Genomic DNA, 72,089 nt, shown 5'->3' on the forward strand with positions numbered 1-72,089 from the left:
CAGCCCTGTGGAAAAACTGTGTAATGGAAAGGACTCTGGGGGGAGGACAGATAAGGGTTCCAACCCCGCCTTGGCCATTTGCAGGTTCCATGGCCTTGGGGTGTCGCATCGCAACTTCCCTGAGCCTCAGTTTCCTTTTCTGAAAAATGAGGGTCAGAACCTACACCTTGAATCACGCGTCCCTGGTGAGAATGAACTCGAATATTTTGAAGTCTCTTAGCACAGAGTCTGGCACCTCACAGGCCTTCACTCCATTATCATAATATTATTATTTTCCCAATGCTTTCTGGCTGATGTCATGCTGGACAATAAACGCCACATTGAGCATCTCCTTTCTAGGTCACCCTGTCCACAGTTAGGGTTCAAACTGTGATTCCATTTATACAAAGTTCAAAAACAAGCAAAGCGAACATAGGCTGTGAGGAGTCAGGAAAGTCATGTCATGTGGGGAGGAGGGGGTCACGGTGCAGGCTTTCGGGACGTCCCCTCTTCCACTTTGCAGATTAGGTGTATATATTCATAAGCCAAGTCACGTGTTCCCTTGGAGCTGGGCTCAGGCTGCAGGCAAACAATGGGAAACTGGCAATTAGACCAGGAGTAGGATGGACACATGGGTGGGTCTGTCTCTGCCACTAGCCTTGAAAACTCAACCATAGTGTGTTTTGAACTTTTTAAAAAACAGTAACCACCAGGAGAGATACATTTTGTATTGACCTCAGTATAAATGACCAAGTGATGGATGAAATACAGGTTTTGTAAGATCATCCTTCTTAATTGCAATCCCCTCAGAGAGTTTATATTCAAAACTCTTCTATTTCCCTTAAAAAAAAAAAAAAAAAACCACATTGGTTGGAACCCACTGCATTGATTTTTATGACTTACCATTGGATTCAAACTTGCAGTTTGAAAAACACTGCTCTCATCCAGTCCCTCCAATTACAGATGAGGACATTGAGGCACAGAGAGGGGAGAGGGAGTTGCTTAAGGACAGTGGTGGCTGAAACAGGACGAAACCAGATGTGTGGACCCCAGAGCTCTGCCTATTTCCACAAACCACTGCACCCAGGTGTGTGAAGCCGTGGCGCTCCTAACACGATGGGCTGGGAGGAAACATTTCCTTCCTTCCCCCCTTCCTTCCTTCCTTTCTTTCCTTCCTTCCTTTCTTTCCATGATCAAAAAGACTGACAAAGACTCCGAGGTACCACCTTTTCAGGAGCAGGCCTACGGCTAGAAGACACTTGGATTTTTTTTCCCTGGAGCTGAGAGTCCCGCCTTCACCTGCCAAGTGTAAGCAGCACCCGAGCTGTGGTCAGGAGAACTGGCCGTTCTTTCCGAAGAACTGAGCGGTTCAAGATCTTGTCCTGCTTTCTGCAAACAGCGGGCAGCAGTTTGTCAACCTGCCCCGCTGGCCTGCTGCTGTTTGCTCGAGAAGGATGTCAGACCTGGCAGGCCAGTCTTTGCAGTGATAGCAGGGAGGGCTGGGGAGAGTCTTAAGGGCTGTTTCTGTGGTGGGTTTCTCTGGAGGTCGCACTGTCACCTCTACAGGGACGGAAAGCCTGGACTCAGCCTTAGATGGAGCTTCTGAACCCCTCCTCCGTGCTCCCGGAGGAGCTCGTGCTAGTTTAGCACCCTTTCTTTACTCTGCTTTGTTAGTTATTCCCGTTCTAGTCCTGTCTACCCCAGGAGACTTATATACGCCGAATCTTGTTCGTCCTGCTGTGGGGCTTGGCCCAGTCAATGTGGGTTGAATCAAAGTGAGTGTGTGCTGTTTCCCAAGAATTTGTTTCCCTGGAGCCAGATTTTGTCTTTGTCTTTTTTTTTTTTTTAATTCAGGGAAGAACATGGACTTTTGGCCTCATATCCTCGCCTGCACCAAAGCCCAGACATCAGATCTAAGCCGCTTTGTCTAACCAGCAGGTTTATGCCTAAAAGTTACATGAGGCTGCCGTTGCTCAAACTTAGAGGTTTCTGCTGTGGCCAGGACCTCTTGGACCCACTGCTACCTACACCTTGGCCTTGGCTGCCAAACGCTTTGACTAAAATGCTGGATATTCTGCCCTGCTTTGTGTGCGTGCACAAGCTTGTCAGCTGGGGGAGGGGGGCATGGCTTATCTGCCCCTTACTCATCTTCTCATCATTAGCAATTTGCTCCTTTATTCTTGTATACTCCTTGAGTGCCTTGTCTGTGTTCCATTGCTGGAGATCCAGTGGCCAAGTGAGACAGCTAAGGTCCTTGATTGGATGGTGTTTATATTCTAGGGAAAGAAAGCCATAAACATGGAAACAAATGAGATAATTTTAGGTAGTGTGTAAGTGTTATGAAGAAAAGAAAAGAAAGAAAAAGGATAATGAGATAGAATGATCGGGGAGGAGTTCTGGAAGGAGATAACATTGATCAGAGATCTGAAGGGTCTGGCCCAGGTGCAAGGAACCTGGGGAAGTGAGAGTCAGCTGCTGACTTGTGATGCTGGAGGAGATGCTGGTGGGGGGAGGAAGATGACAGCCCATCTTACCTTGAGTTCCTCCGATATTCAGGGAGACGATCTTATTAGGTCCCTAGGATGGAGCGTGGATTTTATTTCAACTGCAGTGGGAATCTAACACCTTCTGACTTTTCTCCCTGCAAGCTGCACATTTCTGTCTCTACCTGCCTAAGACTTACGGTCTTGAAGACCTCAGAACCAAGTGTCGCATTTCAGGACAAGGTTTGTTTTATCTTTCAAATTAAATATATATATATGACAAAACTGTATTCTTTGTGCAAGCAGCATTACGACAAGAGCTGAAGACAGGAAAAACAATCACTTCCCCTCTCTCCACCATAACCAACAAGACATCTCTTCTTCCACATGACGGTTCAGTCCTTGCCAACATGTCTACCATTTATATATTTCATTAAGTGACCGACCCACGGTATGGAGCAAAATATAAATAATTTACCAGTTAATACTTCTGTCTTCCTTTCTCCAACCCACCTACCTACTGAAAGTAACCTTGTTAACTATTGCAGGGAGCCAGGCATTGTGTGAATTGTTTTAAGCACATTATCTTGAATAATCAGCATGACAATCTTGTGAGGTAAGTGCTATTATTATTCTCCTTTTACAGAGGAAAAACCGGAGGCTCAGAAAGATTAAATAAATTGCCTAAGATTATGCAAATTGTCAACACTCGTGACGCAGGCGGGATTCAAACCTAGAAATCTCAAAGCTGCCAGCTCCTGACCGTCATCCAGGCCCCTTCCCTGCGGCTCCATCAGTTACAGGAAGACCCTCCAATCAGATTCCTTTAAAAGGAACTTCTGCTTCTGCCTAGTGGGGCGGAGAGATGGACTGCCACAGGGTCTCCTTCATATTCATCTCTCACACTTAACTGAAAGTAATGCTGACCATTAACACGCGTACAGCCTGGCAAATAGTTAAATGTTTACCAGCGTCTTGCAAATATATGACCTCACTTGATGCTCCCACAGTAACCATGTGGCAAGGGCTTTCTCAGTATATCCGGTTGACAGGTGACGAGGGAGGATGGGGAGGCGAACTGACCAGCCCGAGGTTACCCAGACTGCAGGAGGCTGGTGCTGCAAACCAGGAGGACGAGGGTGGGTGGGGATGGTCTGTGGCGCATCCTATGGGCATATACTTTCTTCCTTGTCTGGGGATCTTCCTGTGGCGGAGGAGTTCCACGGGAGGGGAGGTAGGAGTAAACGTTCTCAGTCGGCTTCTGTATAAAGCGTTAATGCTTTTGAGTGCCCCAAGGCTTGCCCCAGACTCCTGACTTTTGGAAGCTATTCGCCACGTCCTGTATCACCATCTCCCCAGGAATCCTGTGGAGTAATGCGGGCATCTTGCATCTAAAGCAAGCCAGATGGGTCAAGGCAAAGGTGCTTGATTTGCTGTCCTCGTGTACAGTTCATGGGGGCTTTTACAGCTCTTAGCCCATCACTCCCCAGGGAGGCAGGCAGTCTTGCTGTTATTTGTGCCCATTGTAGATCAGAAAACTGAGCCCCAGGGAGTACACAGAGCTAGTAAGTGGTACTGTCAGGACTGGAGTCCAGTTTGCCCAAGATAAATCCGAGTTTAATCCATACTTTTTCCAGTACACCATGCCTTTCTTTTATTTTCTAAAAATATAAATATGAAACATTCAGCAGCCCTAAAATTGTTTATTTACTGCAGCACCCCCTCCACCCCACCCAGTGTGCCTTACAGATTTCCAGGCAGCATCTGAGCATCTGGCAAATGGTAGGCTCTCTCCCCGTGGCAGCTGGAAACCAGTGAGTGAAACATTTACCAGGTTATTGACATAATGGTTCTGGGTGTTTGTGTAGGTATTAGGCAGTTATAGATTGCTTTTTAACACTCTGTTTTAAAATGAAAATAAATGTGACAATAAGCCCCAAATGGCCCTAATAGAATGTCAAGAGTAATCAATACTTGCATATGATAAGTTATAGTCTTGGGAGGGAACTCAGCTGGGGGGAACCTAGTCTTTCTGCCTGAACTGGGGCTGGGGGCTTGCAGGATGGGAAGGAGCTTGGGAGGCCCTTGAGAAGAACTGGAGGACGGAGTGAGAGCAGGGATCGGGGACAGCTAGAGAGTCAGTAGGTAGAAAGATCACTAACGCCGGATGGATGACCTCATTCATGCCAGTCACTGACCCCTGGCTGGTGATTCCCAGAGCAACAGCATGTCCCTGTCAGGGGCGCTTGTAAACGAGGTCGCCTTCTAAGAGGAGAACAATAAACTAGCAAAGCAGAGATGGGACCAGAGATATGCAAATCAAGAAAGAGATAAAACAGCTGACCAGGGCAAGACTGGCTGGAATTTTAACATATCTAAAGAAGGATTGTGTCAATCTAAAAGGGACCAGGTCATTCCCGGAATCTTGGAAATGGGGAATTGCAGAGGCTCATGGGTCTCAACACCAGACTTGGAACCTTTCTCTACTAGGACATGTGGAGATGGATGTTTCAAGATGTGTTAGTTCAAACCTTTGAAAATTTCAGGTCATGCAGCTGAATCTGGGGCCCTCCAGGATTCTACTGTGCCTTCCCACAGGCAAGTGTGCCTACAGGCAGAACACCTGCTGGTCATGCTCTGGGAGCCGCTGAGGCCAGGAACTTGTGGGAGCACCTGGGGGCTGGGGATGGAGTGTTAGAGAAGATGATGGAATGTGGAATGGCTGCGAGCGGGAAGGAGGTTGGGCACTCAGACTAACAACTAGGTTTGGGCAACCAAAGATCCTGGGGACCCTGGTAAAAACTATTTTGGTAGCAGAATGAACCTGATGCCAGCTTGCTGGCTGTGCAGGACTGCAGGGGAAGAGTTGAGCCAGCTGTAGTGAGAGCTAAGGCAATAAACAGCTGGAGGGGAATTGGGATGAAGAGAGAGAGACGTTCGCATGATCAAATATGGAGGGAAAGAGCTGGTGGAAAGCGGCCCATTACAGGCACTGCAGGGAGAGGATGCAATGGACAGAGGAGCAGCCTCAGGTGAAAGAAGAGAGGCAGGACCGGAGAGGGGGCTGAAGAACACCAAGAAGGCAGGACCAATTTCTTTGTTGAAGAAGAGGGAGCCAGCTTGGGTGGGTGCGGCTGTTAGTTTGAAGAAGGGGTGGAGGCTACAACGGACTAGGGAGAGAAATGGGGAGGGGGGCATCCTCAGCAGGGGTGGATGAAAAGGCTTCCTGAGTGATGCCTCTGATCCACCACAACCCACACCCCCCCGGCCCGCTTCCCCATCTGTGAAGGCCAGTCAGCGGAGGGAGCACCATCTCTGCCCTCAGTGATGCAACCATGAGTAAAAGTCACCAAACCCTGTTTCTGATGTAAAAATGAAAGTGATATCAGAGCCGGAGGCATCATGAAATCAAGACACATCTTTCTTTCCCTGTGTATCATCCAGCCCTGGGCCTTTATTTTCCCCGAGCGGGCCACTCCCTGAGGGTCCAAGGCCCCTCCTCAGCTCTTGGGCTGGGACCTCGCGTCTGCACACACATTTAGGGGGGAAAGGGAAGCAGGGGGAGAGAATGAAGCTCTGAAGCCAAGCAGTGAGGAGCCAGAAAAGACCGCGTGTCTTAGTGGGTTTTTCTTGAAGCAAACCCAGTAGGACTAAATGAATGACACTGGGCCAGCCAGTCTCCTTACAGAAGGAATCTTCACTTTGCTTAATAAATGCCAACAAGCCTCCTCTAAATACCAAGCTTCCACGTGCACTTAAATTAAGGTTTTAATGTCCGCAAAGACAATTCCAGGAACACCTCCTGGGCATGATGCACGTGGGCCCCTGGGATGAGCCGCTTCCGTCCGGTGGCAGATTAGGGTGCGGTTCTCAGGCCCAGACGTGTGCCAGAGGGAGTTTTTCTGAACTGGGATCTTCCCTTCTCTAACAGGGAGATCGGTGCTCCCCCCTCCCCAGGACTTGTTTTGCGCTCGGGTGGGAGGAGAGGGCAGATGCGCAATGGTCCTGGTCTGTGAGAAGGGATGAGCTCAGTCCAGGAACAGAGCCTACTGGTGACTGCAAGTTAGAAATAGCAGATGGAGGGCGAGGCCGCTCTAGTAAGAGTGAGCTGTACATGTTACCTAGACTGGACTGTGGCGTCCATGGCAACAAGTGAGAAACAGTATATGGTGCGGGCTTGTGACTGTCCCTCCAGGGCCAGCGGTGCGGTGGGGAGGGAAGGGCCAGGAGGCCAGGATCCCGGTTCCACCCCTTCTTACCATGAGACTTGGGGCCACTGTCGCTTTCTGAGCCTCAGTTTCCTCATCTGAGGATGGTCATGGTAATACCCACATCCTGGGGCTGCCCTGAGGATCGGGGGAGGTGGTGTAATTTGAAGTCCTGTGTAAATTGAGGTACGTATTACAAACATTAATTCCCATAAGCAGAGGCTACAGATAGGGATACACTTGAAGGACTGAGGTGTGAACCATGTTTGTTTATTCTGCCCACTGTGTGCAAGGCCCCATGTGAGGCACTTGGGAGACAAAAACGGTAAGGTGTACACCTCAGACCTGAGAAACATCCAGCTGCGGGGACGCAGTGACTTCACTGGGGTGTGGGGAGTGCTGGGAGAGCGAGAGGAAGAAGGGATATGCTGGTTTGGTGGCAGGATCCTATGGGACAGAGCTGACCTTTGAGAGAGTGAATTGTAGGCTGAGGAGGGAAGAAAGGCTTTCAAGGCAGAGGGAACAGCGTAGAGGCATGGAACAGCAGACTTTCCGGAGAACTTGCCAGAAAATCTATAGGTGTGGCCTGGACTCGCCAAAGTGTGAGGGAAGCTGTGAGTCCCCTCTGTCCCTTTTCTCTCTTTTCAAGGCCTCCCTGGGGTGGTGATTAAGAGGAGATGAGGAGACCCAGGTGCCTGGGAAGGATGGGAGAGGGGTTCCATGTGGGCAACAGATCCCAAACTCAATTGCTTATGAAGGACAGGAGGGCGGGCTCAGCTGCACGAGCTGCGGACAAAAGCTTTAGTGGACAGAAATTTAGCTAACTGGTTAATATAGTCTAAACAAAAAAATAGCCCTTTTGCTTGAACCCAAACACAGCTGCAGGAGAGGGTATAGCTCAGTGGTAGAGTGCCTGCTTGGCATGCACGAGGTCCTGGGTTCAATCCCCCAGTACCTCCATGAAAATAAATAAATAAATACCTGATTATCCCCTCAAATTAAACAAATAAATGAGCAAACAAACTTAATTACCTCCCCCCAACCTAAAAAAAAGATAAAAAAAGAAATCAAACACACTTGCTTTGTAAGTGAAGACCCTTCCTTCTTTATATTCCCGTGAGCTCAGCTCAGCCCACGTCAGCCAGTGCGAGGCCCAACTCCCGTTGTTCATCTCTGTTCTGAAATTCTTGACCTCTGTGTACCTAACCCCCCTACTTCTACCCCAAATATCTGTGGGGTTATACATTAGGGTTACGCGGCCATGGTTATTTTTCACAGTTTAAACGCCGTCTCCTTAGCTCTGATGCACCGGGCGGAGGGCGTCAGGAGGTCACAGTTGTGCGGTGGAAGAGGACTGGCGTCTGCGCTCCGGGGCCGGTTGGCTTGGGGCCATCCAGGCACTGTCACCATCGTTTGATCCTGTGGGCTGGGCTCCTCACCGGGAAGGCAGAAATGTTAGTACCTACCTCATAGGCTTTTAGAGTTAAGTGACAATGGATATGAAGAATCACTTGGTACCCTGGAATGGAGGAGGAATTTATGATTGAATGAAGACTTCTGTGCTTTATGTAACACAAATATTCATACATATAAAAATGATCATATTACATATTGCACATATATGTGTGTGTGTGTGTGTGTGTGTGTGTGTGTGTGTGTGTATCCCCCCCTCTATGTTATTCCTCCTCTTTCTCTTCTGCAGTTCCAGATGGAAGAAACTGTCTAAAAATTCAGCAAGGTAGGAAAAAAGTCACATTTAAATTTCCTTTCAGAATCTCATGTCCTGAATACATGGCCAAGTTACAGAGGTGGTATCAAATATTCAAAGCTATCGGATGAAGGACAGCATGGTGATGAAGAATGTGGACTGTAGCATCAGACCAGAGTCCAAACCCCACAACATCCTAGCTCTGCTTTGCTGCTCTGGGCCTCGGCTTCTGAATCAGTGAAATGGGTACAATAATACAGGTTTTGGGGATTACTAATGTGCTGTTTTGCACAGGGCTTTGTATGGGGCCAGTGCTTGTAAGCCTGCAAAGCACACAGGCTCCTAGTGCTCATTTTCATCATCAGCGGCTTTTTGAAAGATTTTTATTGTTTTTCAGATTTTCTGTTAACTGAGGTTTCTTTGATGACCTTGAAGGGTTGTTTGTTCATGCCTTCATTTATTCAACAAATATTTACCGAGTTCCTATTATATGTCAGATACCGCATTAAGGTCTGGAATGAGAGAGTGTTTGTTGGAGATCATATCTCTAATGCGAGTAAACATTTATAGCCCTTTGTCAAATTTCAGGTGCTAAAAAACAGCAATTAATTTTGAATCTTCTATTTAATTCAGAAGGCAGATGTGATTACCTTTAAGAAAAGGGCTGTGTCTTCTTTTAAGTATCACTAGATTATTATGCTCTGCTTAATTTTTTTCCAAACAAGATTTGAGGCAGCAGAAAATAGAACTGTCAAAGTAAGGAAGACAGATCAACAGCTGTGAAATGTAGTAGGGAAGTTAGTTGACCCAGGTCCATAGTGTAAGAGTATCTATTGTAATAATACGTACAACTTAGATCTGAGCTTCCTAGCAGTCATGGGGAAAATGGAAAAGGATGAATTAAGGGTCCTATTGGACAATAAATAAATCAACAGCTCAACAGTAGTCACTTTCTTTCCCTTCAGTGGTATACTCTGCGAGGTTATGAGATAAAACTTTAGGAAACATTGAAATGAAAAGTACCCCCCACCCAATAAAACCGTTACCAAAGAAATAGGAAGGTACTTTGTGTGGCTGTCTCCTACACCAAGAAATGACAGGTGTGAATGCATTTAGATGATGAATTAAAGCATCAAAGTCTACCTATGGGGTTTTCTGGTGTTCTGTGTGATGTAGGAACAGCTTGAAGAGACTCCAGGGAAATGAACTGTTTGCATTGTCTTAGATTGCTTCCTTTCAAGTATCAATTGTCTCAGCTGACTTCTCTTTCGCTTTAACTTTAAATAAGTCTTGTACTAAAAAAAAAAAAAACCCACCAAAACAAAAGACAAAAGAAAAACTCCCCTTTCAGCGCAGGCCACCATGGAAAGCAGACTCTTGCTGATGCTTCATCTTTGGCTCCAAAGGAAATCCAGCCCCACCCTAGTAATCCCAGGCCAAGCGCTTTGGTCTGGTCTCCAGGGAGCTCTCTCCAGCCCTCAGGAAGCCCTAGAAAGCATGGTCTTGACAAGCCACTGAACACCCTCTATGTGGGCAAGGAGAAGTCGTGGGGTCAGGGCTAACGCGAAGCCCGGGTTTCCAAGCAGCAGTGCAGTGTGGGACTCAGCTCCCTCTGCGTCCGTCTCTTTCTTCATTGTTGTCCCGTCATAGGAACCACAGAAATGTTTTTGTCAGCTCCTGTAAGCCTCAAGGTCGGGTTTCTATATCTTGACCTAACCTGGATGGGCTCCCATTAAGTTAAGATCTGTCAGTCATTCAGCAGACACAGGGCTGGCATCATCCTCAGGGATTCACCTGGAACGACAGATTCAGATTTACTAAGGCCTTTGTGCTCGTGATTACTTGTCCACAAGCAGACCTTATGTTTGCTAGTGAGATTCCTGGTGTTCTTTCAATATCAAGCTCCACAGTCCTAATCTTATCAATTTGACTTCTGCCCTTTCTCACTACATTAAGGCTGGGCCCCTAAATTCTTGATGAAATTCATGCAAGTCATTTCATTCATCCAACTATCCATTCATGAAGCTACTCATCCAATTCACCCTCCATCCACCTGCTCATCTATCCTCAGTTCATTCCTCCATCCATCCACCCGCTCATCCAACCATCCATCCACTTAGTTTTCATCAAATTCAAATTCCTAGTTCCACAAGGTTCGTATGATATTTCTATTATTATCCCATGGAGAAAGAATATACTCACCATATAGTAGCTGTTATTTTATTTTATTTTTTAGTTTTTTAAAATTGAAGTATAGTTGATTTACAATGTTGTGTCAGTTTGTAGTGTACAGCATAGTGATTCAGCTATACATATGTATATATATATTTTATATTCTTTTCATTATAGGTTATTATATGCTGTTGAATATAGTTTCCTGTGCTATACAGTAGGACCTTGTTGTTTATCTATTTTATATTTGGTAGTTTGTATCTGCTCATCCAAAACTCCTAATTTATCCCTCCTCTCATTTTATTATTATTATTAACCAATTGAATCATTAATTCCAAAAAATTGGAGGCTTTCTCGGTGCCTGGTACATGCTGGTTATTAACGAGGATACAGTAATAGCCTGAATTGAGCCATGAAGCTTGAGTGAGCATTTTCCAGGTGAAGAAAGCGGAGTGAGGAGTGGGGAAAAGGCTTTTAGGCAGAGGGAGGAGCTAGTGCAAAGTCCTGCAGGTGAGAGACGAAGTGCGCTTAGGGGGATCTGCAGGGGGCTCCCAGCAGCTGGGCAGCAGGGAGGCCCAGAGCCGCCAGCAGCCAAGGCTGGGAGATAAGTGAGGGCCAGGCGATGGATGGTCTTGGGTGTCATGCTAAGACAGCTGGAGCTGTTGAAGGGATTTCAGATTTGCAGCTGCATCTGAACTTGACTGTTTTGTCTAAAACCAGAAGCAGCTGCCCCCTCCAGACTCCCTGAATTCAGTCAGTAGACAACCTCAGAGCCACAGCTTGGAGACCTGGCCTGGGAGCAGTCTCCTGACCCGGGAGCAGTCTCCTGACCCAGGGCCACTGCTCTCTGCCCACCACCCGACACGGCCACCCCTTTGCCTCTGACTCATTCTTCCTCCCACTGTATCTAATCTTTCTCATCCGTTGGTTTCTAATACAAGTCTGGAAACCTAGTCAATAAATGTTTGTCGAATGAATCACTAATTCCTATTGAAAGTATGTGTGTGTATGTGTAAGGCCTCTTGAGTTTCTTTCTCCATCCCAGGCCCGCTTTCAATGGCCTTGGTAGGAAGGGACTGGATTAGTGATTCAAAAATCAGGCTGAGGTCCTGGCTCGCTCACTGACCAGCCATGCTTCCTGGCCGTACTCTTGGGCCTCTGTTGCCACATCTCTGAGATGGAGTTGGTAGCTCAGACTTGCCTGATGCTTAGAGGGCCATGTGAACTGTGAGGCATTCCATAGCTATGAAAGGACTTTGCTAACAGGAGAGTACTGGGCATTCGTAGGGTAACGTCCCTGCTTTTCCCTGGTTTAGGCTGTCATCATATGGCCTCTAGGTGATGGGGCTCCTCCTTGCCTGCTGCATTGGGCATGGTCCTACCAGGACAGGGTACGCTTGGCGGGTATTTAAAAAAAATGACCATTACAAAGGGCTAGGTGGAGTTTCGGGAAACCCACAGCATTTAGGGCAGTCCTTCGGGTCTAATTTATATGTGATCACTTCAAACGAAGAAGCCTTAAGGAAATGTCAGAGGGAGAATTCTGTGCTGAACCCAAGGCAGCTCCCTTTGTATTCCCATTAGCCCTCAGGAAGGCGGTTAGATCCCATTCTGTTTGGCCTCTGCTGATGCGTGGTGCTTGGGTATGCATGTGGATATGTGCTGCATCTAGAAATCACAGATATTTTCCCATCAAATGATAATTGTTGCAGATTTCCCAAATAACACTTAGACTCATCATTACTTAGAAATTAGATTCACAGCAGATCTTATATTTAATGCGTTAATAAAGAAGCCTATACCGTTATATCACAAATTTGCTTTTTAATATTTTGATAATGGGGCCTTTGCACAATTGCTGTTCTTTGCAATCATAAACAATTTATTGTATGCATGCAAACACATAATTTTGAGAAGGTATCCAGAGACCGTGGTGCTCCCTTGTACACCCACACCCCCACACCCACATACTCCACAACTTCTAAAGAATCCAGCCTTAGATTCCAGGAAATACCCTCAGGCGAAACTGCCAAAACCCAAGCCCACTGATAGCTGTTAAACTACAGATGCTCCAGGAAAAGGAGGAGGGAGCTTGGAAATAAAAAGCAGGAGACATGAAAGTGTGAGAAAATAAATTTGGAGAGGCAATGAGGAGGATGTGGGAAAGATTTTGGGCTTAAATCTCAGCTCTGCCATGGGCTTGCTCTGTGATTTTGGATAAATTCTCTCACCTCTGAGCTTCAGTGTCCCCACCTGTGAAATGGTGATAATAGTTCCTACCTGGTGGGGTCATAATGATGATAAAAAAGAAGTATACGGGTGACTTGCCTTCCACCGAGCTTAACATACGCAATAGTCACGCAGCCGTGACCAGACCATGAAAAATGAGGGCGATCGGGGAGCAAGCTTTGTGTGCTCCCGGGAGAAGGAGGGGTGGTGAGCAGCCTGGAAAGTGGGCCTTCTCCTGCCCTCGTGCATGGGCAGCCTGGGGACGGTCCCCACGAGGCTGATGGGATGCTGACCACCAGGAATCCTCAGGGCTGGCGTTCAGGGTCTGAAGGACTGAGGAAGGCTTGCTCCCGGGTGCCAAGTTCTTCAAAGGACCTCGGTGCCCCGAGGTGGTCAGACTTCGTGGGGCATGAGGTTGAATCAGCCGGCCTGGCCTCTTCTGCACTTCAGGGAAAACAGACTTCTCCTGGGGCTGCAGTGGTTGGGCCTGGAATTCCAAAGCTGTGAAGACACCTTGTCCTCAACTCACCTGGGTCTGCCTGTGGCCGATGGCCGAGATCCCCAGGCGGTAGGCTCTGGCCGGGTTCTCATGAGGGCTGAGTGCCAATGAGGGTACGCGCTGGAGCTAGACCTGCTTTTCTGGGTGGTCAAGGCAGGACCAGCTTGGGGTGCAGCCGGAGAGGCAGCGGAGGGCAGGGTTTTAAGGCCCTCTCTCTCTCAGGCCCTGACCTTGAAAATGAGGGCCTCCTTCAATTTTACACCAAGTGCCTCTCTTACCTCACCCTAGTAAGGCCCTGGGTCTAGGAGCGTGAGATTAGCTTCAGAGCCCCCCAGGCAAGCTGTTTCCAGATTTAGTTTCATGCTCAAGCCACCTGAAAATCTTGTTAAAATGCAAAATTCCTTCCCCATCAGAATCTCTGTGGGTGGGGTCTTGGAATCTGTATGTATAATATCCCTTCAGGTCACCATCTTGGGGCTAACCCCAGGCTGACACAGGGATGGCCCTCCGGTCGTGCTGGGCTTACAAAGTACTTACCCTTCCTCCCCACAGCTCTTGCCCCGCCGCATACAAAGCTTATCTGATTTCCACAATGTCCCCGTGAGACAGGGCATCTTCCAAAAAGAAAAATCACAGCAGCGATTCTGTGGTGGAGTCAGAAGTAGCACTTTTCATTCATTCGTTCGTTCATTCATTCATTCCTTTGTTTTGTTTTGTTTTGTTTTGGAGCCAACTTTCATTGTACTTGTTGCTTCGCCGCTGGACAGCAGCATCGTTCATTCGTTTTCATTTAGCAAGCATGGATTAAACATGGACTGAGGCTCCCACAGGAAACTGCTACCTAGAAGGGCACACACACACGCATATGCACATAGATGACTTAGGAGGGCTGTGGAGGTCAGAAGAAGGAGCAGTGGGGAGTGTCTTGGGAAAAGGAGTCCCAGAAGGCTTCCTGGAAGAGGCCTTGAGCTGGGTTTTGGAGGCTGAGTGTGATTTCACCATTCCTGGAGAGGCATTCTTGCAGGGGGAACTGCATGCACAAAGTTGTGCTTTGTGGGGCTTGAGAAAGCCTAGAACTCATAAAGGGTTGTACACGGTGGGTTAATGAACTGAGAAGAGTCTGGGTGGGTAGGCTAGGATGAGATTGCTGAGTTTGGATGGTTTCCTTCAGGCCACAAAGATCCACTGAGAGTGTCTGGGCAGAAGAATGACATCAGCCCTGTGGTTGAGCCCAGTGCTTCTCAGATGTACTGTGTGTGTGAATCACCTGGGCTCCTTGTTAAAATGCAGATTCTGCCTCCACAGGTCTGGGGTGGGGGCCTGTCATTCTGCATTTCTAACAAGTTCCAGGGATGGATGTGCTGCTGCTGCTGGTGGTCCCTGGAACACACTTGAAGTAGAAACAACTTAGGGAGCTATCCTGCAAATCAGTGTGGACCAACACGGGGAGAGACTGGAGGCAGGAAAAACATCTAAGCAGATACCGGAGAGATGGAAATTGGTTGCTCAAGAAGGCTGTTGCTTCTCCCGTCAGCTTTGGGAGGAATCAGACCCCATCAGCCCTGAGTTAAGTCATCCTCTGTGATTCTCCCACCCAGAACAGGGTGGAGACAGGAGGTGTCAGAATTCAGTTTTGCCCAAGTCTTTCCACTAAGTCTCACAATGGACATCGCAGCGCTCTGGGGGGATCATCGTAACCTACTGATATTCACGCCAGCACAAGATGTGAAACAGTTTTGCTAGCAGAAAATACGACTCTCTTCCATGCTGGGGCAAAATAGCACAACTACAAGTAAGGATCCGTAGAATGGGGCCAGCTGTTTCGGTGGTTTTCTGTCACTATTTGTGAAGTCTTCGTTCTTGTCATCTGCTAGCAGAAGAGTGGTGGCAGTTGCCAGAGTTTGGAGGGAATAAAATCATGGGAGAATTTACATTTGTGAAAATTCCATTCATTGGCTTAATTATTTCTGGGAATTCAGAAAAGACCACCATGATGCTTTAGCCGCGAAAATGCTTGGGCCGACCTTGGAAATGCTAGAATTCAGCAGGAGCAGCTTTTGAGAAGTCCTGTATGCAATTTTGTAGCCTAGATATTTTGCCTATATGTAAAAATTTTCAAATATTAAATAGTGCTCCAGCAACATAGGGTGAAATTAACACAGAGAATGAAAATAACTAAAACCTTAGGGCCGTGATAAATCTTGAAGTCATCACTCTGCCACACTCATCCTGGTTGTCAGTATTTCCTGTTTTTTTCCCCCCAGTCCTCATCATTATGCAGACCTATTTTTTTTTCTTTTTAATTCAGCAGCAATTACATTCAATTCTGTTTTCTGCTTTTTCTGCTTGACACTGCAACATAACTGTTTTTCCATGTTGTTACACAGGCCTCATAATCAAGTTCACGGGCTGTATAATTCACTGGCTAGATGTATGATAGTTTATTTAAACCTTGCTATTGGCTATGTCAGTCACATGATCCTATTAAAAATGGAATGAGCAACAGAGTTAGTGGGAGTGTGAAACGGGACAGCCCTTTTGGGAAAGCAATTTGGCAATGTGTAGCACAGGCCTGAAAAATATTCATTGCCTTAGTGCTAGTCATTCCTCTTCTGGGAATCTCTCATAAGGAAATAATCTAAAGTGCAGACACAGTTTTATGCATCAGGATGGAAACTTTATGTATAATAGAGAAAAGCTTGAAATAGCTAAATGTTCAAACATCGGGGAAGCATTATGTAAATGATTACATAGCTGCTCCATGGAATATTATACAGCCATTAAAAATGTTTATGAAGAGTTTATAAATGGAAAATGCTTATGTGATGATTGAAATAAGCAGGATGTAAGATTATACTTATACTATGATCCCAGCTGTGTAAAATTAGTTTCCCAAGTATGCATAGAAACAAGATTGGAGGGAAATATACCAGAATATTAACTGTGGGTGGGAGGAATAAGAGTGATTTTATTTTTCTTGCAAATTCTTATGTCTCCAAAAAAGTTTGTTTAAATATGATAAAAATTTAACACACATTCGTTGAATCAAACTGCAAGCATTACAGAAATATGTGAAGTAGAAAGTTAACCCTTGTTCACTGCCCTCTTTGCATATATCTAAAACATGTTTCCAAAATCAGTTTAGTGTGAGAATGTCAGATCAAACTATTGGAAGCAATAGTATATATTTTTCTTTGTCCTGTAGAATTCTTTTGTTTCTGGGGTTTTTTTTTTTTTTTTTTTTGAAAATACATGAATCCTAAGACTATTTAATTTCAATGTAATGTAATTTTTGAACAGTCTGCATTGCAAGATCTGGAATTTTTCTTTATAAGAAAGGAGGATGAAGTCCATTACCGGGGAAACTTAGCACTGACTATGCACATTATGAGACAGGAATAATTATCAAGTTCTGAATTTCCCGGATGCCTTGGATGTGGAGTCAAATCAGTTTGTCGATGAGGTCCTTGTTAGCCTAGATAATTTATGTTGACTGAAAATTATTTTTATGAGAAAATTAAAATAGAAAACCTCTACCTTTCTATATTTTCCAAATTGTCTATCTGACCAAATATTTATTTTGTAATAATTAGAAGAATCTTTAAAACAACAGGCACATAATGAATTCTTCTGGAAAGAATAAGTTAACTAAATTACAGTATGTACATTCAGTGGAATACTATATAGTTGTTAACAAGAGTTCTATATTTATTGACATTGAGAACATGTCTGCAACATGTTCATCAAATGATAAAAAGTACTCTCTAAAACATGCACACCCCAGGATCCTAGTTTGTAAAAAGCATGTTCCTTATCTTTCTCTCTCTCTCTCACAAACACACACACACACACATACACATATAATATTCTAGAAAGGGATTCACCAAATTAATAGTGGTTATCTCTAAGGAGTAGAATGTATGTGATTTTAATTTTCTCTTTGTTTGAATTTTCTAAATTTGCTAATTGGACATCTAGTATTTATATAATTTAGAAAATGAATTTTAAAATTCCTCCAACTACAATAAAGAAAAAAAGAGGGAAGAAGTAAGACTGGCTTTTGCATGGCCAGTGAGGAGCTGTTGTAAGAAATTTAACCCAATGTCTTTCCACTATGTGATTTTCCACTCAGCCCTCAGGGCTCAGTTATCCGTTCCTATGAAAACCAAGCAACTCACTTTTTCTCCCATCTGCCCCCTTTCTCATCTCATCTGTACTTCTCTGAATCTAGGCCTTATTAAAGGTCCTTATGGAGCACTACTTCCTCCAGGAATACTTCTCAGATTTCCCTACCCCCATGCAAATAATATCTTCTGTGGAATGTTGACAGACCTAGACCTGATTCCCTGAGTATCTTACCACTCTGTTTGTTTCATTAGAGTTCTATAAGATACTAAGATATTATCACTTAAGATATGGAGATATTATCGTTGACACTAGAGAGAGTCCCTTCAGAGCAAGGCTGCATGAATTTTACATTTCTGCTTCTCCCGTATCACACATGGCTTGGTAAGCAGTAGTTATACAATATAACTTTGCTAATGGACTGAAAGGTTGACACAGGGAGAAAGGGTTGCTGAGTGATGGTATTCACAAATAAAACATACACTAGCAAAATTAGACATGGACATCATAGACCCTTACTGAATAATCCAGTATGTGCCAGGGATTGCAGTCAGCACTTAACTTCCCTCAATCCAAGCAATAAGCCATGGAAGAGGTGCTATTAGCCCCAATTTACAGATGAAGATACTGAGGCTGAAGTCTGCATAGCCGGTGAGCGGGGCAGACAGGATTTCAACCCATGACTGTCTTACTCCACAACCCCTGACCTTTCCACGGGGCAGGAGAGGCACCAGGTGAGTGACTCAGGAAGTAGGGTCAAAGGTTTCCCTCTTCCAAGTCAAGTGTCCTTTCATGCCAGGTAGCTAGTAAAAGCTGCCAGTCTCATTTATTATTGTCTGGGTATCTTCTGTACCGGATTCCATGTGCCAATAAACTGGTAAAGACACAGCATTTTTTTTTTTTTAATAACAGGACATTTGGAACCTGTCTGTCCAATTAGGGGCTTAATTTCTGTTCTTTAGTCCACATACCGATGCCTGTACCTGACTAACATAACTCCTCCTCTGAACAATATGGAGCGAATCAAAGTGTACAGCAAAGTGATTCAGTTATATACACACACACACACAAACATAAACATAGTTTCAGTTTCTTTTCCATTATGGCTCCTTACAAGAAAATGAATATAGTTCCCTGTGCTCTACAGTAGGTCCTTGTTGTTTAGCTATTTTTATATAATAATGTATCACAACTTCTTTATCTGTTCATCCGTTGATGGACACTGAGGTCGTTTCTATATCTTGGCTATTGTAAGTCATGCCACGATGAATGTAGGGGTGCAGATATATTTTCAAGACAGTGATTTCATTTCCTCTGGATAGATACCCAGAAGTGGAATTGCTGGATCCAGCCGATTTTCATTATTTGCTATTGGTCTATTAAGTGAACAGGAAAACTGAATTAGTGAATATTGCACTGTTGCTTCTAGGGGAAATAGGGGGTTAGTTTCCTTTGAGCCTCTGGTCACATTTTCATCAACTGGTCAGTGCACGGCCTTGCTGTACGTGTGTTTCTGTTTAGAGACGCCTTATTGCATACATAGTGTGGACTCATTAATGTGGAACTCACAGCCAACAGCACCACAACTCACGCCTGGATGAAGCTTATCTAACACGTGTTTCCTCCATAAGGCACATCATAGCTTCTTGTGCTTCGGAACATCAGACGGCACTTCAGCAGTGCTCTTGGGGCCCATTTAAACAGTGAAATCATAAGCACAAAATCATAACTAAAAGCACAAAAACGTGAAAACCATGGCGCTGACTAGACCGTGAAAAGGAGAACTGTTTACAGTATGAGCTGACACACGACCTCAGCTGGGAACGTGTGGGTAACAGTTTGCTGGGGCCACTGTCACAACGAGTGAAAACTGGGTGGCTCGACAACAGAATTCATTTTCTCACAGCTCTGGAGCTGGATGTGTGAGAGGTGGGCATTGGCAGGTTTGGTTTCTCCCGCACCCCGCCCCTTCGTTTGTGGAAGTTCACCTTCCTGCTCTGTCCTCACATGATCTTTCCTGTGTGTCCAAAACTCCCTTTCTTGTAAGGCTACCAGTCAGATTGGATTAGGACCCACCCTCACGGCTTCATTTTAACTTAATTACTTCCTTAAAGGCCCAGTCTCCAAAAAAAGGTCACATTCTGAGGTTAGGGGTTCAACGTATGAATCTGGGGGGACACACTTCAGCCCGTAGGAGTATATGTTAAGGGAACTCACATTTCTTGCTGCTCTGCAGTTATCTGTGAATGAGCTCAAAAGTGCTGTATTTTTTGTTTGTTTAAAGATTTAAAACAATTTTCCCCTTCCAGTTTAATAGAGATATAATTGACATACAGCACTGTATGCTATTTTGGGGGGCAGGTGGGGAGGGGAGAGATAATTTGGTTTTATTTGTTTGTTTGTTTTAATGGAGATGCTGGGGATTGAGCCGAGGCCCTTGTGCTTACATGGCATGCCCTCAACCACTGAGCTATACCACCCCCTCAGTGCCGTGAGTATTGATTTGGGGGGTTACAAAAAAATCTTAGCAAGTAAGCAACTTTGTAGATAAGGAATAATAATTTGAGAACCCCAAAGACCGACTGTAAAGACATATGACACAGCTACTGAATTAGGCATCTGGTGGGCTGTTGAAGTTTTTGACACTCGTAAGGCTGAACTTCTGCCTCCAAGAAGATCGCTTTTCCTCCAGTTCCCTAGACATGGACCGAGATACACATTCTGGGGAGCTGAAGGGAAGCGTGCCTCTTCCTAGTCCTTCTTTCTTGAATTCTCCTCTTTTGAGAGAAATCAAATTTAGTTTTAAAACAAGAAAAACAATAGTACAGATAAAGCCCCTGGCCTCACACAAAACATCGTAAAACTGAACAATAAATCCTGGGAACACCATGTCTGCACGCTCTGTGCAGCGTTGGAGAAAATCTAATCCAGGCAACTGGAGGGGATGGGGCCGGGGGGGAGGAGGGTAATTTCTCACTCTCCTCCAATGCTAATAGGCTTTGCAGTAGGTGCCTACCGATTTTCCCATTCAGCCCCCATCAGAGCCCGAGGAGTGGGCAAGGCAGCAGGGACTACACTGAGAGGAGACTGAGTTGCATGAAATCATCTGGCTGCTTGGGACTTGAAACTTCCCAAAACTGTCCTCTTTCTTTGACTTTGAGTTGGAACAAACTGAACTGACCCCAGATGTTGATTTGCTATCAATGCATCGACGTATATGAAGATCAACACTTCTTTCCAGGCCTTGGGGGTATTTGCGAATTCTTTTACTTTTCTACACTCATTTCTTGAGTGTCTACTGTATGCAAGAGAGGGGATGGGTGCCGGGATCCAAAGATGAGAGAGCCCTGGCCTTCACCCCAGTGGCTTTCCCATTGTCTAGTACTATCCCCTAGAACTGTGACAGTGAGCCGTGTCGACAATTTCTACTTGTCTGGTAGCTACAGCAGAAGACTGAAATAAGCGAAATTAAGTTGAGAATATCTTTGTTTAACCCAATATATATAAAAAAGATCATTTCCACATGTAATCAATACGAAAATTGTTCATGAGATATTTTCTATTCTTTTATTCATCCTACATTTTTTCAAAATCCAGTGTGGACTTTACACTTCCAGCGTATCTCAGTTAGTACGCGCCCTCCTGGGAGTGCTCAGCAGCTGCATGCGGCTTGTGGCCACCATCTACCATACTGGATGACGCCTGTCCAGGGGGAGGTGTTTCTAAACTAATTCACATGCTACCATGGGATGCTGGCCATAATGAAACCTACACTCTGTACCCCGGGAACACAGGGAGGGAGGATTTCTGGGAGCTGTTTCCAAAGGCTTCCCAGAGAAGGGGACTTTTGAGTTGGGACTTGATTGTACCCAGAAGGGAAGGGCATCCTTAGCAAAAGTAGGAGCACCCTTCTGGGGGCTAGTGAAAGCGGGAGGCCTTATCCCGCAGCCGGTTTGGTCCTGGCATTCTTCAGGGTGGCTTGAGTTTTGCAGTGAGAATCGAGTTCCAGGAGGGACAACCAAATTACAGACCTGATGGGTTTGCTCAGGGTGGTGCGCTTAGAACTCAGTAAGCCAACCCCTGTTCTCTAGGAGCTCATTTCTAGACCAGTGCTTCTCAAACTGGAGTGAGCATCAGAGACGCCTAGGGGGCTGGGGAAAACGTCTTTTCCTTGGCCCCGCCCCAGAGTTTCTGACTTAATAGGCTTGGGTAGAGTCTGAAAATATGTGTCTCTAGCAAGCGCCAAGCCACTGCTGCTTGGAGAATCCGTCTTTGAGAGCCATTGGTCTAGCAGCTGAGGAAAGCCATCAGACATTCATTCAACAAACATTCCCAGTTCAACACTTTGTGGCAGGCACTGCTTCAGCACTGGTGATACAGTAGAGAGCAAGACAAGTGGCATCCCCTTCTTCAGTGGAGCTTCAGACAGGGACACAAATAACAGACGGTGGTGACCTCAGGGATGTGGAGTTGACCCGATCATAACCGCCTACCATTAGCCTTAAAACTCTGATGCTTAGAAATATTACGAGATTGTTTCTACTCCCTAAGAGAAACATCTGTCAGAAGGGATATACCATTTAATGAGCGCCTACTTCGTGACATCCTTTGTGCCAAGGACTTTGCGAATACAATCACATAGTATTCTGACAGTGGGGGAAGCACCGCTACCTGCTTTATGTAGTGGGAGTAACTGAGTTTCAAAAAGCTGGTGGAATAACCTAGCCCTATTCCCACGACTAGTTTGTGGTGGAGCTGTGGTTTGACTCATCTGTCTGTTGGTTCATGGTGGTTCCTTTGGTCTGATCATCCTAGCAACACTCTCCCCCTCCTCCAGTTTTTCTGGTTAACTTCTCTCACTCATCTTTCAGATCCTTGACCAACCACCAGTTTTTCAGAAAAGCCTTTCTTTACCTCCCCAGTGAGTTTCACTGGTATATTCATTCATGATTTAATTCACAGGGTCTGTCGCCTGGTGATTGCTTAATAAAACTTGTTGATTGCATGATGGAGTTCTGCATTTAATGGAATCAGGGAAGGCTTCTTGACCTATCCGGCTGAAAAGAAATCATTCCAGGAAACTGGGGAAAGGAGAGAAGCTGCCTGGTAGTTAAAACTAGAGACAGCCTTGAACCTGGAGGGGTGGAGGCCCTTTGAGGGGTGGGGGAACCAGGCATTCTGCACATACTTGAGACTGGAGTAGATGGGGAGGGGAGAGGTCAGAGAGGTACACATAGATCCATGATAAACGAGTTCACGAAATAGGGAGTCCCTGAATGTTTGGGGCAGCTGAGCCACATCTAGCTTTTTTTCTACTTTAGAGGGAAAAACTCAACTCCTCAGGGACCTGTGACGGGTGCTTGGGGTAGGGGGATGGATAGGAGAAATCATAATTCAGATTCAAGCTCCAAAACCGTATTATTAGGATCAACTCCTGGTTCCAGTCCTGTGGGCAAATCGCTTAACCACTTTGAAGCTCAGTTCCATTCTCTGATAAATAGACAAAAAAAAAAAAAAAAAAAAGAGAAAGAAAAAGAAAAAACCCACTAATTCCATTGTGTCTTTTTGAGGATTGAACGAGATACTACAGCGTGAGTGGTCTGGGGTGATGTCTGGCACACGGCGAGCACTAACTGTTATCACGGAGATGGTTTTCCTCATCTTTCCTTTCTCCTTTCTTCTCTTCCTCTTCTTGTCACAGATTGCCCACAAGAAGATTTTTAAGGGCCCCTGGCTGGAACCCTAGAACTGACCCTTGGCATCTAGGTAGGTGGGATGTCACTGAGGGGCTTCAAGACAGCGTTTGAGGGTGGCAGGGCAAGGCACGAGGCAAAGCTGGTCACAGCCTGTGGCTTTTGCTTCCATACCTGGGTCCCCGCCGGTGACAAAAGACAGATCACTCACCTTTTAGTGCTTCAGTTTCAACATCTGCATCACGGGAACCATAATCCCAGCTGAACCACACCTCTACTGTTATCCCCCAACTGCCCCAAGTTCCTAGTCTCCTCCCAGGAAATAATTTAGCAACTGCCAAGGCCAGCGAGGGGCTGAGGCCAAATCAGATGAATGCCAGGGAACACACTAATCTGAAGGGAAGTCCCTGCCTGCAGTAAGACCGCATGGCACTCACCTCCACAAAAAAAACAGCAACAAATGATGCTTCAAGAAGGAAAAACAAACTTTCCGAGTTTGCTTGGCTGCAGAGCCTTTTGGGAGACCAAATTACAGAAAAGCTAAAAATAACCCCTGGGAGGACCAGTGTGTCTTTCCCTTAAATGCTCAAAAGTGTTCTCTTTTCTACCTGACTGAGAACAATATAATTCCACCAGCACATTTTGCCTTATGTTTTTGCTTAGGAACCAGACAAGCTCGGGGGAGAAATAGTTCCTGAGATTGTAACTCGTTGCTTAAAGATCAAACCCAGGGGAAGTTATTTTTATACCTAGTGGGTTTGGTTTTTTTTTTTTTTTCCTTCCTTCTCCTTTCAACTGCCTGGTATTTATCCCCACAATGATGGGGTTTGTCTTGTTAAACAAAGTATTTTTCCTTTCTTTCCTTGATTATAAAAGAAATACATGTTCACTGTAGAAAATTAGGAACCATACCCCCCCCCCCAAAAAAAGAAAGAGACAGCTCTCATTCAAAGATAACCATGGTTAATACTGTGATACATTTTTTTTCTGGTCTTTTTATTTTTCCCTGTGATTCTTTTCTTTTCCTTTTTAAAAATTTTCATTTATTTATTTTTTAATGGAGGCACTAGGGATTGAACCCAGGAACCTTACGCATGCTAAGCATGCGCTCTACCACTGAGCTATATGCGCCCCCCATGCTTCTTTTAAATAGTTAAGCCCATATGATACATATGGTTTTCTATCCACAGTTGTAATGAAATAATTCCAACACGCAGCAGAACGCACTGCAAGCCCCTTTCCCACCACCCCTTACCCCAGAGGTAAGTTTGTCACTGTTCCCTTTCTTTTTTTCATTGTTTCTCACATATTTAGATGTCAATAAACAATACAATGTTAAATTTTGCATATTTTCAATTTGTATAAATGTCAGTATAGTGTATATGAGAGCTCAGCAAAGCCAAGAAATCTATGGGGACTGGTCACCTGGTGGTGATGGATGGATCACCCCAGACTTCAAGTTGATCCTGGTGTGTTATGAGGACAGTAGAAGTGTCATCATTTTCTATTAAGTCAAGACACAAAGGAAAGTTACGAGGCCATTGCTTTTATTTTTTTGTTGTTTTTTCCATTTTTAAAAATTGAAAGTATAACCAGCTTACAATGTTGTGTCAACTTCTCATGTACAGCGTAAATAATGTTTCAGTCACACATATACATACGTATATTCCTTTTTGTATACTTTTTCATTATAGGGTACTACGAGATATTGAATATAGTTCCCCGTGCGACACAGAATGGTTACCAGTGGGATAAGGGGATGACAAAAGATAAATTGAGGGCTTGAGATTTGCAGATACTAACTACTATATATAAAATAGACATACAACAAGCTTATTCTGCTTTTAGTTTGATTCCTCATATGTTAGTGATATTCAGCTGTGATAATGAGTTTATTTCTAATTCATTCATTTTTTACTGCTGTATACATATAAGGGTATCACACTTTACAGGATTTATCCATTATCCGGTGGATGGGCACTTGGGTTGCTTCTGATGTTGAGCTATTTCAAACAATGCTTTGATGAACATTCTCAGGCCTGTCCCCTGGCTTACATGTGTAAGAGCTCTTAATTGAGGGCTCACATCTATGCTGGGTCATAGGGTATGTGCATTCTCAAACATACTAAAAACTGGCAGATCATTTTCCAAAATTCTTGCACAAATAATTTAAACAGGGCTCCTGTTTTCCTTGTCCTTGGCTATGCTGGGGATATGGTCAGACTTTTTAATGTTTGTCATTCTGGAGAGTGAAAATCATATCACACTGTGATCTGAGTTTTCTTGACTTCTAATCAGGCTGATGGCATTAAAATGTTTGCCATTCAAGTTTTCTTCTTTTTCGAAATGTCTATTAATATCTTTTGCTCTTTTTTTTTTTTTTTTTTGGTAAGAATTCTTTATACGCTCTAAGAATTAATTTTTGGCCAGTGCTGGAAATATTTTCTCCCAGTTTTTGCTTTTTCACTTTTCTATATTGTATTCTGATGAAGAGAAGTTGTTGAACTTCTCATTTTGATAAAGATTAATACCTTTTGGTGTCTCAAATTTGGCATCTCCTTCTCTGCCCTGAAACCATCCATATACTCTTCTTTCTTTTTTTTTCCAGAAATTTTTATAGTTTTGGGGGAGGGTATAGCTCAGTGGTAGAGTGCATGCTTAGTATGCATGAGGCTCTGGGCTCAATCCCCAGCAGTTCTAAGAATAAATAAATAAACAAACCTAATTACCCAGCCCCACCAAAAAAATTTTTTTTTTAATTCTGCTACTTATTTTAGTCACTAAAATACCTGACACTGATTTTTTTGTATGGGTGAAGTAGGGATCAACATTTGTATTGTATTTTTCATTTGCATAACTGCTCCATAACCATTTATTGAGTGGTCCATCTCTATCCGCTGACCTGTCATGAAACCCTTTCCTATTTTAGGCATCTATAAATGCATGGGTCTGTTTCTGGTCTCAGTTCTCTCCCAATTAGCATGTATGTGTCTCCACTAGTACCCAATCTTAACTTCATTTTGTGTTTTTTTGTTAATGGAGATACTGGGGGTTGAACTCAGGACCTCGTGCATGCTAAGCATGCATTCTACCACTGAGCTCTACTCCTCCATCTTAATTTTTATAATTTTATAATAAGTTCTGATATTTGGAAGGGCATGTTTTGTTATTTGTTAGTCTTCAAAATTGTCTGAATTACTGTTGGCCCTTTGCTCTTGGTTATACATTTTAAATGAGATGTTCAATTTCCCTGGATAATCCTGCCGGTATTTTGATTTCAATTGTGTTTAACCTACAGATCAGCTTGGGGACAGTGACATCTGCCTATTGAAACTTCCTATCCATGAACATAATCCCACTCGCTGTTTCCATTTAAATGTTTTAAAATGCCAGCTAACAAGTTTCATAGCTTTATTCAAAAAGCTCTTGCACATTTTTGGGGGGGGGAGGTAATTAGGTTTTATTTATTTATTTATTCATTTTTGATGAAGGTACTGGGGATTGAACCCAGGACCTCGTCCATGCTAAGCACATGCTTTACCACTGAACTATATCATCCTCCTTTCCACACATTTTTGATTAGAGTTATTCTGGTACCATAATAAAGTGTATTTTTAAAATTGCATCTTAAACCAATGATTGTTGGGTTATAAAAATGTAATTTTTTAAAATGCAATTTTTTGAGTTTTATTTACTGATAACAATTTTGCTAACTTTCTTATTCTTTCTAATAATTTATGCTTTCCATTTTTTTGTAGATAACCTTCTAACTTGGAAATAAACATATTTTTTATACCTGTCTTTTATTTGTGTTGTCTAATCGCATGAGGTAGGAACTCTAAAAAAAAAAAAAAAATCAAATTTAAACAAAAAGATCAGCTTCTTTGCTGACTGTGAAGGAAATTCTTCTAGTAATTCACCATGTAGTATGATATTTATTTTAGATTTTTGTAAATATCCTTTTTCAAGTTAAGGAAATTTCTATTTCTAGTTTGCTAAGTTTTATTATTTTTTCAAGAACTTACTAGTGTTGAGTTTTTAGAGAGCTTCTGGTGTGTCTACTCATATGATTTTGTAATTCATTTCACTTAATACGTTATGATGATGAACAGTATATATAAATATTTAACTTAAGGCGACATGGCATTTCTTGGATAAACCACATTTGGTCGTGTGTATAATCTTTCCTTATAATTTCTGGATTTGACTTGCTAATATATTGTTCAGAGTCTTTGCATTTAGGCTCATATGGCTAGGATTTTTATTGGCTGGTGATTTTCCTTTTTTATATTATTTTTGCCTCATTTTGATATCAAAGCTGTATTTGCCTCATCAGATGAATGGGGAAGTCACTCCCCTCTTTCATTTTTCTGCAAGCATTTGAATGATCTGTAATTATCTGTTCTTGACATTTCATTAGAACCTGCTTTTGTAACCAGTGGGCCTGTGAGTTCTTTATGGGATGGTTTTAAATGACAGATTTAACTTCTTTAGTTGTTAAAACAAAAGCCACGTTTTCTAAATCACTTTTAATCAATTTTAGTAGATCATACTTTTCCAGGAGTCTTTCCATTTTATCGAAGTTTTACATTTATTGGCAGAAAGTTGTTCATAGTACTCCTTATCTTCTTAATCTCTACCGTGTCTAGAACTTTTCCTCTTTTATTATTCCTAAAATTAGTTATTTGAGCCTTGTCATTTTTTTCTTGATTGTTCTCACTGAAAGTTCACCAATTTTAGTAGACTTTATAAGGAACCAGCTTTTGACTTTGTTAAAGCTATCTTATTTTTATTTTCTATTTCATTAATTTCTGCTCTCATTTTTCTTTCTTTCTCATGTCTGCTCTTCTTGGGTTTCTGCTGAGGTTATTTTCTAATTCCTTAAAGTGGGCATTTAGCTCACAGTAGTTTAGCCTTTCTTCTTTTCTAATCTGACCATTTAAAGCTACCTGTTCCTCCCCGAGTGTGGCTTTAGCTGTGTTCAATCCATTTTGATACGTAACATTCTCACGGACATTCGGTTCTATCTCTATTCTAATTGCCACTCTAATTCTTTCTTTGATCTTTGACTTCTTTAGAAGTCTGCTCCTAAACTTCCCAAACCATAGGTTCTCTGTTTTCGTTATTTATTTCCAACTGAATTGCTCTGCAGTCTGAATATGCAGCATATACGCCGTGCCGCTGAACTGTGTTGGACTTGCTTTATGGCCTAGAAGACAAGCTTTCCTGTATTAAGTGAAAGCCATGTGAGTGGCACTTTATATAAATGATCTTGACTTCGCCCACTACTGATTCCAAATGCAAAATAATGTCTATTTACCAGATGAGAAAACTGAGGCTTGGAGAAGTAAGTGGAGGAGGCAGGAGTTAATTCAGGTTAGTTTAACTCAAAACAATATTTCTACTCAGAAGAGCTGGCTGCAAGGTCCAACTCTGAGCCTCACACAGACTCTCTGCCCAAAGCGGGGTAAATCTCTGAGGACCGAGCCCCTTTGTGGTTGCTTCTCGGAGTTCGTTGTCTGTGCATGTCTGGGAGACAGAGAAAGCAGCCCACCAGGTTTCATGAGCTGCGCTAAAGAGCTTGGCTTTTAATTTGAGAACAATGAGAAGACAGTGAAGGCATTTTAAGCAAGATGACGATGATGAAAATAATAATCATGCTAACAGCTCATGTTTTACTAAGTGCCGGGCATTTCTTCATTAACTCATAATGCGAGCGATAACAGCGGTAAAGGTCAAGACTATTATAATTTTCCTTTTGTAGACGAGGAAGTGAAGGTTCAGAGATGTTAAGTAACTTACCTAAGGCCACACAGGCAGTCTCTTTGGACCCAGACTTCAAACCCAGGCTGTCTGATTCTACGGGACCGCATCTTAACCATGACTTCTCCTCCGTGCCCAGAGCTGAAGTGTTATCTTGCTTGCTTTTTCGGTTTGCTTTTTAAGAAAATAATTTTGTGTGGAGCACGAGGGGAGGAGAGACTGGAAGCAGAGAGAGCAATCCGAGGCCCTGCTCCAGGCAAAAGATGATGGTGGGGATGGCTGTGGAGTTGGACAAATCTGACAGGCTTTAAGACACCGGAATGAATAATAGTACATTGATTCGTTCATTCAGTAGCCATTGACCGAGCACCTAGGACAGGCCAGGTCCGGAAATGGCCAGGCCTTGGTTGGGGGGGGGGGGGTGGGCCTGGAAGGGCTGGGGGTTCTGTGAGCGAGATGGTAGAGTCAACAGTGACTTCACCAGGTAAGGAGGGTTCTTCCTGAAAGTGGAAGTGGAGCCCGCACCACGGCCCAGGAACCTCCCCTCAGCTCCTGCTGCTGGTGGGAGGCATGGGCCACATGGAAAAGGGGCCTCCTGCTGTTCCCACCCTGCTGTGACAACTTCCCTTTTGGCAGGAGGTGAGGTTTGCCTTGGCTTTGAGTCCTCATTAATTGCCCTTGAAGGTTAATTCTGTAAGTGCCAGTAATGACCAAGAGTTAATTTTTCTCTCTCCCCTGCCTGCCTTACTTCTTCAAATTTTTGTTTCTTTAATGGGCCATCCAAGCTTGCTGGAATGTTTACCAAAGCAGGATAGTTAGTGATGTAAATAAATGAATTTACCTTGTCAAAAGGATCTGGAGCGAGAATTAAGGTGAGAGGAGTAATTTACAGGTGAATAATTACTTGGAAACCTCAGCAGGGAGACTGCTGGGGTGCTCTAATTATTTATCTTCTCCCAGTTTTCTCTTCTTTGAACTGCTCGCATGGGGGTGGATGGGGGTGGCATGGGCAGCGGGAGATGCTATTTTGGATTTCTTCTGTCGATTGTGAAATATCTTTGGGGGCTGCGCGGGGGGGGGAGTGCATGGTGGGGCGGGGGTGGGGAGCTCCACCAGGATGCAGGGTTGCCAGTCAAGCCCTTGGCAATTTGTGCGGCACACTCATGCCTTCATTTGGATCTTCTCCTGTGCTCTCTGAGGGGGATAGGATTGCTAGCCCTATTTATGGATGGAGAAACTGAGGTTCCTATGGGTGAGCTCCATCCCCACCAGCCTCAGGAGGCAGAAGCGGTGTATTGTGGCTCAGAGGTGGCTCCTGATTCTCCCTGGCCCTCCAGCTGACCTGTGCCACACCGGGAACACAGCCTGATGCTGCTCTCACCCTCTCTGTTCCCCAAACATCCCCCGCTGGCTGGGTCCCTCCCCGATTGCTCCCTGGAAGCTCTACTGGGAACAACCTGCTCCGTCTTCCCTGCTGGCCGGTGGCCGCGCCCCTTCCTTGAGCAGCTCATTTTCCATTTTAAGATTTCCTGTTTGAACTAAAGGGCAAAGATCTCGGCAGTATCAGCCTGGAGCCGGGCTTCTGTGTGTATAAAGGGGAGCCTCAGCCCCTGCGCTCTGTTTGTCCACTGGCCTTATCGACAGAGCCCAAGTCCCAAGTTCAGAGGTTCCAGTTCCTTCCCGATTTGCTGGGTAAAGTCCGGCCCTTCCGTGCGGGCGGCCAGGGCGGGTGGCCAGCCTGGAGCCAGCAGTCATTTACGGCCGGGCAGTGCTTCCGTCCTGCCTGGAGGCCTCTGGCTGCAGTAGGCTGACAGACAGACAGATGGATGGACGTGGGGACTCGGGTGCCTTCTCTCTTGGCCTTCCTCCCCTTTGCCCTCTGCTGTGGGCCGGCAGCCTGGGGAGCTGGCCCTCCCTGCAGCCTCCTTGGCCCTCACTCACACATGTCTTCCTGCACAAGCACACGCTCCCCGCCAATGCCGGGATCTCGGCCGCTGAGTCCTTTCCCAGAGAAAGGCACTTAACTGGTGCCATTTTTATGGGGTAATAATAAGAACTATCGCTGGAAGGGCAGCTGGCTGGTTCCAAAGTCCTTTCATCTCCTCGTCTCATCTGATCCGTGGGACAATCAGGAGTCATCCAGACAGCGATCGCCTTGGTTTTACAGAGGAGCGCTTGGAGCTCCGAATCAATGTCTTTATTCAATCAGGCCTTTTATTCAACAAGAGGTTCCAGGGAGCTCCCGTCTCCCCAGTGGTGGGAACCAGAGGAGACATCGATATTCAGAAAGTCAGGGAACAAAATCGGTGGTGGCCAGGCAGGGCATGTGGGAAGAAGCACCCTGGGGTGCTGTGGGAGCAGGGAGTCAGGGGTGTGGGATGTGGGGGCTCAGGAAAAGCCTTGCCAAGGTTTGTCCAAGATACCTGCGCTGCGCAACAAGGTCCGGAGCAGGGTGTGGCTCTCACTGGTCCAGATGGGACCTTCCCCACCTACCAGCGTCTGGGCACAAATGAGACACAAGGGTCCTTCTACAGACTCCTGCAGACTCCAGGTCTCTCCACTGGATCGTCAGCCCCCCGAGAGGAGGGGCTTCATGCGTTTTGTGATCTGCTTCATCTCCAGGGCCCGAAGTGGAGCCTGGCCCGTAGCCCTCGATAAATATTTGCTGTTTAATGAATAGACACACACGCATGCCCGGTGCCTTCCTGTCACCCTCTATACAGAATTATAGAGTCCGCAAGCAGCAGGACGCTTCTAGAAGATTGCTGGGGGCGGGGGCGGGGGGTGCTCAGAGTCGGAGTCACGGAGACATGACTCTTGTCTCATTTGCTTCCCCTAAAGACCCGGGGACGAGGCGTTGGTGTTGGAGCCCCCGCCTTGACACCTTCTGACTTTGGGTGCCCTTCCTCTCCTCCACGGCAGAGTGAGAAGGGCCCATCAGCTGACCCAGGGAAGCCCCTCCATGCTCTAAGGTTTGGGGAGTCTTGGAATGGGCGAGTGGCACCAGGCAGGAATTTCTCCCAGCTGAAGAGACTCCTCTTTCCAGGCTGAGGAGGCAGTCTGGTTGCCCTTTGCCAACCCCTGTGGCCAGAAGGATGCTGGCTTGTGGTCACAGCTGCTGGCCTTCTGGGCCCCTGCCAGCTTCCCCACCAGCCTGCCTGCTGCCTGCTGGGATGGGTGGGGAAGCAGCTGCCCACCCGCCCCTGTGACCCTGCCCTCTCTGGGCCCAGCCTCCCCAATCCCTTCAGCAGAATGAAATGTCTGGGACCCAAGGAAACTGGGCCCAGGCTTGAGCTCCAGGGCCCAGGCAGGGACTGGACCCATGGCTGCCAGGCTGGCTGGTCCTTTCTCCTTTCCCCCTTGTCCTTCCTCCCTCAGAGATGCTGCTCCCTGGCGTGGTCTGCAGCAGGGTTCCTATGGAGCCTCAGAGACTCCAGCCTTGCTGGGAAAGACCTGGAGTGCTGGCCCTCAGCCTGCAGCCAGCATCCTTCCTGGGAGGCGGCGCCCATGGCGGGAAAAGATGCTCCTCCTGTCTGCCCCACTAGCCAGCCTCTCCCACTCTGAGCCTTTCCCAGTGGCACTGATTTCCTATCTCTGGCTTTTCCCCTCCCCTTTCCCACAACCTTGTACTTTTCTATCCCCTCCCCCCTGGGAGGGGACCTGGTACAGTGGAACTTAAAGTTAGAAAGAACAAGGAGCCTTTCCAGCCTAGCCCTGCTACCACCAGCAGTGGAACTGGAGCCTCGAGTTTTTCATCTAGAAAATAATTATTTCTTCCCAGGCTTGTTGTATAGATTCTATGAGATAATAATGTAGGGAAGCCTCCAGGCAATTAATAGCAATGAACAATACCATAGAATTAGCTCTGTGCTAGCGCTGTTCTGATCAGTCCCCGGCTCTTGAAGGCAGGTACTATTTATTCCCATTTTACAGATAGGTTAAGTCATGGCCCAAGGTCAGACAGACTGTAGGTGGCAAAGCTGGGATCATGAATTCAGCAGTCTGGCTCATACCCAGCACCCACTTACTACCCTGGGGAGATGTGTGCTTGCTGAGCACTAGGTGGGTTCAGTGGCTCCCTGCTAATTTGGGAGCTGCTAGCCATTTGCCTTGACGAGACTTATCCTTGGGCCATCTTGGGGCCCTTGCTCTCTCTTCCCTGCCCTCCTACACACCCTCCCACACATCTTGGGCTGAGACTTGGCTCTGTTCTCTCTTTCTGCACCCAGGGGTAGAGGCAGAGATCCTCAAACCAAAGTTTTGTTAAGAGGCATAAAGTGAAGTCATACCTGACTGTCTTTGGGGTCTGCCATTTAAGAGGAGGCCAGAGTCTGGCTTCTGAGTAATTCAGTTCAACAGACAAGAATGAGGCAGGCCAGAGGCAGCTTACAGCTTAGGGGCTTTACCAGAAGTCCCTGCCCAGGCTGAGCCTGCCAGGAACTGTGGGGTACCGGTCTGTAGGCCTCAGGGGCCAGGCTGGAAAGGAAGTGGGAAAGCAGGTTCAGAGATAGGAAAGGCCTGTGCCCATTTCACAGACAGGAAGGGTGAGGGTCAGGACTGAAGCCAGCACTTCCTGAATGGGTACTTTCTTTGACTCTTTCTTCCTTTTATATTTTAAGAGTTCAGGAGAGAGAAGGAGACCCTTGATGGCCCATGATACCTGTAAATCCCACATTTGAGAATGGAGGTCCCTGAAGGAGACCTATTGTTTATCCCGGAGAAAGAGCCTGGGGCAGGATGAGGCTGAAGGGTCTGAGCAGCAGGAGAGGAGATAAGTGACTTGCCCAGGGGCACACAGCCTGTTCTGCCTCTCTGGGGCCAGCGGAGGTGGTCCTTCCCCTCAGGGGGACTGAGAGAACAAACTGGAGGTAGCAGCATTCATTCTGGGAACCCAAAGCCTCCGGTTTACAACCAGGCTCTATGGCAGATTTGCTGAGGGGTCTGTAGTGTCTGGACTCACCTGTCCTAACTGCACTGAGACATGCTTTCCACTGACCATGCTCCTCCAGCCAAGGACAGGTGGATCAAGGCTCAGTCAGCCATTCCCCTGACCTTGCATTAGGGATCAGATAGAGGGGGAGTTGTGGCCTGGGAGAGAGAAGACCTCTATTTTTTCTTTCCCCAACCACTTAATTCTTACACGAGCCCTGTAAGAGAGTGCCTGCCACTTCTCATTCCTAATAAGAGATGTCCAGTTTTCCTCTTTGGCTTGAGAGAGGGGAAGGAAGGCAGGGGGAGGGGTGGGGGCTTTACCTAGGACAGAGGCAAGAATTCTAAGGCAGTATCTGTGGTCGGACACATTCTCTATCCAACACTAGCTTTTATGAGGGAAAGGAAGACCCAAATTCAGTGTGCACATCCATGGGAGAGCTGTACCTGGACTTCAGAAATAAGCAAATGTGAAAAAAAAAAAAGGTGTGTTTAGGATCGAGGAAATATGATATTTACTTAGAAATGAAAATTGATTGCCTTTAACTTATGATAAGATAATTATGCTCCTCTGAGTCATTGTCATGCATTTGTGTTCTTAAATCTCCCTCATTAAGTAGTAAGGGTACGGATTTTATCTTAATTCATTTTTTATAGGGCTGTGAATTCCTGTATTTATCTACTTTTGTTTTCCTGTGTAGACACAAGGCTGCCTGGCCTCCCAGAGGTGAGATAACTTACTATCTAGCAACTATTTCCCTGGAACCCACCCTAGGGCTGAAGTGGGCTTGAATTTCTCTTCTTACTGCCTGACCTTGACCTTGGATGATTCACTTCACTGCTCTTTCTCGTCTGCACAGTGAAATTAATGTATTATATCTCTCATAGAACTATTGCAAGAATTCGATGAGACATGACTACATTATCTCTATGAAGGAGGAGCTGGTGTCAGGAGAAGCATGGTCTTAGCCATTCCCTCATACTGTCCCAGTTACTGTGAACGGCCCCCTCAACATGAACTGGTGTTGGGTTGATTGTGTGGTCTCTTGAAAAGGGATAGGGACTCTTTGGAGAACAAGCCAGTTCAGATGGTGACTCTGTGATCTCACGGCCTGCATTCAAATCCCAGCTTGACAACTCCCTAGCTGTACAACCTTGAACCTGTGATCTTTTAACTCTTAAAGCCTCAGTTTCCTCATCTGCGAAATGGGGCTAATGATGCTATCTACCTCTTAGAGTGGCTGTGGGGATTCAGTGAGAATACGAAACACATGGATAGTTTAGCATAGTAAATAAGGGCTTTGATTATAATTATTGTTATTAAATAAAAATATATGCCTGCCCCTGTGCCAGAAAATTGCCATAAATATCTGGTGCTCTGACTGTAAGTTCGGTGTCCTTTGCTTCGCGTCGCAGATGGAGAAACAGAGTCTTGGGATGGTTAGGACCTCCTTCTCCATCAGTGCTAGAAATGAGCTGAGGCTGCCTCCACGTCCCCTGCTGCTTTCCTGACTCCCCCGGGGGAAATACATCTCTCCTTGTGACTGATTGAGGGTGGTACCCTCTCATTCATCGCCAAGCTGCGGTCCAAGGCTCCTTTGAAAGTTTCTCATTGAAAGCTTCCTTCTGTCTCAGGGTTGACTCTGACAGCCGCTGCCATTGACAGGGCCAGGCAGACTGGACCCCCAGCCCACCTCCTGGGAGCACTACCATTTCCTCCAGTTAGTCCCTGAAGCCTCCGTCCAGCTCAGAGCTGTTATCTGGCTCTGGCTCCCCCGCACCTGATGCCAGCGGGTTCCCTTGAAAGCCTGAGTCACCTCTCCTGGGTCTGTTCTGTGGAGTGAATCCTGGGATCAGCTGGGAACTTTGGGGACTACTGCAGAGTTCCACAGGACAGTTATTCAGCACTGTGAGTGTCTCCCTGGACACACCTCACCTGGAAGTCTGAAAAAAATCCCTTCCAACAGCAGAACCCACTTTAAACTCCAGGGTGCAGGGGTGATAGGCTAGGCACCGTTCATTGGACACTACGTTCTAAGCACTGAGATGCTTCATATACACTAGCTCCATCAGTCCTCACCAAAAACCCACTCTGCAGGCGTTATATTACTGTCCAGTTTCATTGCTGGTGGATGTCCTGGTGTGTGATGGCAAAGACCATAGAATCTGGAGCTAGACTTCCTGGGTTTAAATCCAGCCTCGTTCATCAGCTAGCTGTGTGGGCTCTTGACTTCAACTATCTGAGCCTCAGTTTACGCTCCTATAAAATGGTCATGACGGAGGTGTCAAACTTCATGGGTGATGGTGACGGTTGGATTATGCTCCATAAATGGGAGTAGGAAGCTGATGCTGCTGGAGAAAAATGATTAGAGCAGGGCTGCCCCACACCCCAGGGCACTTAGCCAGGAAGAAGTAGCCTATCTGGAATGCAGATACGTCTGAGTCTAAAACCTCTGCTCTGATGAACCGCGTGGCGTTTTCTCCTTTCACCAAGCTTCTGGCTGAGGCCAGTGCCAGGCAGAGCCCAGAGCCAGCTGGAAGGCTGCTAAGGAGAGGAGAAGGCAAGGCAGCAGGCCCCAGGGGGACACCGGTCAATAAGGACTAACAAGGACCCCGTGGCTCGTGCTTATTCAAGGGAAAGGAGATCCCAAACCATCACAGGCTGATTCTGTGGCCCCGGTGGTGCAGGTGTTCAAGGAAAAAGTGTCTGGTTCCTGCCATTACCAAGAGGATTGTGCGGGACATCTGCTACTTTTGTAACTCTTCCAGGGAATGTCTATCCTTCTAGAGGGAGAGAGAAGAATACACAATCTAGGCTGGAGGCATATACCATACGAGTCGGGGTTGGAGAGGGAGGGAAATAATATCTGGGTCCTGCTCTCTGCCCAGAAGAGCCAGGCATGCCCACGAGTGAGCAGGTACAGGGTCTCCCCCATCACACTGTGCAATGGCTCAGAGAGCTGGAGGGACTGGTCTAAGGGCCACGAGAAGAAGTGACAGTGTGACAGCTCCAGCCCGCTTGTTCTTATTTCAGTGCCATGGACTTTTCCACCCCATGCCCTTTGCACATGCTGCCCCATCTGCCTAGAACTCCTCCCCTTCTAGGCATGCTTCTACATTCTAAGGGATTCCTTCTTTAAGTTCCGTATTTGCTTCCTGGTCTCAGTACGCTTGCAATTATTCATTTGTTTGCTTTAGATTTAAAAAAAAAATCTTGGGGGCAGATTCCTCCAGTAAAACATAAGTGCCAATAGAGCAGGGCATTGTTTACCTTATGCAATTGCTGTGGACCCAGTGCCTAGAACAGGGCTTGGAATTTAGTAGGCGCTCAATGTTTTCTCAGTGAAAATAGGAGAGCTAAGAATCTGACCCAGGATGCAAGCATGAACTGCTATTCCACACTAGTTTTTTTTTTTAATGTAAAAGATTTTTTAAGCTATAATTCACATATCACACAATTCACCCATTGAGTGTGCAATTCAATGGTTTTTAGTATGTTCACAGGCACATTTTAATCATCTCAAAAGGAAACCCTGTACCCATTCTCAGCCACGCCCCACTCCTCTATCCTCCAGCTCCTGGTGACCCTAATCTACATTCTCCATAGTCTCTATGGATTTGCTTATTCTGGGCATTTCTTGTAAATGGAATCATAACATATATATACGCTGTGATTTTTTTTTTGGTGATTGGCTTCCCACACTTAGCATAATGTTTTCAAGTTTCCTCCTTATTATATCAGTGGTCCATTCCTTTTTATTGCTGAATAATATTCCACTGTGTGGCTATACCACTGCCTTTGGTTTATCCATTCATCAGTTGATGGGCATTTTGGATTGTTTCTACCTTTTGCCTATTCTGGCTAATGCTGCTCTGTCTGCATACAAGTTTCTATATGGACATATGTTTCACTTCTCTTGGTTATAGACCTTGCTTTAAAAAATTTTCTTTAATTCAAAAATTATTTTTTAATAAAGTTTTTAATGACCATTTCTTTCTTATATTTATTTATTTAATGAAGGCACTGGGGATTGAATCCAGGGCCTTGTGCTTGCTAGGCACGCACTCTACCACTGAGCTATACCCTCTTCCCACCCCAGATTTATTTTTTAATTAAAAATTTAAATTAATTAATTAATTTTAGAGGGAGGTAATTACGTTTATTTATTTATTTTTTGGAGGCGGTACTGGGAATTGAATCCAGGACTCTGTGCATGCTAAGCATGCACTCTACCACTCGAGCTATACCCTCCCCCTTAATTTATTTTTATTTTAAAAATTACTTAACAAATGTTTATTCTCTCTTTTTGACTCTCTTTTGCCAGCCAGCTACAGAGGACTCTCACCTGACTGGGTGGAGCCTGGCCTCCTGGGAGGAGCTAATGTTCCTTGCCTTCCATTCCACCTGCACTGCTCAGCTGTACCCTCCAAGGACTCCAAGAATGCTGGGGGCTGGGGGAGCCGACGCCTTGCTATGCGGGTGGCCAGGCAGGCCTGCCATCCTCTTGGCTCGGAGTCACCACCTTTGGTAGCACCTCACCTTTCATCCTCATAGAGGGAGAACAACGATCGAAATGCCTCGTCCCCAGACAAAAACAGACACAGCATTTTAATGATTAACGTCGTAACGTTGTCATAGGGCTGCGCTGGCTTCCCTCTGTCACTGGGCAACACACCCTGCTGTTGGCTCTCTCATGCTCCAAGCCCCACAGTGAAGAATAATTCCATCAAATTCAGTGCTTCCCTGTGGCAGTCCCTGTACATACGACCTTCTGCCACTGAGAGCCTGCTTAGATGTTCCGGGCAGCTGTAAAGCTATCTCCAGAACCCAGCAGCACCTTTTATCTGCTGGGCATTTTCATCTGCTACCTCATTTTTATCCTCTGAACTACCCGGCAAGGCAGCTGCTGCTACCTCCATTGTACAGATGGGGAAACTGAATCCAAGCCTTAATCCCTTTCCCCAAGATGCTACAAGGAGTCTAACAATCCTGAAAAGACAAACCTGAAAATAAAAGATGCTGCGACAGAGCCAGCAGCTCACTTACTTCTTTGTCTCTTTGGGGGGCAATTTTCTTTCTTTTTACTTTTTCTTGTGAAATCCTCCTACCTCTTAATTCCTCCTCCTCTTCCTCCTGCTCCCCCCATGTTATCTTAGCTTATCTCCAGTGGACGCTGAAAGACAAATTTGTCAAGTTGACTAGCACAATTCATTGTCCAGCCTGCCTTTCATTCAGGTGCTGACTCAGGTGTTCATTTATTTATTCACTCCTGGCTCACTTATTAAACTCCTCCTCCGCCTGGCACAGGCGCCATGCCATGCACCGAGGAGACACAGGTGATTGTGATACAGTCTGAGTCTTCTGAGTCCTCATGGTCTGGTGGAGGAGGCAGAGTCCCAAGCAAGCAGTTTCTAGTTAACAGGAAGAGTGTTGCTGTAGAGGGATTTGCACTGCACGGCAAGAACACAAGAAATAAAAACCAGCCTGGAGAAATCACGGAAGACCTCCCTGAGAAGGTGTCCCCAGAGCTGGGTAGTGAAGGTTGAATAGGAGTTCATTTATTTCGCATTTATTCCTGAATAGACCCTGTTAGTAGTGCCGCCTGCCTGCTTAGAGCCTCCTTCATGTAGGTGGAAATGTGGCAACAGCTTTCCTGGCAATAGCTATTGAGACCAGAGACTGACTTTGGACCCCAGGAAAGCTGATTCTTAGGTAGGCCGGTGACCATTGATTAGCAGCCCAGCTTACAAAGATGCACTCAGGCAACCAAGAAAAGATTCCTTTTTGGGGAAGTTAGACTTGGGAACAGAGATAGATCCAGTTGGTGTTGGTGCTGCATTTGCAAAGTTGCAAGGCAGTGTTGAGAAGGTATGAAAGCAGGAGAGCAACGAGTAAGCAGAGGAAATACAGGAGATAAAGGAGCCTGGGACAGGGAGGCAGAGAGAAGCTGAGATGTCATGAGTGCAAGAGAGTCCAGTGGTGTCCAACAGAGGACCAGCAAGAAGTGTCCTGGTGGCAACGGTTTTCCAGTCCGCAGCGTGACCCTCTTCCGCTCCTGTTTTGAGGTGTCTCTGGGAGACCGCTGAACAGCCCCACTATACCTTCCCCCTTTTGAAATGAGCTTGAATGCCTCCTGGTTCTTGAAATTCAGAGTGTTGCTGTAACTATAATCTATTCCAAAAATGTTTTCAGGTAGAGCAGTGCTTTTCCGGTTGGGGAAAGGGAAGACGTCATGGTAGAACATTCTAGAAAGGGCCAAGCTCTGAAGAGGTGGATCAGTCAGCTTGGTTGGGCCTAGAGTCAACAATGGGGCCAGTAATTCTAGAGCCAGACTGGGAGGATTTTAAAAGAGAGTCCACCATCATTTGTGGAAGTGAAATCACAGGAACAATTAGTTCGTTTGTACATCAGGATGCAAAAGACTGGCCTTTGTCAGGAATGAAGCCATCCATTTCCCTTTTATTCCTGGTCTCCCTTTGTAGACAGTTCTCCCCTGAGGCATCTTATCTCAGCTGAACTTTTGGCAATGGCAGAGGAAATGCTTTTTTTTTCTTTTTTCTTTTTTCTTTTAAATAAGCCTCCACCTTTTTGCAGCCCCTCCTGCCAACACTGTTTCTGTTATCAGGAGCAAGAGATTTCATAGTTCTCCTCATTTGTCATTGAACTAGAGTCTTTTCCTTTCCTGCCTCTTACCCGTGGTGTTGACCTTGGGGGAGACACTGAGTTTCTTTAAGTCTCATTCTTTCCGCCTATAAAATGGGAGTAATTATATCCACCCAGCAGACGCTAGGGTGGTGCTTTTCCAACTCTCTGTGGTGAAGAACCAGGGTTTAAAAAATTTATTAATTTCTCTTAATTAAAAAAATTTTAATCTATCAGAGGCCTGTACTAGACTGCAGCTTGAGCCGGATGCAAGCCGAATTCAACACCCAACCTGGTCTAGACCCTGTTCTGTGAGAGTCAACTAATTATGTACTTGAACATCACAGCCCTGTGGAAGCATTATAAAGGTTTCTAGCTGCCCTCTTTCATTTCTCTAGTTACCGTGAGCTGGAAACAGATAGTCTGTGGCTCGGCATGGGTCCGTGGACCATAGTTTGAGTGACACTGGTTTAGCGGTCTTAGGAAATCTGCTCGTGGTGACCCATGCAATAGGGCTTTGGGAGCAGAAGCTGCCTTGTATGGAGCTTATATGTGTGACCTGTGTTGACAGGGTCATAACATGATGCCGAGTTCCGGCTTCCTAAACATTGTTAATTCTTCAGCTTTTCTGACGACACTCCTTCGTGGACTCCATGATTTCCGGTGCGTCTCTCATCACTGGTGGCTTGATGCTCCATCTGCCCTGGAGAGTGACATGCCTACATTCAAAGGCTGCAGGTTGCAGCGTCAGGCAGCTTGGAGCTGGAGTCTTGGCTCTGCCACTTTCTAGGTGTCGGATGCCCGCACGTCATTTAATCACGCCTCAGCCTTCGCATTTATGACAGAATGCAGTGATACTTAGCTGGCAGTTACCGTGAGAATGAAGTGATCTGGTGCGCAAAAAAATCCTTTGTGTTTAGTAGGTACCCAATAAAGTGGCTCCTTTTGCTCTGTTACCCTGACTGTGTTTTTTCCTATTGTGTCCTCTGAGATTTGGAAGCCTCAGGAAGTGGCAGATAGACAGTGCTGGTGGCAGTCTATCATGCCAGCACATCTCCACCCTCCCAGCCCCCACTTTGTAGAGGCCCCCAGAGGAGCCAGGAGCAAACACCATGGGTGACCCATGTGCCTCAGCCCTTCCCTTCCACAGCTTCCCTGCCTGATAAGACCTCTGGAACCCAGACAGCTTCAAACTGGGAAGATTTCTGCTGATGGGGAACATCCTGTGAGTTGCCAGGACTTTGCCTACTCCCCCTTTTGTCTCTGCTAGCACGACCCCAGTTTCGTCATGGAAGGTGTTTATCTCCTGCTCAAAGGTGAATTACAATTAATTTAATTAGTTACAGTCAGCCCATTTTCCCTCATCAGCAATGGATTTTAGGGCGGCTGTGTCATCTATTGTTGCCTAAGAGCTAGACTGAAAGTGGGGAGCTGATGGGAGGCATCCGGAAAAGTTTTCTTCAACTCTTCAAAAGAGGAAACAGGAAGATTCCATCTCTTTTCTGCCTCTGGATGTTTTCCTGTTGAGATGTGATGCCTGGAACTGTGGCAGCCCTCTTGTGACCATGAGGGGAATCAGTCTGGGAACACAGCTGATAAAGTGAGACATGGAAATATTCTGGGTTCTTGATGAAGTTGTCAAATCAACCCTAAGCTCACCCTACCTTTAACTTTCATGTTACCTGAATTGGGGAAAATGGATTTGAAATCATTGTGCTAGCATCGTGTGTCAAAATTCTCAAATAAAATGTGAGGAAAGGGGTTTTCTGGTATCTGGTAATGCTGAAAGCAGAGTGATGTTTGAGGATTCCTGGGCACAGATGCTGCTTTCTTCCTGCAGGTGAAGGAATGGACTCATGACTGGTTGAATACTCTCTTAAACAGAAGTCATAGATGTTAGGGTAAACTTCTAGAGAAGTTGTCTGATGACTAACCATGACATAGCCCTTGAAGTGTCATCAGAAGTCCGGGAGAAGCCTCACTGAGACATGTGCCCTGACCTGCGCCTGCCTTGTGTGGTTACTCTGGGCTCAGTGAGACTGTCTACCTGTGGATGAAACTGAGGACTTACTTTAATGGGCGCTTGGGGATCAGAGTATGTGTTGGTGGGAGGCGCCTCTTCTATAACTTACCTGAAACCCTGTAGTTGTTGTATCTGAGATCACCCTTTTCCTAACTCTTTAAGCTGCTTTAAATTGGGTGGCTTGTTCTCTGCTGTTAAAAACACCCTAAGTAATTAATATATGTTCTTTAAACTGTGAGTGCTTGGCCAATGGGTTAAATTTGGCTTTACATTTTCACAGTGAATCCAAGCGATAACCCGGCTCTTGTTTGAAAACGATCCAGTCCCCCGACTCTTTCATTCATTCATTCATGCATTTGAACCGGCTGCGTTCCTCCCATACGCCAGCCCGTGGAAACACGATGGAGACAGGTGCCTGCCTGTGGCGAAGTCATGTGCTAATTGACAAACAATCCGGTTGCTCTACATGCCAGACTCCCTTATAGGATTCTCAACACCTCAGAGACCACAAATGTGTCAATTCAGTATTTTTCGGTCACCTGAGATGTGTCAGGGAAGGAGAGATCTGTTTCAATTGTTGTTAGTACATCTAGGTTTTTATGGCATTGCATTTAATAAAGGTGTCCATCGAGCTGGCCAGCAGAAGCATCACAGTGGGAAATGTGATGGCCACATCTTCTCCTTACATAGTTAAAAAAATAAAAATCTACACACTAAGGCATGAAAGAGTTAGCTGTCCATGATATACTTGGGTCTCAGGTCATTTATGTAGAGTGGTTACTGGTACTCAGGTGGGCATCTGTTCCGTTCATGTCCCACCCCGGTCACAGTGGTGATAGTCTTCAATCTTCTGCACGTGTTCCAATGTCCTTTAACTGGCTCTTGCCTCCTTATCTGCAACACATTGTAGGAGATAACACATAAATCTAATCTTCAGGGCAATGTCTTTGCGGGTGGACTGGGGTAATCATAACAAGCGCTGAAGGCTTTGAGCTTGTGATTGCTTGCTGTGGAAAAATGAAGCCATGAGTTGGGGGAATAAATCCGTTTTTGTGTAATGAGCTAGTGATGAGGCTTCTTGTGACAGTGTCATTCCCAGGACATGGGTCTTTGTTTGGTGTTTTGGCTTCTCAGAGGAGTGCCCCATTAGGATCCCGCCCTTCTTCCCCATCCCTTACCTCCGTCCCTGCATGTCAAGGCTCAGCAAGAGTGGTTGAAGGGTCTTTGGGGTGTGAGGGATGGTGACTTTGGCCATGTGCAAACGTGCTGTTCATTCCGCTTTCCTTCCCACTTAGGCAAGGATGACCAGCAAGGTAGAGAGATGGAGTGTCTGTGCTCATTGTAGGGGCATCTGTAGGGGTGGAAGGCAGGAGATTTGACTCCACCCTGCCTAGAAGGGCCAGAGCTGGTTGCAAGGAACAAGGCTTCTTGGTAAATGCAGAGTGCATGCTCTAGACCCCCTGCCAATTGCTTACTCTCTTCTTTGTACCTTTCACCAGTATTGTTTCTCCCGCACAATGAATAGTTTATTATATTTCCATTCTGTATGACACAGGTTGGGCTCAGCCAGAAGTACAAGGGACACCCAAATGAATCAGACACTAGTCTGCAGAGGACTCAGGAACTAGTAGGGAAGACTGACAGCTAGGCATCCCCTGAAGGCTCCGTGTCTAAGAGTCTCCCTAGCGAGATACACTGGCTCTGAGGGAGCACAGAGGCAGGGCTCCCAGCCCAGGCACGAGAGGTCATGACGATTTGGGGCAGCAGTGAGGATTTCAGCATGACTGGAACAGAATGTCCAAGTGCTAAGAGAGCAGCCAGAGGGGCGGCTGGGAGAGATGCACCTCGGAGCACCTTGCGTGGGTGTTTACAGGACTTCATCCTATCAGTGAAAGAATCGACTGGATGGGTTTCTGCTGGGGACGCACACAGCCGGACTCCTCCCTCCCCCTCTTCCTTTTTTTTGTTGTTGTCCCATTTATTATAACTCCCTAGCTGGCTTCTAATGTCCTCTCTCTCGTCTTTGTACTATTACTCCTGCTGCCACTACCACCTGCCACTTTTGACACAGAGTATGTCCAGGACTCGTACAAAGCCCCATCCCCAAATCTTCCTTACTCCTCCCAAGAGCCCCCTCAGGAAACAGCCTCAGGGACTTTAAATAACTTGCTCGAAGTCACACAGCTAGGCAGAGGCAGGGCTAGGATTTAAATAGAGACAAATTCAACTCTAAACCTGTTCCTCTCGCGAAGAGGGGGATGTCCAGGGTCTGCTCTAAGGTGCTTGGGGTCAGGACAGGTAAAGCAGGAGAGAGCTGTAAGCCACACTGAGAGGGCGAGGCCCGGGAACCGAGGTGGATTAGATCGCGGTCCGACTCTCGGCGGCTCGACAGTGATGTACCGCGTGTGGAGCCGTCCTGCTCCTCCGGTGGCTCCCGACCCTTCTCTGTAACTTGAGAGACAGCTCCTCGTGGGCACAGGCTGCGTTTGCCACTTCGCAGGATCCCAGAGCGCAGGGACACAGCAGGCGTCGGAAGAGAAGGAAGATGACTTAGGCCTCCCGGACTCGGCACCCAGAGAGTAGCCAATAAGTGGTGGCAGATCATTTTACAGCTATTCAGTGCTCTTTTGATGTGACCTAGGAATAATAATAATAAAAAATTCCCCTCTCTGGAAGGATCAGTGATTCATTTCTTTGTACATGTCTTTGCCCATTGAAGCCCTTTTCCCTGCACCCATTAAGGACAATAAAGGGGGTTGTCAGCCTCAGATCAAGGGACAGAATAATACAGGTCTGACGGGAGCTTTGTTCCTCGCAGCTCTTACTGCTGAGTGACGGCGGTGATGGGGAGGATGTCTTCTGAGCGCCTGCTGTGTTCAAGAAAGCTTCAAAAGGACTCTGCAAGGTGGGTACATGCAAGGTCTCCTTTAACATACAGGGAAACTGAGCCTTCTAGACATTAAATATTTTCCCCAACGTCGCACAGGTAGTGCTGGAGCCCATTCCCTTATCCACAAGTTAGAGTGTTTACCAGCATTATGCTTTTATTGTAGTTTTATCTAATTATTGTCTTAATTATTATTATCATTATTCAATTTTATGGGACGAACATTTATACCAGACCAGGGCTGGGCACTTCTAAATCCAGGGTCCCACGTAAACTTCCCAGAACTCTGGGGTTGGCATTTGTCCTACAGCCCGATGTCTTCCAGCATTTTATTCTGAGTCTGGTCGTTTTGCATAACTCCCCATTGCCTGTTTATTGTTAAATCCACTTGTAAGGAAATAAGAAACATGATTAAAAAAACAGAAAAACAAAACCCTGGGTCCACGCACCTTCCACACCACCTGTTTATTTTTGCACCCCCCCTTCCTGTCCTTATCTGTGTGTGTTTAGATTTCGATTACAGGTATATATTCATTTTTAAATATAGGTGCAATTTATACAATGTTTTATCCTTTCCTTATCACTTGACATTATTTGGGGACTTTTTTAAAATCTTCCTCATAATTTTCTCAGACTTCAGTAACCACCTGTGGACAGGGCACTGTTCACTTAAAGACCTCTATTTCTGTCTTTCTTTTTTTTTTTTTTTGGTAGGGGGGTAGTAATTAGTTTTCATTTATTCATTTACTTTTTTTCTTTAATGGAAGTACTGGGGCTTGAACCCCGGAGACATACACTCTGTCGTGGAGCTATACCCTCCCCAACTCAAGACTTCTGTTTCTGAAGTTTTGTTTGCGATGACTCTTTGTGTCTCTATGATTTAAAATATTTCCTTCAAGTATTTGGGGGGGGGAATAAATTGTCAGGAGAGGGCTTATGGGTCGAAGCGTGGTCAGCTTGTATTTCGTGAGCACCTGCTGGGTTCCAGGTTTCAGAGTGAGAGATACAGCCGTTAGAGATGCTAAATAGGACAGACTCGGTCCCCGTCCTCTGCAAGCTGACCTCCCTTCCCTGGGGGGAGACAGGCCAAAGGGATAAACAAATAAGCAAGCAAGATATTTGGACTGTGGGGGTATATGCTGTGAAGGGGTAAGCAAGGGGATAGGATAGAAAAGAATTGGTGGAGTGCACTTGGGCAGGTTTCTGGGAAGCCACTCTGAGAAAGTCGTCGGAGCTAAGACCCAGAAAATGGGAGCGATCCAGGCAGAGTGAGGGAGCACGTGCCAAGTGTGGGTGCCTCTCGCATCAGGGGAACTTGACCTGAGGGTGGGGTACAGGATACCGATGGCCATGCCTCTCAGCGTAATCACTTGCTCCAAAACTCTGGATGCTGTTTGCTCAGTCTTCAATCCTGCTCTCCCGACCTGGAGTAGCCTCCTGATGGATCTACTTTTGTACCTCCTGCAAGTTAGAGAAACTCTGTCTCAAACTTGACTGAGTCAAAAAAAAAAAAAATGCATCGAGTGGTTCACGTAGGTGAGAAATTCAGGTACAGCTGGATCCTGGTGCTCACACAATAGGGCTACAGGGCTCGTTCTCAGCTCCGCTTTGCTCTGGGCTGGCTTTATTTTGAGGCATGTTCTCGTCTCGTTGTGATGAGATGGTCACCAGCAGCAGCTCGTGCTCACATCTTTACCAACTGTTCCGGCAGAAGTCTTCTTTATTGGCCTGGTTGAGTAACGTGGTGTCCAGGGTGGGACAATTGGTTGGGATGATGGGGGGTGGTGGCGGGTAGACAGAGGCAAGGGCTGATTATCCAGGCATGGATTTTGTGCCCATTTCTGGTGCTGGGAGTGGGGTCAACCCACCCAAACCTCATGGAATGAGAAGAGTGGAAGGATAATTATTCAAAGGAAATTGATGTTCTGTGGCCAGAAGAGGCGGGTGGGATGCTGGGCCAGCAAAACCAAAATGATCTCCATCAACATCCACATCTCTATCCTTGTTTGCCTCCCCATCCGGGGAAAGACTCTTCTCTCTCACCCGTTATACTCCAGCCACACTGGCTCCTTCCTCGTCCTGGGCCCCCTGGACTCTTCACCGCCTCCAGCTCTTGACATGTGTTCCCTTCTTCTGCCTGCAATGCTCTCAGAGAGACGGGCTCATTCGCACCATTAGCCCTTAGTTCATTGGGCCATTTCTCAGAAGCTTCTAGAGTCACCCATCCAAGTGGACTCCCACAGTTCTTTTCATTCCATCCCCTTGTTTCTCACTTTCATGGCACCCCTCACCGTCTCAAATTATCTTGTTTACCTCCTTGTTTGTTTGGTCTTTGGGGAGGACAGGGTTGGTGACCATGCTGGTTACTGCTGTGTCTCCAGCCCCTCAAGCAGCCTGGAACACGCCAGGTGCTCGTGGCGTAGGCACTGAGTAAAGGAAGGAGTAGATGGTCGCTGTCAGCTTCTCCAGTCTTCCTAGATTGTGCTGGACTCACTGGCTCACCTCGGGTAGATTTGGTCCAGGGGTCCCAAACCCATAGACTGGGAGCCACCAGTTCCTTGAGGGGGAGGGTGGTAGCTCAGTGGTAGAGCACATGCTTAGCACGCACTAGGTCCTGGGTTCAATCCCCAGCACCTCCATGAAAAAAACAAACAAAAAATAATAATAAATAAATAAACAGACCTAATGATCTTCCCTCACAAAAAATAAATTAAATAATTTTTTTTTTGAAGTGTCAGTTCCCAGCTCTGCTCCTTTCCACCTGGGACCAGCCAGCAGACCTCCCTGGACTTTAGTTTCCTCTTCTACAGCATCAGCACAAAGACCCTTACTCTGCCGGGGGCGAGAATCCAGAGCGAGGTGGGCTGTGGAAGGGCTCTGTAAGCTGAAAAGTGTTACATGGTTTTGTTGTTGCCGATGGACCGCGGAGCTCTCTGGGGGCGGGCTTACAATCACATCTGTTTTGTGCCCTTTCCTCTCCCTCTTCCTCGTGTGTCTGGTATCCAGCTCTCATTTGTATCCTTATTTATGGAAGAACTGCTTTGCCAAATAGTCACAGAGGATTGTACTATCCCAGCCACAGGGCTAGGTGTTGGGTGATGGAGGTGGAGGAATCACACGTGTGTGTGCGTGTGTGTCTCTGTGTGTGCATGCGTGTGGGCTTGTGATGTGTGCTCTGGGGACAGCAGGAATGGAGGCCCTCTGCCCCGCACCCTGCAAATTTCAGGTCTTCTCAGACACTGTTCTGCCTGTTTATTTATAAACAGGTGGGGGGCTCTGGCTTTCGATGATAATCATACATGCCAAGAACGGACAGGTCATCCACTGTAATTTTTTTTTTTCCCCAGTTAAGAAACGAAATGCCCTTCAAAGGCACAGAATGAAAAAACACCAGGAATGGCGGTCGCTAGGTTTCTGACTTGGTCTGGGTACAATGGCTTGCTTCCTCCTTATTTCTCCCCAGAGGCCCGGGGTGTTGAGGAACTGCAGGCTGGCACTCTTGACTCTTCCTCATTCGGCCCGGACTCTCGCCGCATGTGAAGCCTTCTCCCAGGACGCTTCATGTGGACAAAGCGTACACACTCCCTGATTTCATCACTGGTTTTCAGGGCTCAGGGCCCTTGAGCAGGCTTGCAGCTGGGTGTTCTGTATTCTTCTGTGCACTCTTGTCTGCTGTCAGAGGGTCTGTGCCTGGTCGTGTGGTTTTGTCAAACGTCGCCTTGGCTTTCTGGTGAAGGCTTAAAGCATCTGTGCCCACCTGAGGCTGGCACTGGCATACTGGCTAGTTTGGTGATTGGCTCCGCATGGGGGCCTCTCTGAAATCTCCATCCTGAGGCATTGATGGGCAAGAGAAGACCATCTCTGAGCCAGCTGAAGGGTCAAGAAGAGAGAGTATTTTTATATATCCTCAGCCTGTTCTTTTCAGGCAGCTCCAGTCACCCATGCATCACTTGGCGGCTGCCACGCTCTGCTTCTTTGGCTCATGGTCACTTTCCAGAACGTTCCTCGTTTTGCCTCTTGTTCCCGATTCGTTCAGTGTTGGGCTGGAGCTCTCCTCTGTGGCGGTTACTTGGATGCGTCCACTTGACTGGGCTGAGGGGGTGCTCAGATGCCTGGAAGCACGTTATTTCTGGGTGGGTCTGTGAGGGTGTCTCCAGGAGACATGAGCATTTGAATGGGTGGCCCAAGCAAGGAAGGTTACCCTCACCCACGCAGGGGGAGGAAGGACAAATTCTCTCTGCTTAAGCTAAGACATCCATCTTCTCCTGCCCTGGGACCTCAGTGCTCCTGGTTCTCGGGTGTTCAGCCTTTGACATGGATTCATGTCTTTGGCCCCTAATTCTCATGCTTTTGGACTTGGACTGAATTATAACCTTGGCTTTCCTGGGTGTCCAGCTTTCAGGCAGCAGATTGCGGGTCTTCCTGGCCTCTGTAACTAGCATGAGCCAATTCCTAGAATAAATCGTCTCTCATGGAGATCTCTCTCTCTCTCTCTCTCTCTCCTCTCTTGGCTCTGTTTCCCTGGAGACTCTAATACACCACCTTTGAGCTTCGTCTTGCTCCTTTTCCTCATAATTATCCATTTATTTAGGTGATCCCAGCTTGGTCCGAGGCATTCCCGCTGGGCTTGTCCTGGATTCCACCCTCTTGACCTCAGGTGGGCTTCCCCAACTCCAGCAGCGCCCTCCAGGCTGCACGCCTTAGCCCAGGCTTGTTCAGTTGGCTCGTGCTGGACTTGGATGCCTGCCGTGGACCCGGCTCTGGCTAGACACTGGTGGTTTGTTTTATCCAGTTGGCTCACACGGCGGGACCTTGCTCTTCTGAGAGTTTCGTCTTCCTGAACTTCTGGAGGCCTCCATCCCCTACCTCTCACCCTCAACAGGTTTCCAGTATGTGCTGGAGCAGTAAAACAATTCTTCAGTGCTATAAACTCCAGGGCTCACCTGTTGAAGGTCAGTGTGTTCAGAGATGTTTTTACAGCCCGTAAACAGAGCAGCCATTGACAGGGGAGCATATTGGGTTGTAAATTATTTTGCCGATAGACCAGCCCCTTATTTACAGGGGGAAATTTCACATCCACTCCGCGCGGCGAGAAAGTGCAGTTCCGGTCTCACCCATGGGCTTCCTATCATTCTACTGATAAATGCTTTGTTTTCTTCCCCTGGCCTGTGATTTACCATTGGAGTTTTGGCCTATAGGCCTCAACCACATTTGCCCAACCAGTCATTTTTCTCTGCTCTAACTGCAGCCTTTGAGAGGTGTTCGTTTGGTCCAGGTGGGCCGTGGGAAGGGTTCCTAGAACTGAGGCTACACCAGCGACCACTAGTGAACTCTGGAACTTCTGGATATTTCAGGCACTGATGGGGATGGCTACAGATCTGGGACGTGGGTGTCTGACAGCTCCTGGGGTTGTGGGGGAGTGGAAAGTCAGCCAGACATGCATTTGGAACCTGTGGTCCAGCTGAGTTCATTTGGGCACTTTACATCTCCCTGGGCCTCAGTTTATTCATCTGTAAAACGGGCCCAGTAGGGTCCACCACAGGGGAGAGTTGAGACGTGAGATGCCTGTGAAAGAGCCCAGTATGCCGTAGGCAGAGAACTGAGCTGCTCAGGCCATGCTCAGGGTCTCAGCAAGCCCTTCAGGGTGACTCAGTGGTTCCTTCTCCTCTCCCGTTGTGAGAACTGACAGAGCTGGAGAAGATAAGGGTGCCGCCTCAGAGCCCAGTGTGCGTGAGCCTGGGCTCGGTGTGAGCTGCCCCGGGACACAGGAGGGCTCACACAGCGTGAACGGGCAGCGGGCCACCGGGCCACCGCCCCACCGAGCTGTGATCCGGAGGCTTAACAAGACCCCATCACAAGCCTCCCCACTGCTCTCCCACTATTGGAGTGCCTCCTAATTACAGGCCTTCCCATGGTTTAGGTTGAATTGGGTTGGGGGTTTGGGGAGAATCATTCTGGGCAAAGAACGTCTCTTCCTGTGCTGCTGACTTCTCGCCGCCTCTGGACAGACAGCTGGACAGAGAGGGATGCAGACCCACTGGGCTATCACGAGGACAGCCACTGGCCCTTCCGGCCGAATCAGCCTCGTGGCCCTGGTGGAAGGTGCCAGAGGCTTGTAAAATACCAGGATGTCTGTATAGGCGTTTGCAATAACGGGCTCTCCTACTCCCTGACTTTCATCCAAGACTGGTTTGGGTCTGGAGATTTCTCACTTCTTCTTCATCCTGAGCGAATGAATCAGACCCATCTGAGCTTCTTCTGGCTGGATCCCCCCACACACACAGAAAAGAGAGAAACGATGACCTGCTGGGCGCCCACCGCTTGGCTGTGGTATCCCGCTGACTCCTGACAGCAGCCCCCGCCCCCAGGCGGGAGTGGCTGACCCCGCACATCCGGAGACCTGAGGCCCGAGGAGGTGAACTGACTTAGTGGGACATCATGCAGCCCGGAAGTGGCAGCTGGGATTTGAATCCAGGACTCTGGCCCCAAACTGTTGAATAGCTTGGCTGCCTCAGAGGCTAGGAGGGAAACAGACTGAAGCAGGGGGCTGCGAAGAAGGCAGTGGGTTTGTGAGGAGGTTGGGGAAGGGGAGGAAAAGGGAAATGCGTAAAGAAAAGCACACAGTTATTACCTCATCGCGGCAAATGAAGTTTGCTCCTGTGGTGGAGAATTGTGAAACTTGGCTTTGAAAGTTTTATGTTCTGTAGATCTCTGAGCTGTGAGGGCTGCATGGCAAGAGCTGTTGCAGCACACAGCCCGCTCCCTCCCACCCTTTAATGAGAGCTCTGGTTGTTGGATCATGCTTTCCCACACAGTTTGATCAGATTTGTGGAAACAGCAATTTTTCTTATCAAACCACCTCTTACTGGCCGTTCCGTGAACACAGACGCTGTCCAGCAATAGGACGCAGGGGGCTTATGTGAAAGCACCCACACTCTGCCCACGTCTCAGTGCCTCCTTCAGAGCCCCTGGGGACGGGTGACGGCCATCCCCGTTGTTACTCAAACAGGAAGCAAGTGCACAGAGTTTCTGACGCCTCCCCAAGGTCAAGCGGCTGACAGTGGTGAGACCAGACTTGGAGCTCAGCTCTGCTGGGTTTTGAGACCCATCCCCTGCCACAGTCCTAGTCTGAGGGCTGCTTTCTCTGAAAATGTGTTTGCATATATTCTCTAATTCAATTGTCACCATAAATCGAAATTCAAGTGTGAGTTCTTAGTGACGCCATCTTGTAGAGGGTAAGCCAAGACTCAAGGTTGGACACCTGGACTGAGACTTCATGGCTATCTAGTGCAAAGCAGAACTTGCACTTGAATTTTCTAGACTCTAACCTCCTGTTCTTTTCATTTTACTGTATTTAAAGAACAGCCTCATGAATCATATTGTACACCTGTAATGTATGTAATATTGTAAAGCAACTCTACTTCAATTAAATGAAGAAAAAAGAACAATACCATCTATTTTTCTATCCATCCATCCATCCATCCATCCATCCAATCAACATCTTTTAAGTGCCTACTTTTACCAGGTCTAGGTATAGCACTCTGGTGATAAAAACCCACCATATGCCTCCAGGAGCCAGTGGTCTGAAAAAAACAGGGGTCAACTACAGGATAAAATGCTGAAATAAGTGTGGCAGTAGAAATGTGTAGGTGGAGGGAGATTAATTTGCCAGTTAGTTGGGGAAGGCGGTGATCCTCTGCCCCTGCCTGTTGAAGACCTTGTTTTGAATAGTGTGTTCTGTGTGTTTTTCAAAACTTCCTCCTAATTGAACGAGGCACCTGCCTCTGTGGCATCCTCACGGGCAGTGGTTGAGCAGGAAGTCATCCTTGATGTGAATTAGGTTAATTTGGTGAAAATGAAATGAAAAGCCCTGTAATCTGGGGTGATGGGAAAGCCTTAGGGGGGAGCACAAAGCTGAACTTGCGGCAGAAGCTGCTAATTGAATTGTGACCTTGGGCTCTAGCTGGTTACATAAACCGTCTTCAGGTAAGAACTCACCGGGGCTGGGCTGTCAGGAGTCAGGCTGCCTCTTCTCATTAGGATCCTGAGTGCATTTCTGTAACTGCCCAGACTTGTGGAGAGAACTCCTTTTCTGCAGTTCACACATCCTAGGAGGGAGGACTCTGGATGGACTTCCCTGAACCCCTGAAACTGGATGTAAAATGTGTGTATATATATGTGCAGTTCTCTGCAAGAAGGACCATAGCTTTAATCAATTTCTTTTTTAAAAAAAATTTCTGAGCAAAAGAATATAAAAAACTAGCAATGTGGTTTCCGGTTCTGACCCAAGCAGAATTTTGATTCAGTAGGTCTGGGGCTCTGTTTTTCAGTTTGTATATATGGTGGTAGATTTCCAGGTTATTCTAATGCCCACGCTTGGGAACCACTGAAGTAGAACTCTACCTCTCAAACTTCAACCAGCCTGTGACGCTCCTGGGGATCTTGATAACATGCAGATTCTGCTTCAGTAGGACTCGGATGGAGACAGTGATTCTGCTTCTAACCAGCTCCCCGGTGCTGCTGCTTCTGCTGCTGCCAGTGGGTGAACCACACTTTGAGTACCAAGGGTCAGAGGCACCCTTACGTGGGTCTGTCATTGGACTTTGGTTAGATTCAAACCACATCCAATTCCTTTGCTTGGCGTTGAGGCAAACTGCTCAAGCCACTTCCCTTTGATGAACATTAGATTTCTTAGATGTGTCAAACACTTCACAACCAAAAAAATCCCATTTCAAGTGGAAGTATGGAGAGTGAAAAGAGTAAGTTCGGGGGTAGATAGACAGGTATAAACCCAGGCCCCAATATTGATCATACCTGTGTATCATTAGGGATGACGTTGGCTATAAATAATGGAATAATTGACTAACAGTGGTTTAAACCAATAGGGGTTTATTTTTCATACCTACCAAAAAGCCCCGCAGCAGTATTGGGACCGCTGGGTCAGCTGCCAGTCATCAAGGACCCAGGGACACTTTGTCCTTCTGCTCAGTATCTCTAGCCTGTAGCTCTTGTGGGGAAGGGAACACATCTCCTGGCCTCTTGTCAGCATTTGGAGCAGGAAGAAGGGACACTGGTGGGAATCATGTTGCTAACCACCCCTAGCTGCAAGGAATGTTGGAAAAGGATCACGAACATTTTCAACCTCTAATTTTTTTTTTTAAATCATTCTTACTTGTTATTGAAGTGTATTCAGTTTACAACGTTAGTTTCAGGTGTACAGCAAAGCAATTTAGTCATACATATTCATATATACATATATATTTTTTCAGTTTCTTTTCCATTATGGCTCATTATAAGAAATTGAATATAGTTCCGCTTTCTATACAGTAGTTGCTTTTTGTTTCTCTCTTTTATATGTAGTAATGTGTATCTTCCAACCTCTATTCTTGAGAGCAGCAAGAGAGGAAAGATTTGAGAAATGCTCTTGGGGCAGGCAGCTCAGGGTAGTCTCTGCCACATCATGTGACTCTGGGCAATTTACTAAATCTTTCTGAGCTTCAGTTTCCTCATTTGTAAAACAGGAGAATTAAGTGTTGTGTGTGGTTCCCACACCAGCAGCAACAGCATCACCTGGAAACTTGAGTCCCACCCCAGACCTACTGAACCAGAAACTCTGAGGGTGGAGTCCAACGGTTTGTATTTTGAGAGCCCCTCCAGGCATTTCTGACGCATACTCAAGTTTGAGAACCACTGCCTTAAAGATTTCTGGGAAGACCAAGCAAGAGGATAATTTAAGGCATCCGACACTCAGAGAATGTTCATAACTCGTAGCCTGGGAGGTCACATCTGACACTCAAGCAAGCTGCAGTGGCGTCCCTTTCGTGGAATGCTGACTTGGAATCAGAAGTTTAGAAAACATGTAATAAAGAATTTCCAAGGTTTGTTCAGACTGGTGATATCAGTCCTCTAAGTCCCTGGGGTCCTTTTCAGAATCTGTTGACTAAGGGCACTAAGGAAAGGCTACCGAGCTGAAGAAGGTCGGAGAGTCAGCTCTTCCTTTATTTTTCAAACATTATAGGTTAATTGAGATAAAATTCGCATACCGTTAAGATTCACCCTTTGTAAGTACACAATTCAGTAACTTTCAGTATCTTCACCGAGCTGTGCAACCACCACCTCTATCAAATTTCAGAATATTTTTATCATCCCCCAAAAGAAAGCGTATCCCCACTAGCAATCACCCCCCATCCTCTCCTCCCTGTAGCCTCTCCAGCAACCACTAATCAACTTCCTATTTCTAAGGATCTCCTTCATCTATCTGTCTGTCTATCTACCTATCGCTCATCTATTTATTTTTTTACTGACTTGTTTACTAGGAAGAATTCCAAGATTAATGTTGACATCATTGAAGAAAATACCAAAATTCTGAGACCGAAGTCCAACATGAGTTCATCCTGTGATGTGGCTGCCAGCGGAAACAACAATGATGATATTGTTTATTGTTGACAAATGTGATTCTGTTGTACCACTGGGAGTCAGAACACTGGGGTAACTTACTGCGTGTCTGTGGCCTTCAGTCTCCTCTCTAAGGTGGGGGAGCTGAACTTCCTGGGATGACCCTTAAGGACCTCCAGTTCTGAGAGTCCACATTGCTGTTTTGTGCTGGTTGGAGTCAACCACAGATTCTGCCCATAGCTCTGGGTCCTGCACTGTGGAAGTCCATTGAATTGGAAGTCAGTGATCAGGCTGGGGAGGACTCTGAAGCCTTGGCACAGGAAACTGGGATGTTGCTTTAGAGAAAGGATGGGACTGGAGGTATAAGAGCCCTGCCTTGAAATTTCTATCCCGGGAAGAGGAAGCAGATGGAATCTGTAGGGCTCAATGGGCAGAAGGATGACTAATGGAAAAAGCTGTAGATCAACACAAGGGAAGCTCTACAATAGTCAGAGGTATCAAATATGGAATGGATTCTTTTGACAGGTAGCGAGAGCCCTGTCTCTGGAACTGTGCTCTTGCACTGGTATATCAAGCATCTAGTGGGGGTTGGACTAGATGGTCTTTCAGGTTTTTGCCAAAATGTGATGGTGCAAACCTCTGAAAGTCTGAGACCAAAGTGAAGTAAACGTATATAAAAAAACCTTCCCTCTTTCCTGCTTCCATGGACGACAACCTATGGCAAAAAACGCAAATTTTATTTGTGTCTGTTCTCTCTCTCCTCTCGGACTGGATTTGTGTTTCGCACAGAGGGGATTTCTTCAGGGGCATGTGAAGAACACAGTTCTCCTGTTGGCCCTCTCTCATCGCGGAGGCGGCCAGCCTTTGGATTCCGAAATGGTCCCTATCTCAGTGTAACAGGAGAGAGGCATGTAAACAGAACATGTAAAGTGCTGTACGGGAGCCCAGGGGCTTCATGGTGGCACATACGCAGCTGATTGGGGTCCCCAAGGGAGCAGCCAAGGTCGTCTTCCCAGCACAGAAGCTTGAGCTGAGCCCTGCAAGAAACAAGGAGCCCTTCTAGAAGGCGAGGGCTGAGCCACGAGCCTAGAGCTCCTGCCAGCAACTTCCCTACCAGTTCCCTTGGAACCCAGGCCCGACAGGAAGGATGGCGGTGGCCAGATGTATCAGCACTGAGGCTGGCTGGACCCTTCCTCAGCACTGACTTTGTTTCATCTCATCAAATCTTCACAGCAACCCTCTGAAAAAGGTACTGTTATTATTACTATTACTATTATTATTATTATTATTATTATTATTATTATTATTATTATTATTATTAGAGGGGAGTTGTTTCGTTTATTTGTTTGTTTATTAATGGAGGTACTGGGGATTGAACCCAGGACCTCGTGCATGCTAAGCACGTGCTCTACCACTGAGCCAGCCCTCCATCCTCTTATTATTATCATCATCATCATCACCGATTTACACAAGTGGGAACTGAGCCACCAGCTGGCTAAATCATTTACATTTAGTGCTGGGCAGCAGGAGGGACCAGGCAACTTAAGAAGGACTCCGTGGGAAGTGCCAGTTGGACTGGTCCTGAAGGATGAGTAGATGCCGGGCAGGGGTGGCGGAGACATTGCAAACGTACCACATGGCAGTGGGGCAGTCTGAGGAGCAGAAGATGCTGGACATTTCTGTGTGGCTGGGCACTGGCCCCACACAGGCGTGAGGAGTGGATGGGAGGTGGCAGCCCAAGAGGACAGGCCAGCCCTTGAAGGACGTGTGTGTCCTGCTCTAAGCAGCCTGCCTTTATCCTATGAGACAGGCACTGAGGACTTGCTTAGGTGAGTTTGAGAAATCTCTCTCCAGGAGGCTGTTGAGAAGCAGACTTTCCCTCCACTGTCCTGTCCCCTACTTCCTCAGGCTCTGACTTTCCCCCTTGACCTTCCCTTAACAAGCCCATGGTTGTGACTCTAGCAGCGTTCAGGAGTCATCGAGGAGGCCCGACTCACCTGGTCTGCCCCTAAGAAGATTTCCAGGCAAGACCTTTGAAATTTGGTCCCTGATTGCTACAAGGCACATCTCTCTCCAGCAGGACTGCCCCGTCCTCATGGATGCAGAATTTGACTCTGACCCAGCTTTCCCCACCACATTTGATGTCAAGATGAGGCATTGTAAAGGGGAGCGGTCTTGCTTTGGGACCCAAGAAAAAGTGTGGTGATTTAGGCTCCCAAAGACTTGGTGAAAAGTTGAGCTGTCAAGGAATCTACTCCTGGCACTCACTGTCTTACCCTTTTCCCCTGGCAGGTAGCTTGTGGAGCAGAAAGAGTCAAGGCTTTGGCACCCAGGGGACTAGAATTCGGATGCTGGCTTAGCCCTGGCTAGCTGTGTGGCTCTGGATGAGAAATTAGGATAAAAATACCCATTTGCCAAGATCATAGAAAGATCATAAAAAGTATAGGCAGCCAGGAGGTGTTTGGACACCGGGTTTTTTACTCTTTGTATTGCATTATTATTCTTAGCAGAGCCCTCTGATAGGGTATCTTGAAGAAGCATCTCTTCCTGGGCCCCCAGAGTGTGCACGGAGTTTATGGGTCCCCCTGGCAGCTGGGTCCGCCCAGTGTCTCCTGCAGACAAATGTTTGGACTGAACTTCACCCTCTGCACAATGAGGAACATGTTTTAAAGGCCTCACTTGTCAAAAAGGACTTATAAAACAGACTTAATGAGACTTCTGGATAGAGCGGGAGCCATAGGATTGGCTGGTCTGGCGAGTGGGGCAGGAATGCGGCCTCCCGGTCTCTCTCCCCACACTGTGCTCCATGCCTGTTCCAACCCCGCTGGGTCATGTGCCCCCTGCCCACCCCTCCTTTGACTTCCCTGATAAAATGCTTACCTGATACTGCTCTAGGATGACTGCTAAATACCCTGCAAATATAAACTAGGCTGTGAAGTTACACTGGAGAAAAGTCCAGAAAACCCTCTAGTTTAATGTTACAGGCAGCTTTCTCTGAATGGAGGCCAAGCAGCAGAATCCTTCTGGACCAACCTCTTCGGGAAGGAGATCATATATGATGTATATTTTGTGGTGGGGAGGGGAGGTAATTAGGTTTATTTATACTTACTTACTTTATTGGAAGCACTGGGGATTGAACCCAGGACCTTGTGCACGGCAAGCATGTACTCTAGAGAAGAGGGTATAGCTCAGCGGTACAGTGCATGTTTAGCATGCACAAGGTCCTGGGTTCGATCCCCAGTACCTCCATTAAAATAAATAGACAAATAAATAAAAACCTAGTTAAGCACATACTCTACCACTGAGCTATACCCTCCCTGCCATGATGCATATTTTACAAGAATTTTTAAAAAGATTTTAAAGAATGAATAGATAAGGCATAAGACATGGCTTTATGCTGGGTGGGAGCTTTTAGACTCTTCCTGCCGCCCTGCCCTGTCCCTCTCCTGATCTTTCATTTTCTTCATAGACAAAGAGCAGTTTATCCTCCTGGTACCAAATGAGGTGGGTAGCATATTGTTCCTATTTTATAGAAACATTAAACAAATCCTGCAAGGTCACAAATTGGCTGTGTGGTAGCACATCTCAGATGTACCTTTTTCTTCATCAGGGTACCATTTTACAGACGGGCACACTGAGGTTTAGGGGGTGGAGGGCCTTACTGCCCGAGGAAGCAGCTGATTTGGGACTCGGATCCATGATGACCCCAAAGGAAACAGCCCGTCTCTTCCCAGCACCCGGGGTCAGCTCCAAAAATTCAAGTCCGTTTGCCAAGCCCTGTGCCCCCTTTCATTGTTAGAAATATTTGGACTTCAAAATGAGGGAGTGTGAGGGCATGTGTGGCTTCTTTGGGACAGATGGTGAGGATAGATGTTTTTATGTTTGATGGGCAGCCCAAAGCTGGATTCCTAATTCCCTCCTGTATCTATTTGCTCCTTGACCCTTTTCCTGGTACATAGCAGGTGCTCAATAAATAGCCCCTGAATGAATGAATGGATGAATGAATGAATGAGTGATCGGCATTGTGTGTTGCTCAGTGTGGACATGTAAGTTCCTCATTTGGCCGCTGGCTCCAAGTCTCAGGGATGGGGCCTCTCCCTCCCTCCGCCTGCAGGGCCCGGCACGGTGCTACCAGCATCCCCTGGTGCACACTGAGCTAGTGCATACGTGGACTGCTTTTTAGGCTGCTGAATCACCCAGCTGGACTTGAGCTCTATACAAATCTGGGCCCCGCTTTTAGAAACGTTCTCATCGTGGTGTGTTTATAAACGTGTTCCTGTATTTTTAATCTTCCAGCCACCTGACTTCTGCAGCAGAGCCATTGTTATCTGGAATGAACTCAGTGCACTGAGGGCGTCCTGCAAGGCATATGACGTGCCTGAAGGAGAACTGGGAGCAAGGGAGGGGCCGGGGGCGTGGAAGGCACTTCCGTGCCAGGTCCAATGGGTCCTCATCCAGGAGGAAATGGAGACCACCACCTGCAGAGTAGTGTTTACCACTCAAGAGCTCACTAAGCCCTGAGGACACAGGGTGCTCGACCCCCTGAAGGTGATTTGCTTGGTTAGTAAGAACTAGATTCAGTTAGGGTGATTCGAAACATCACCCTGTCTCCAAACCCTTAGCATGGGGCATAGTGTGAGGGGCTTAGGGTCCTTGTTTGTTGCTGTTCTCAAGATCACCTCCTGGTCCAGGATGCCAGCTGGAGCTCCAGCCATTACACCTGCATTCCAGAAAGCAGGAAGGAAGAAAGGCAGAGGTTAGGACAAGCACACTTTAAGCACACTTCCCAAAAGTTGTAGAAATCTTTTCTGATTATATCCCACTAATCAGAACTTAGTCAGCTGGCCAAATATAGCAGCAAGAGGGGCTGTAATTAATTCTGGGCAGCCATGTACCCGGTAACATCAAGAAGTTCTTTTATTTAGGGAGGATGTGGGAGCCAATATTGGAGGGTATTTAGAGTCAGTACCTCAAATGGGAGCTTCCCTTTCTCCTGTTCCACTCTTCCCAACCTCTGGGCCAGAGGGGTAGGTATTGTTACCATCTGAGTTTTAAGAAACCAAGATGCTCAGAGAAGTGAATGGTTTACCCAGCCCACAGGGTTGGATGTCAGAGGAGCTGGAATTTGAATTCAGACCTGTCTGGAGTATAAAACCTGAGTGGTACCCTTGTCCTGCTTTTTGGATTGAGATAACATTTCCCGACAGGCAGGAAGGACCACTCTGCCTGTGTCTGAGCTACGTCAGTTCCCAGAGAACACAGGGAAATGGCCATTCATCTGTGTGTGCCTTCAGCCATTATTTAAAAAAAAATTTTTTTTAATTGAAGTATAGTTGATTTATAATGTGTTAGTTTCTGGTGTACAGCATAGTGACTCAGTTACATATGTATATTATTTTTCATTGTAAGTTATTACATGATGTTGATTGTAGTTCCCTGTGGTATACAGTAGGACCTTGTTGTTGATCTGTTTTATAAATAGTAGTGTGTAGCTTTGCCTTCAGCCATTATTTACTGGTGTGCCCACTCTGCCATTCATCCTTCTCCAACCGGGAGATCTGTTAGCTTCTCTGCGCCTCTTCTCTTCCTCCTCCCCAGATGCCCCACATTCCTGCAGGCTCCAGCACGTGCGGGACGGCCCCGTCAGTTTTTCTTAAGTGAAATACATGAGCCTTGCCTTGGGAAAATCACTTTCGTGATCATGGTATCTCCCCTGCCAGGTAAGTATTGTAAATCAACTACACTTTAATACAAAAATGTTGTTGTTGTTGAGTGAATGAATGAATGAAGCTACATCACAGGACATTTGTTACCCTGGGCTTTCTCCAGACTCTCGCCCATGTGTCCCCAAGAGCCAGCCCATCCTCCATGCATCAGGCACACAGAGGCTTCAGAAGCCAGGCCCCCCTCTCCCCCACCCCCCACCCAAGATGTTCAGAATCTCACCCAGCCCAGCTGTGCCAGGTGCACTGCGAGACCCCGGGGATCCAAGAAGGGGAAAGATAGATGCTAATGTCTTTGAGAACTACTGTGAAGGCAGCACTTTGCTAAGTGATCCCCATAATGACTCCAATTCCACTTGACCCTCAAAACAACTTTTTTAGGAGGCGGCATTCCCACTTGCCAGGTGAGGAGACTGAGACTCAGAGTGGGGATGTGATTTTTCAAAGGTCACACAGCTAATCAGTGGTGGAGCTGGGAAGCTGGCTCCGGCTTTCATCTGGGCATCATTTATGTTATTTATTTGTTCACTTTTTAATTCCTAATGGACTTAAGTCAGTCATTGAAATGGGTGCTGAGCACTGTCTCTGGCAGCGAAGACCTAGGAGCTGGATAAATGAGTTAGCAAACCTATTACCAAGCCCCCCTTCTTTAGCCCCCTCCTCCCCACCTTTTTAAATGGAGGTGCTAGGGACTGAACCCAGGACCTTGTGCATGCTAAGCATATCCTCTACCACTGAGCTCTGCCCTCCCCCACCACCAAGCCACCTCTCCTTTTGTCAAACCTTCCCCACCAGCCAAGGGCAGTGTGAAGGGGAGGCAGCCGACCTGGGGTGGGGGGGGTGCGGTTGGGGAGTTGGGTCTGTGTGAGAACGCACTGCGAGTCAGCCCGGCTGGGAAGGGAGGGGTGAGGCTGGACGTCAGGGGTCTCCAGTTCTCGGGGGTCAGGAACCTCCCAGCACACTTCAGCACGCACGTCAGGGGCAGCCGTCAAGTCTCGGGGCTGCCCTGCGTTGTTGCAAAATGCTTTTCCGTCACGCATTTATTTCCTCTGACCCCATCAGACCCAGAAGGGCGGCTCAGAGTGAGAACTCACATTACCGCACAGGGAGAGGAGGTCCTGCCAATTTAAAGGGAGGGTCTGGGTGCCGAAAGCCAGCACATGCCAGATGGGGGTTCGGGTCTCCTCCAGGCCCTGCTTAGCTCACGTGTCCACATATGTTCAGGGAGTCCTTCGGACCAGACCCTCTTCTAGCCGTGTGCCCCGCCCTCGCCTGCTGGGCTCCGGCGTGCTGGTTCTTGGTGTTCCTGGAATCTGCTCAGGCCCTAGGCTTTTGCCCTGCTCATCCCCCTGCCTGAAAGGTCCTTCTCCCCTTCGTCTGTGTGCTGGCTCTTTGTCACTCAGATCTCAGCCTAATGGCCTTTATTCAAAGGCCTTCCCTGGGTACTCTGTATGGGAGACACCTAGGCCCCCTACCATAGCACGTGCCTTTTTAATGTTTTGTTTGTTTTTTAATTAGACACCTTCCACTCCCACCCCAGTATAATCTTAAGAGAGCAACGACCTCTCATGAAGGCAGGATGCTTAGAATAGTGGCGCAGAGCAGGGCTGGCCAACTTGTTCCGGAAGGGCTGGATAGTAACTTCTTCAGGCTTTGAGGGGCCGCATACTCCCGGCTGCACGCGCTCCACTCTGCCACCATCCCGTGAAAGCAGCAACCAGCAATGTCAGCAAATGGGCCTGGCTGTGCTCCAGTAACACTTTCTTTATAGAAACAGGTGGCGGGCAAGATTTGGCCCATAGGCCCCTAGTCTGCAGACCCCGGCTTCAGCACATTGACTGGTCTGAATCAGCTGGGCTGTGTCTGAATCCTCCCTCTGGTCCTCTTTATCCTGGGATCTTGCAGTCTTGCCAGTTCCTCCCTTTCCCAATGCCGGAGTTTCCCTGTTTCACCGGCGTGTTGGAGAAAGTGATGGTGCTGGCCTCATGGACTCTTGTGAGTGGACTGTTCGTATCTGGCTTGTGTGTTGCTCAATCTCCAGCCCCTCATGAGGTGGCTGCACAGAGCAGGGACTCAGCACATATGTATTTGGTAAACAAATGAAGAGCTGAGCATGCAGCCAGGCCTTGTGCTGGGCTCCGCGGAGGTGCTGAGAGGCCAGAATCAGTGGGACTGTCTGCTGTCTGGGTGCTCAGAGTTTCAGGGCTCTGGCAAAGGGATTTTTTACACCAGAGGGTAGCAAACACCCCATCCCACGGGCGGGCAATATCAGTGCGGGAGGGAGGGAGTGGTGGAGACAGTGGAAAACAAGTGTGCTTGTCCCTTTAAATTGCAGCCATGGGGTTAGGGGTAGAGCTCAGTGGTAGAGCGCATGCTTAGCATACACGAGGTCCTGGGTTCAATCCCCAGTACCTCCATTAACAACAGCAACAAAAATAAACTGTAGCCATGGGTCTTGCAGGTCTTCTGATTTGTGGAGGAAAGTGGAAATTTGTACTTTTAGGCGCTGCCTCTCAATTTTTACAAGTAATAACTTACCCGATAGAGCAAAAATGAACCAAAACAACACCAAATGGCCCCAATGGACACAACAGCAGGTTGGGTTCTGCCATCTCCTTCCCACAAGCTCATTTTGCAGATTAAGAAACTGAGGCTGAGGGAGGTAAGGTGGCTTGCCCCCAGGCACACAGCTCGCATGTGGGGTTTGAACTCACGTTCACTGACTCCCACACATGCAGGTTCTGTGGCAGGTGCCTCAATTGTAATTGAAATGAGGAGGCAAGAGGATGGGGCTTGGAAGGTACGTTTTGGTGACTCTGAGCTCAAAAGCCCTCAGACTCTCACCTTTACCCCATCCTAGCCTTGAGGGTTGGCTGTAGGACCTGCAGTGGGCTGACCTCTGCAGCAGGCTGATCTCAAAAGCCCATCAAAGTCGTGCCCATCCCAACAGGACTTCCTCCTTGGCCCTCCAGGAGCCCTTTCCTGTTTCCAGCAGACGTCTGCTCGTCTATGTGTTTTTCAGTGTCCATTCCCCTCCACCTCCTGCAGAGGAGCGTGGGTCTCAAGGTCCCTTCTGCCTATCACCCTAGATGTCCCATGAGAGGGAGGGTGAAGGGAGGCCTGAAGATCTGACTTCCTCCCTCTGTGGTGTCTGGTGGCGGGGACATTTTTGGAGCCCGACGGACCTGGATTGGAATCCTGGCTCTGCAGCTGGTCACCAGCTGGGAGACCTTGGAGCCGTTCCTTTCCCTCTCTGAGCCTCAGCTGCCTCATCTTTAAAGTAGGTGCAAGAGATCGTTCCTTGCAGAATTGTGCTGAGGTAATGCATGCACCCCGGTGGCACCTGGGCTGGAATGCCAAGGTCACACACAAACGACTGGTCCTTTGTTTTTCTCTCTTCCTCCTTTGCCACCTGTCCTCCCCAGCTCCCGACTCAGGCTGACCCCTGTTGCAGCTCTCTTGCCTAAATACTGAGAGAAGTTTGTGGAACCTAGGTGGATCTCGGCCCCTGCATCCCCTCTCCCCAGTGCCAGGGCTGCACAGGAAGGGCTCAGGCATAAATTACGCCCATCTGTTCCCTCCCTGCTGAGAGAGGGGAGGAGGGGGAACACAGGGGCCTTGGTGGATGTTGCACTTTCCATGTGCAGCTGTCGGGAACAATGGAAGGGAAGAATGTGAGCCAGTGAGGAGTCCGCCCCACCCTGCCTCTCAGCCCCTAAGGTGGGGGTGGATCTCAGGAAGCAGTTCTCTGAGGTCCGCGGTCCTGGAGAACAGAGACCCCTCCTCCTGCCAGCCCAGACCGTGCTCATGGTCACCCATGTGCGCCTTCATCATTATTCATTCACAACAGCAATCATTCGTTCATACATTCTACAGATGTTTCCTGAGCACGTGCTCTGGGCAGCCAATGCTGTGGGCTAAGAATTGAGATGAATGGCTTGTCTTTGGAGAGCTCCCCAGTCAGCGGGAGCGACCACATGGAGACCAGCCAGCTCTGAGCGCAGTGGTAGAGGTGTGTGTACAGATACAGGGGAGGGGAGGCTTCCTGGGGTCACCCTTTGATGTGGACATGGGGAAAGTACCCCGCAGCCCGACAGCAGGGAGCCCTTGGCAGAGCAGGTGCAGCAGGATGGGCAGCGGGCGGTGTAACGAGGGGCATGGTGCCAGCCCTTCTCCCTCCCGTCTTTCAGTTCTTCCTCTGCAGGATCCTCCCCATCTGGGTTTAACCAGGTTCGGGTGTCTCACCTTGGAGCAAACTCTTCATCTACCTCATGTCTCTCTCTAGCTCCTGCCCCATCCATTTCCTTCCCAAACAATTTCCCCATGTAAATTTTCTATGCTATGCCTACTGCCTCCATTTCCTTTTCTCCCACTCACTCTCCAATCTACCTCTCCCCTCCATGCTTCTCTCCAACACGTCTGAGAAGGTCATCTTGACCTCTACGTTTCTGAGTCAGTAGGTATTTCCCTATCATTTTATTGGATTTTCCAGCAGCATCTCACACAGTGGGCCATTCTGTCCTTTAAGACTCATGTACTTCTCATGCTTTGAGACACCGCAGACTCTTGGTTTTCCTCCTACAGACTCCGCTGCTCTTTCTCAGCTTCCTTTGTTGGGTTTGGCTCTTGCCTACCAGACCTTTAAACACTGGAATTCCTCGAGGATGGGATGTGAGTCCTTCTGTCAACCGTCTTTTAATTTTATCTCGAGGTGCCTAATCCACCCTGATAATTCAATTCCCATTTCAATGCTGAAAGCTCCCAAATCTATATCTTCTAGGAAGATCTCTAGCTTCAGACCATAGAACCAAGAACCTAGCTCCTGGAGTCTCCACTTGAATGTTACCCTAACTTCCCAAACTCAACAACTGAATTTGTACCCTCTGCCTCCTTTCCTGGTCCCCTCCAAGGAGTGGCTCCATCACACATGGGTAGCGCAGGTCAGAGGCTGGGTGCTACTCTCCTCTCCATCATCCCCCACATCCTAGCATGGCAAGTCCTGCATCCCGGGAAGCCCCTTAGTCCTGGGTACCCTGGGATGGTGGGTCACTCTTCTAAAGCCCAAAGGCTAAATAAACACAGATTCTCTTCCATGACCTAACACGCTCTGTCTAATTTGACCCTGATCAGCCTTCTCTTGCCCCTGACTCTCCTAGCTCTTGGGATTCCCAAAGGTACTCCTTCACCACTCAGAACATTGCCCCTTCCATTGTTCCCGGGGTCTAGACCAGTCCTCTCCTTTTGCTTACTTCCCTTTTACCCCTCAGATATGAGATTAAACATCCCGTGCTTTGCTGACAGAAGCCATTTTTTACGTCCCCCAGAAGAGATGCTGCTACCCACCACTGACATTCTCCCATTACTGTTCTCTTGATTCCTTCCCAGTAACAATCACACAATTAGCCAGCATCGGTCTCCTCATCGAGAATGTAAGGAGCCATCAGCGAGACCCCTGGAGGCCCTGGCCCATCGCACCGTGTGGTTAAAGGCACCGTGTGAGCACATCGCCTGGGTGCGGCTGGACCCCCGGGCAGGGACCTACTTGTGATGCTTTGGCTGAGGGGCGACATAGGCAGATGTGTGTTGGAGAGGGAGTATTTGGGTAGCTCTGTGGAAGATGGGTCGGAGAACATCCATCCACTTAGGGAGACCGGTTGGGAGGCCCTTGGGCTTTGTAGGTGGCGTGAACTTGGCCATCAGCCAGTGAGTCAGAGTGTGGGGGCTCTAGCCTTACAAGTTCAGCTCTTCATGGCTTGGAGACCAACTACATGGGGGCAGCGACAAAGCCAGACGGGTTGAAGGTCCCTCCCAGGCTTTGAGCTTGGAGATTTGGGTCTCTGGGTGGAGGTCAGACAGTGAGCCACAATAAATTTTGTGTGACCACGGCAAACACTGGGAATCAGGCAGTGTGGGTGTTGTGATTCCCTGAATGACTGGAATCCATATTTTTGTTACAATTACGTTTCCTTGCATCCTCCTTGGATCCATTTTCTCCCCTCTGTCCCCACGTCCTCACTTCTCAGCTCCAGGCAGAAAAGAGTGGGACTCACGGTGAGTCAAGGGGAGAGGAACGTTGGAAGACTCACACGGAGCGCTGTAGTCCCGGCAGGTGGACAGGAGTCCGGGCTGGAGGTTAGGATGTCCGGGTTCTGCTCTCAGGCTGGTGCCTCCCCAGCTCTGGGACCCTGGGCAAGTCCCTGTCCCTCTCTGGGCTCCCCCACACCCACCTCCACAGGGGGGTCAAATTAATTTGGTGGCTCTCAACCCTGGCCGTATATGAGAATTCTCTGTACAAAACACAAATGACTTCCCCCCGAGAGATTCAGATTTAATTGTACTGGGGTGGAATCCACACACTGACTTTTTTTTTTTTTTTAAAGTTTGCCAGGTAATTCTTAAATGCAGCCAGATTGAGAACTACTTGATAAGATGATCTTGGAGCCTTTTCAACTCAGTCAGTCTAACCCAAGAATGGCTCTCTTTCAACCCCCAGGGCCCCCCCGGGTTGACCTGCCCACATCACCTGCACCTCCTGTTCCTGGCTTTGAACTTGGGCTCCGGGTAACAGCAGAGGCAGTTTTCAGCTGAGGCTGGGAAGCAAAAAGGCCAAGTCTGGAGAGAGGGGGATGGGGCGGGAGCGCTGCGAGGAGGAACAGATTGAAGCTATTAACATTTGATCAGTTTGGTATTGTTCTTCTGGAGACCACAGCTTATGAAGCTGCTTAATAAATGCCTGGTCGGGGTCCAATCCGGAGCCGCCAAATGGGTGTTGCTATGGTTTCCGAGAAGGTTGTTTCCCACACAAGTCACTGCTTCCCACCCTGAACTGTGAAAGACCAGCGTCCTCCCTGAGCTCCTTAACTCTGTCCCTTTCCAGAGGAGCCTGTGCTGGGAGAACGTCCCACAGGGGTCCCAGTGGGACCGGCTTTGGGGGGCATCACCTGCACCAGACCTGTGGTCACTCTGTCCTCTGCCTGCTGGTCCCATGGCTCAGCTGGTGTCATTTCTGAACCCCAGGTTTCAGAGTCCCTGTGTGTGACTGTGTTGCCCTTGACCCAGGGAGTGGAGTAGTGGTGAGGCTGGGGCTGGCAGGCAGTGTGTGTGTGTGTGTATGTGTGTCCATCCACTTGAGTGTGTGAGTTCTTGTGACTGAACATGCACAGGTGAACATGTGAATGTTTATGTGCTGTGTGTGTGTCGGGGCTTGAGTATACTTGTCAGTGAGTGTGTACCGAGTGTGACCCTGTGTGTGTGTGTGTGTGTGTGTGTGTGTAAGGATGTGTGTGTGTTTGGCCAGGACTGGGAATAGCACCAGGCAATGCTGCTGCATCTTCAAAAAATGTATTAAGGCACATTTAAGACAAAGGAACACTTCTAAAGTCCAACATAAAAATACTCATATAGCTACCACCCCGCTTAAGAGGTAAAACTTGACCAAACACATCTGAAGCTTTCTGTGCACTCTTTCCTGATCATCCCCTCCAACCCCCAGAGTTAACCCTGTGGTGAATGTGGGGTTGATCCTTCCCATAATGATCCTCACCCTCGTTTGTTTCAATAGATAGGCTTCTTGGACTCTTGGCCCTTTCTGCAAAGCATAACGAAGTGAGTGTGTGCGTGTGCGCACAAGCACGTGTGTTAGGTCAGGTGTTGTAAGGAAAGGATGGGAGGTGGTGGGTAAGACTGGAGAAACCTTGTAAATCAGAAATGCGTTTCAAGTGCCTGGGGACAGATAGGTCTGTGACTGAAGGCAAGGTTCCTAAAGTCTCTGAGCCCTTGTCCCATCTACAAAATGAGATGAGGATGAAATGGTTCAGTAGATGCCAAAAGAAATGGCCCCTGTTTGGAACTCAATCATCTTTAATTGCAAAAAAAAACAAAAAAAACAAAAAAAACTAAGTATTAAAGAGGAGGCAAGGATGCTAGCCAACTTTACAGAAGGGAAAAACCACACATATGATCAGATATACATTATTTCTGGGTCGGGGTGGCGGTATGCTGGCTTGGGCTGGGTCCTCCCTCTCTCCCTCCCTCCCTCCTGCTACCCTTTGAGTTCCTAGGGTGCTGTCATCTTTCAGAGGAGTGCTCTGTCTGTGCAGTAGGGAAATGCAAATAGGGGCAGTTTTTGCCCCAACAAAGGACTTTAGTTGAAGGTCCCCTGCTGGCTCACTGCTAAATAAAACTGCATGTAAAGAAGACCATTCGAGATGTGGTTGATTCTGAATATATAACCAAGGTAAGTGAGCATTCCAGACAAACCCTGGCTGTCAGGCGAGACCTGAGCTAAAATAAAACTGCTTGAAAACTGAGACCAAGATTCAGGCTGCAGACCCCGTAAAGGAGCAGGAGGCCCTGACTCAGTTACCCAGCCACAGCCTGGGTTGACAAAGGTGAAAGAGATCCTTCCAGTAAGAGAGAAAGACACAAATAAACAGGTAAAGACAAAACATTTGCTGGTGTCACTGGAAATATACAGCACTGATGGAAATGACCAGCACTCCATCCATTCTGTCCTGCGTGTCCCTGCTAAACAATCACCACGTGCCTCAGGTTGCACCGGACACCACGGCAAACTGAGAACCAGAAGGCTCGAGATGCCAACTGGGTGGTGTAAACATGGGATAAAAGTGAATAAACAGCTGATGGGGGAGGGGGGAGCAGAAAGACACTACTCTTTATTGAGCACTTATTTTGTCCCAGGCATTGGGGGTGGGGGCACTGGGCCTAAATTAATCCTTACAACAACTGCTGGGTAAATACTCTCCCCGGTTAACCAGCCAGCAAACTGAGTCTTAAGAGTGGTTAAGATATTTGCTTTGTAAATATCAGAGCAGAGAGTCAAACCCAGGCCTTCCAGATTTTCCAGCCTAGCACTGCTTTTTGAAAAGAATTCTGTGGCCAAGAAACTAGAATATGACTAGTCTAAGGTAGTTTCCAGTGAATAAGAAAGGAAGAATCCGATACTGACGTGAGTATCGAGAAAAATCCAATGTGAGATAGAATATTTTGGTTAGCGCTAGTCTAAGGAAGCTTTGGAAAGCAAGCTGTATATCTGACTTCGAAGGAGTGGTCTTTTTATTTCAGGAACCTCAGCTTTTTTGTTTTCTGAGGCTATGATGTAACTTGAGAGAAGATTCTTGAAACAAAAGAAAGAGGGGGAATAATATTATCTGTCATGGCAGAGGAGCTGAAGTCCAAGTTTTATAATCCCTCTGAACAGCTCTGAGCTTTTTATGATTTGCTAGAATCCCAGGAAGACTTACGTAGCCCAAGCGGGAAAAGAAAATGACTTGTTTGCTAAGGCTGCAAAGAGATTTTTCAATTACTTCTTCGTTTTCTTTTTAAATTTAAAAAAAAAAAAAAATTTTTTTTTTTTTGAGCCCCCGATCATCTCCACAGTTTCCTTAGATGGGATTAAACTTGAGTTTCAAGTTTTCAAAGTTCAACTGGTTTGGAGTTTCCTGTGTCCTAAAAATGTCTTCAATTAAAAGCAAGGGGAAAAAAATGTATTTTTTTTTTCATCTTCATCAAACTAAAAAATGGCTGAAGGGATTTTATTCAAACTTTCCCCCAAAATTCACCTTTTGCCAAGACCCAGCATGGAAAATTTCAGCCCAAAAGGATCACTCTTTGGCAAGTTACCCAAGCTAATGAAAACAGAGGGGCATAAAGAGAGTCTGTGTGTAGCTCCAACTGTAGTGGTCATTGGAGCCCACATTGTATGAGAAGAAGGGCCTCATTCAATAACCCCCCTTTTAAGTCTTTCTTATCATCAATATGGATGAGACTTGGATTTGAAGTGGTCACCAAACAAAAAGCACTTGCTTTATGAATACAGTCTGGGCAGTGACATTATTTCAAGCGGCTTTGCTCAATTATGAGGGACTTTGGAATAAACTTGTCGTAAAGGGAAACGTAAGAATTGTTCCAAGGAGTGTAGATTCAGCCATTCATTCATTCATTCACTCATTTATTTCTCAAGTGTTACTTGAGTGCCTCAATGCGTGTGACTCTTTAATAGACGTGAGGCTTAATCATGGTGGGGAAACAGAAGTGGTTCCTGCATGCATGGATCGCTGGGGGGAGGGGAAGGAAACAGACTCAGTTACAAAATGTGACAAATTCTGTGGTGCAACAGAGCAGGGTGCTGAGATAGAGAAAATCAGGAGTGGTAGTGATGGGAGGTTGTCTCTTTAGGAGACTAGGGGAGGTCTAATACGTATTCATTCATTCAGCGTTTAGCAAACATCTCGTGAGCGGCCACTGTGCCCTGCGCTTCCACTGGGAACACAGAGCTGAACCAGACCTTGATTCTGCCTTCAGGGTGGTCCCTGACCAGTGGGAGAGCAGGCCGGTGAGCAAGGAACTAGGACAGGTGCTTTCATCAGTCATCGGCAGCGTCTACTGGGGGGATGCAGACGGGAGCTGAACAGCTGGGCTTACAGTGGCCGAAGAAGGCTCCTCCACAAGGGGCAACTGAACAGGGATTTGTAAGATTTGATGTTGGGAATACAGTGACGAATGAGAACCAGGGATGCCTTCAAGGAGCCTCCAGTCCTGTTTTGTTCCCTGACTTACCTGTCCGAGGGTCGGGAGCCTGTGGTGTGGGACCCTTCAGTCCACTAGCAAG

Source organism: Camelus dromedarius, chromosome 10 (genome assembly GCF_036321535.1).
Source record: "Camelus dromedarius isolate mCamDro1 chromosome 10, mCamDro1.pat, whole genome shotgun sequence".
Lineage (NCBI taxonomy): Eukaryota > Metazoa > Chordata > Mammalia > Artiodactyla > Camelidae > Camelus > Camelus dromedarius.